General features: G+C 44.7%; 2 protein-coding genes across 2 annotated transcripts in view; both read left to right on the top strand.

Moving 5' to 3' along the window:
* Positions 1-10,152, top strand: part of LOC137541653 (keratin, type I cytoskeletal 17-like) — a 12,840-nt gene extending 2,688 nt beyond the window's left edge. Inside the window, exons 2-8 of the mRNA XM_068263057.1 lie at positions 1,865-1,947; positions 2,675-2,831; positions 3,284-3,445; positions 3,542-3,667; positions 5,527-5,747; positions 6,803-6,819; positions 9,783-10,152. Of these exons, the coding sequence (XP_068119158.1) occupies positions 1,865-1,947; positions 2,675-2,831; positions 3,284-3,445; positions 3,542-3,667; positions 5,527-5,747; positions 6,803-6,819; positions 9,783-9,880 (864 nt within the window). The 3' untranslated portion in view covers positions 9,881-10,152. The remainder of the gene's footprint in view (positions 1-1,864; positions 1,948-2,674; positions 2,832-3,283; positions 3,446-3,541; positions 3,668-5,526; positions 5,748-6,802; positions 6,820-9,782) is intronic.
* Positions 10,153-39,566: 29,414 nt separating this feature from the next.
* Positions 39,567-54,010, top strand: LOC137542019 (keratin, type I cytoskeletal 19-like). The gene is made up of 8 exons (XM_068263611.1): positions 39,567-40,254; positions 46,104-46,186; positions 46,732-46,888; positions 47,989-48,150; positions 48,234-48,359; positions 49,716-49,936; positions 51,303-51,373; positions 53,027-54,010. Exons 1-8 carry the CDS (start codon positions 39,631-39,633, stop codon positions 53,104-53,106), a joined length of 1,524 nt encoding a protein of 507 aa, XP_068119712.1. The 5' UTR covers positions 39,567-39,630; the 3' UTR covers positions 53,107-54,010.
* Positions 54,011-72,089: the final 18,079 nt, after the last annotated feature.

Here is a 72,089-nt window from a genome sequence, read left to right as displayed (position 1 = left end):
TCTGTGCAGAACTGTCTCAGGCATCTTAAGAAATCATTAGATAGTGCAGATTCCTTCTAAAACTGTTGTAAAGTAGGAGGAGCTAGGAAGATCTCTCAGGCAGCGCAGTGTGTGAGGGGAACTGCTGTTGCTGAGGTAACCAACACACCTGCTGTTTTGATAGCAGCAGGCTCTAAGGAGGAATTCAGCAGGGGGGAGGAGCACATCACAAATCATGTCTAGCCTGCACTCTGCAATCCTGTCTAGCCTGCAGTTCTACACCTGTAGAACTGCTATCAAGCACTTCTTAATCTGCGTCACAGTTTAGGGATGGATTTGCACTTTTCTTAACTGTAGTGCAGCTCTAGAAATTCATGCTAAATTGCCACTATTACCTAGGATTTAAGAAGGTTCTTATTTTCATGCAGAACTGTTCTCCCTGCTGGTTAGAACAGATTAAGAAGAAAAAACTGTCGATAATGCGTTGATAAATCTCCCAGTGACAGGATTACAGAGATCCCCCAATTACTTACACTTTTTAAACATAACCTATGCATAAGGTACAATAATAAACGTGGCATTATCTGCTTTAAGTAACAGTATAAGGCCCCCTGCACACTGCAAATCCGATTTGCGAATCCGATTTGCGATTACGATTTTCCCTGGATGCTATAAAAAAAAAAAAAAACGCCGAAAAAATGCAGCATGCAGTACCAATTAAAAATCGAAATCACAAGTGAAAATCGATTAAAAATCGCAAATCGGAATCGCAAGTATTGTGCAAGAGGCCTAATAGTGTTTTTCCATTGCTACTTTTCTTTCTTCAAATGATGTCCGCAACCTTTGTTTTGGCTACATGGGAGCTGCCATCTTGGTGGTGATGTCAAACTATGCACACGTAAGGAGAATTCATAGGATTCACTGCTGTGTTTCAACTCAACTGCAAGAACTATGTGGCAGACAGAAGCAGTTTCTAATCAGTTTCTTCTACAAGATGGTCACTCGTTTTTTCTTACTAAATGGATTCTTTGGTGCTGATTTAACAGATCATAAACAATGAAAGTTGGAGCAAAAGTCAAGTAGTTGTCCAGAGAAACCAATCCCAATCTTTACTTCACTGAACAGCTGAAACCGGATTGGTTGCTTTAAATTACTTCACGATCACATAACATTTTCAGTGCACCTGTCTTCATAAATCGACACTGACACGTTAATCTACTTCATTACCTTTCCCTCAGGGCATTCAATGAAAGCTTAAAGCGGATCTGAGATGAAAAACGAACTATAACAAGTAACTTGTCTATATATCTTGTCTAAAGTTTAGATAGTTTACACAGCAAATCTAGCTGCAAACAGCTTAAATAGAATATGATTATTTATTTCTGTGATACAATGACAGCAGCCATGTTGTTTATAAACATTACACACAGGCAGGCTTATCTGCATCTTGAGCACTCAGCCTGTGAAAAAAACCTAATCCCCCCTCCTCCTCCCCTCTGCCTCTGAAATCTCTGGCTAGTAATACCTCCCCCTCCTCCTGCCCAGACTGAGCTCCCATGAGCCCTTGCCACTGTCTGAAAATGCCTTGGCTCTCTGAAAAGCTGTGGGCGTGGCTTGTTTAGTTTATAGGGAATTAACAAAAACAAAAAAGTATTTGGCTTGAGGAATGCCCTATAAACTATATGAAAGGAACACAATTATGCAATGAGTAAAACTTCATCTTGGATCCACTTTAAATGCTAGCATAATTGAACATACATGCGCTTGTGAGGATGCAATGTGATAAAATACACATGGACAAACTGAAAATGATACTCATGAGAGATAATAATAACCTGATCTCTTCTGTAAACTGACCTCTCATTATTGTATCTTAATCTTTTAGATCCTGAATGCCACCATGGACAATGCCAGCACTATCCTGCAGATTGACAACGCCAAACTGGCTGCTGATGACTTCAGGACCAAGTAAGCATTTAGGCCTAAAAGCTATCTCCCCTTCTCAATTTGACAAACAGCATCCAGGGGGGTAACTAGGGGGGAGCAGCTCCTGTGACTGTAGAGGAGCCCAGAGGTTTTGGGGGCCCTAACTACTAACCTTATCCTTCTCTGATACTCCAGATAGGGTGTTTTTGTGGCTAAACATGTTATGGGTGTGAATATCCTGCTGGCCACATTTGATTTATGGACCTTGTGAGATGGCCCCCAGGGTTTGAGGGTCACCAAGAAGAGGCAAGCAAAGGGTTGTGAACATTAACGGCCCCATTGCTGGGGGGCCCCATCAGTGGCGTAGCTAAGGAGCTGTGGGCCCTGATGCAAGTTTTACATGGGGCCCCCCAAGCACTCTATACATAACAATTGATACGGCGCACCAAAACCTGCCAAGGACAATCACAGTGTCAGAGGTGCAAGAAGGGGATGGGGAGCAGTTTGTTAATGATTACTACTATTCAAAATATCTATAGAAGTGATTATTATGAGCACAGGATCAATAGAGAGATAATACTGTAGTTGATGGAGGGCCCCTCTGGCCCAAGGGCCCCGATGCGGTCGCAACCTCTGCACCCCCTATTGCTACGCCCCTGGGCCCCATGATTTTTAGTTACACCCCGTCAGCATATGTACAGACAGTGGAAGAATATATAAATGCACCATAAAATAAGGTTGATTTTTTAATTGCCACTTTTTTGTTTAGGTTTGAAAGTGAACAGGCCCTGCGCCTGAATGTTGAGGCTGACATCAATGGTCTCCGTAAAGTCCTGGACGAGCTCACCCTAACAAGATCCGACATGGAGATCCAGATTGAGAGCTTGAAGGAAGAGTTGGTCTACCTGAAGAAGAACCATGAAGAGGTAGGGATAAAAATAATTTGGGGGCAAATTATTTTGAAGAGCGATGGGATCACATAGATAACTATGTAATGATTTTTAAGTTTTCACTCAGTCCTTACAAAGGATCACGAGAGCAACAGAGGGAATAGCCAACCATCGCTACCCTTAGTGTGGTGGACCTAATCTCCTCTTGTAGGAGATTCGGTGCTTGTAGTGTTTTGGGTTTACACCAAGACCTTCCCAGTTGAATATATCTTTCATTAACCCAACTGAACCCTTAACATGTCTATCCATTTATAAAAAATAGCCAAGTAATATGATCCTTCTTAAATGCTAGTTGTGTAGTGGTAATAGTGAAATACAAAATATGAAACCATCTAGAAATAAGAGACTTTGGGTTATTATCTTCCAAGATGTATTGAAGGAAATTATGACCAATAGTCAGTTCCTATAATGCAACTTCTGTTGTGTAGGAAATGAACTCTCTCCGTGGACAAGTCGGTGGTACCGTTAATGTTGAGATGGATGCGGCCCCAGCTGTTGACCTGACCAAGATCTTGACTGATATGAGAAATCAATATGAAACCCTGGCTGAAAAGAACCGCAAAGATGTTGAAGAATGGTACTTTAAGAGGGTACGGTAACCTTACAATGCTGGTGGATCTGTAACATGTTTTGTTAGCCTGAGTACAAGTACAATAACATATTTATTGTGTGTGTTTTCCTGACAGACAGAAGAGCTGAACAGGGAAGTCGCAAGTCACAGTGAACAGATCCAGTCCAGTAAATCCGAAATCACAGACCTCAGACGTACCTTTCAAAGCTTGGAGATCGAACTCCAGACTCAGCTAAGCATGGTAAGACCTTAGTCTAAAATGCTCTTATAGCCGATCATTAGTTAACGCTTTTACCTAAGGCCTGCTTTAAAAAGGAACTCCAGTGAAAATAATGTAATAAAAAAGTGCTTCATTTTTACAATAATTATGTATAAATGATTTAGTCAGTGTTTGCCCATTGTAAAATATTTTAAATCCCTGATTTATATTCTGACATTTATCACATGGTGACATTTTTACTGCTGGCAGGTGATGTAGCTGCTGTTTGCTGTTTTGGCAGTTGGAAACAGCTGTAAACAGCTATTTCCCACAATGCAGCAAGGTTCACAGACAGGAAACTGCCAAGAGTACGTACTCAGAATTTCTTTGTGGGGGGGGGGGGGGGGGGGTTCACCACAATATCAGCCATACAGCGCCCCCTGATGGTCTGTTTGTGAAAAGGAATAGATTTCTAATGTAAAAGGGGGTATCAGCTACTGATTGGGATAAAGTTCAATTCTTGGCCGGAGTTTCTCTTTAAATAAATGTGACAATATCTGCATCTCAAAGTAACAGACATGCTTAGGACAGCGTGTTTCCACTATTTATTCTTTCCCATAGCTGATTTCAGCTGACTTTTTTTGTCTGCATTGCTGGTGATGTCAGGACCATGTACAGAACAGGAAGGCACGTGCCTATAGGCGCCTGATGTTGGAAAGGCGGCTCACTCCTCTACCCGAGCTCTTCATTCCCTCCTTGCCTATACAGAGTCCTGATGAGAGTGTAAATGAGACGTTACTCACGCAGCTCTTGGCATTCCACTGACGAGCTCTCCCTTCAGGCACCACTAGCTACTTAAAACGGGGAGTAGTTCTAGCTACTTAAAGGGACACTTTAGTCAAAAAAAAAAAAGAGTTTTACTCACCTGGGGCTTCCAATAGCCCCCTGCAGCTGTCCGGTGCCCTTGCAGCCACTCACTAATCCTCCTGGCCCTGCCGGCAGCCACTTCCTGTTTCGGTGACAGGAGCTGACAGGCTGGGAAAGCGAGCGATTCTTCACGTTCCCAGACACATTAGCACCCTCTATGCTGCTATATAGTATATGATATATGCTATAGCAGCATAGATGGTGCTATTATGGCCAGTAACGCGAAGAATCACTCGCGTCCCCAGCCTGTCAGCTCCTGTCACCGAAACAGGAAGTGGCTGCCGGCAGGGCCAGGAGGATTGGAGGGAGACGGCGAGGGCACCGGACAGCTGCAGGGGGCTATTGGAAGCCCCAGGTGAGTAAAACTCATTTTTTTTTGTTTGACTTAAGTGTCCCTTTAATACTAAGGGGCACCTGTAGCTACCCATGACGGGCAGGAGAAGGAAGGGAAAAGTGATGGGGGGCAGCCAGCACACTTGTGGTGCAGTTTGGTGGGATTTATAGGTTCCTGGCGGGCGAAGTCTAAGGTGCCAGGACATTTGTGCCTATAGGCTCTTCTGAGGTAAATCTGGGCCTGCCTGTCTGTCATAGAATAGCTATAGTCAAAATGTAATAAAAACAAACAAGAAAATATAACTTCACTGAAACTTACACAGATTTTATTATACCTCTATTTTACCTGAAAAATAAAATATCGCCACACCTCCCACACTTCCTGTATTGGAATGACAATAGGAGTGTATTATTGGAAATGTACTTTTTGTCATCTGTTGGCCAGAAGGACTGCAAAGTGACATCAGCCACTGGCATTCAGTGTGGTTAGTTGGGTATTACAGCCACCAGTAATCTCTAAGGATCATGGGTGGTGAAGTGGTTTGTCCTACAGGAAGCATCATCATAATCATCCTCCAATAGAAAACTATAACTCTAACATAGTCTCTAATAAAACATACCTGTCTGTTCTCTTACCACAGAAAGCAGCATTGGAAGGCACCCTGGCGGAGACAGAAGGTCGGTACTGTGTACAGCTCTCTCAGATACAGGAGCTGATCAGTGGTGTTGAAGTTCAGCTGGCAGAGTTGCGCTCAGATATGGAACGCCAGAGCTACGAATACAAAATTCTCATGGATGTCAAGACCCGCCTGGAACAGGAAATCGCCACCTACAGACGTCTTCTGGATGGAGAAGATTCTAAGTAAGTAGAAACAAAAAGATGCTGAACTAACTATACAGCGGGCAGGCATGAGCAGTGAACTAGATATAGAGGCAGACTATTATAAGTATGACCTTAAAACAAATCTTTCAGTTTTTTTACACTTAATTGGGAAACAACAATAGGTTTTGGTTTAGTTTGTCTGCGTTTCCCACCTGAATGCAATCACTAGCTGCTTACATACAGGGACTTGCTAATAAACTGGCAACACAAAGGGATAAAGCTCCACAGAGCTATAATCAGCTTTCCGTATCTTATCAGTTCCAATAACCAATAGCAGAAAAAGTGTTTGGTCAGTTGAATTTAGCTGTGGAAAGGTGTCTGTATTTCTGTAGCATTTAACAGACTTTGTATCACAAATGGTTATATTGCACTCTGTTTAGAGTTGCATTACCCATAAGGCAGTCTAGGTGGATGTCATGGGCCTGGTTTCCATCTCCCCTGAGGCCCTGTAGCAGGCAGGTAGCAGGCAGAGAAACCGCCACTAGGGTTTGTTATCGGCTTCAGAGTAATTCTCCTACTAAATAAGTGAAGCTAAGTAAGAAGACACGCAGTATATACATCTTTCAGGAGTACATTTGCACAGTTGTAATAATTTTTACACTGTAACATTCAAGTTATTGCTTAAAATGGAACCAAACTCAGAAGTTCCTCTCTGCTTTAAAATGTTAACCAAAGTATGATAAACTTTATGGAGAAAAAAATGTCATTACAATTTATGAGAATCCTAAAAAAAATCCTGAAGTTTCAATTGGTTTCACTTTTGAAAAAGGCACTGGAAGGGTTAAGCCTCAGTGTACTAATCAGAACGAATTAGACAAGTAGATTTGCCTAAACAAACACAGAACAAAGAGAAGTGAATTTCTTCAGCAACTATGTGAAATAAAGACTTTTTATTGTGTGCTGTGCAAGAGTGTGGGCTCGCTCTAAGACAATTCCCTAACAGCATGCTTAGAAATGTAACATTCTATGGTGATTCAACTTGTAAAGTTTGTAACAATGTATTTTTCTATTTTTGTCTCCTCCTCTCCCAACAGCATTCCCTACAAAGAAAGTGAGTATATTTAATTATATCCCTCTATAAACAATAGGGATGGTAAATCAAATGGAAATAATTCAAAGGAGATGCAGGATGATGCAAGTTTCAATATGCAAATTTTTTCCAACTCAGAATTGGATTGGTCCATTTTCAAGATGCATACATTTGCATTATAAATTTACATAATCCAGCATCAATTTGGAATTATTTGCATCACATTAACCAACCATCCCTAGTAACCATATCTATAAAGAAATCACTAGGGTTTGGATATGACGAGTGGAGAATTCCTCTTTATAACAGCATCATGCATTTATATCAATATTTCTAAAAGGCGGGTGTAGCAGAATCTTTAAAGATTTGGGGATTACTGGTCATTATTATCATTGAGTATTTCTATAGCGCTAATATCTTCCTCAGCGCTTTACAGAGTACATAGTCATGTCACTAATTGTCCTCAGATAAGCTCACAATCTAATCCCTACCACCATAGTTATGGTCTAATGTCCCCAACATAGCCATAAGAGCTATACTCCTTGCCCATCTTCTGCCAAGCTTTGTAAAGGACATTAAACAAGTGTAAACTAAAATGTAATATAAAGTAAAAGGACCAGTATCTCAATTTAGGGCAGTTGTACCTTGCATATTATTAGCTGCACTTTGTGATGTATTTTGCATCTAAAGTGTTACTGTGCTATAATTAAAGAGACACTGAAGCAAACTTATTTTCCCCATTTTACCTTATGTCGCTTCAGTGCTCTCAAGCCAAGTAATCTGATAGGTCCCCGCCGCTAAACGAGCGCTGCAGAGCCCCCACATCCATCCGCAAATATCCACGACCAACTTGGTAGTGGATTTTGCTGTGCTGAGGGGCAGAGCTTCCAGCTGTAGCTCTGCCCCTCCTGACGTCAATTGCCACACGGATCGCCGCCTCTCCCCGCCCCTCTCTATGAAGGAAGAGTGAGAGGGGCGGGGAGAGGCAGTGATGCGCCACGATTGACGTCAGGCGGGGCAGAGCTGCAGCTGAAAACTCTGCCCCTTCCAGGAAATGCCAGCCAGATTGCCCCCAGGGGATTTGGGGGCTCTACAGCGCTCGTTTTGCGGCGGGGATGTGGCAGATTACTTGGCTTGAGAGCACTGAAGCGACTTATAAGGTAAAATGGGGAAAATAAGTTCGCTTCAGTGTCTCTTTAAGTGTTGTTAAAGTGGACCCAAATTAAAAATACAAGATTTCAGAAATAAAATCTATTTTCTAACTTATAATAATAAATAACAGCCTTTTTTTTAGCTGCATGATGACAAATATAAAATATTTACATTTATTGGAGGAACCCCTCCCTTCCTTTCATATTGCCGGGACAGAATCCGGCAGACTGGTGGAGGAGATACAAAAACAAAACACAGGCTGCTACTGATAATGTCACAGGGGAGGTGATTTCAGCTTGTTTGAGATTTCACATAGACGACGCCCCTGTGAGGGAGGGTAGCTGATGACAAACACACCCATGATCTAAAACCTCCTACTAAGCTCAGAAGTAATGGCTGCCACCTGTATGGGTGACTTGGTCGGAGGGGTTTGGGGAAGGGGTACACATTTCACATTGGTTATCTGGAAATAAATGTTGCTACCACTGCGCAAGTGAGAACTTTCTAGCATGCCAAACTGATAATTTTGATCGATTTTGAGCAGAAACCAATTGGAATTAAGGTTGGGTGTGGCCACGTTCCGGTGTGCGGTGATTAGTGTTGGGCGAACAGTGTTCGCCACTGTGGGTTCTGCAGAACATCACCCTGTTCGGGTGATGATCGAGTTCAGCCGAACACCTGGTGGTGTTCGGCCAAACTGTTCGGGTTCGCCCGAACTGCTGAATGCCCGGCCGAACAGGGCCCTGTTCGGCCGAATACGGCCCCCTATGGGGTCGCAGGCATAAGGGGGGAGCATGCCCCGATCGCGGGGGGGGGGGGGGGGGAAACGGAAATTCCCCCCACCCCCTCCGCTAGCGCTCCCCCCTCTGCCCGCTTCCCCATACAAAAGTTTGACGAAAGTAAAATAGTACCGGTGGTGGTGGCTGGCTGCTGCAGTGGCTGGCTGGCACTATGAAGTGACTGAGGAGGAGGAGTCGGAGTAGGACGCGTTGAGGGAGGCCGGGCAGCGGGCGGTTCAGCGGTAGTACCCTTGTAGTACTTCCGCCCTTTCTCTGACCTCACGTCCTCTGCGTGATGACGCATACGAGGGTACGCGTGACGCGTACCCTCGTATGCAGAGGACGTGAGGTCAGAGAAAGGGCGGAAGTACCACAAGGGTACTACCGCTGAACCGCCCGCTGCCCGGCCTCCCTCAACGCGTCCTACTCCGACTCCTCCTCCTCAGTCACTTCATAGTGCCAGCCAGCCACTGCAGCAGCCAGCCACCACCACCGGTACTATTTTACTTTCGTCAAACTTTTGTATGGGGAAGCGGGCAGAGGGGGGAGCGCTAGCGGAGGGGGTGGGGGAATTTCCGACCCCCCCCCCCGCGATTGGGGCATGCTCCCCCCTTATGCCTGCGACCCCATAGGGCCCCCAAAAGCGGGATGTTCGGGGAGTTCGGGGTTCGGCCCAAACATGCCGAACATCGCGGCCATGTTCGGCGAACGTTCCCGAACCCGAACATCCAGGTGTTCGCCCAACACTAGCGGTGATGTCTATGCCACAAATCGAGTAATGTGTGGGCAAATTAAAATTCAGCACACACTATAGCAAGTTTACTTTCATAATAGTCACAGAGTATCAGAGTAACAACTGTATGAACAGGCGGTGACTTACCAGTTGTATAAAATATGGTTATAATCAGTATTATTTGCATTATTGATCAGGATCCTTTTAAATAAATTGTAAGCACACTAAACTGTAAGCAAGAGTATTACTTTAATGGTTTTTAATAGAAAATCTTTAATTAATCTTCCAACTGGCTCATACTTTTGTATGTTTTATTTTAGGTCCTCAAACCACTCGTCAAGTCCGCACCATCATTGAGGAAACACTCAATGGCAAAATCATTTCCTCTAAAGAGGATGTTCGTCAATCAAAGTACTGAGCGAGTGCATGACTCTTGTATTGGCACAGAGATCTGATCGACTGAGGCACACTGAGACTATCGCATTATGATTTACAATAACTATATAACCTGGCATAGGTTCCACAAGAGCTGCAGTGTCGTCACATGACTGTGCCTGCTCTGCCATAAATCAGTCTATGGTATCCTGTGCTGTATATTCTGAGTCATGTCATGTCTGCTGAATCTTGTGCTACCTTTGGAGGCCTCTTTTATTCTCTTTGTATTCTAATAAATATCAGCTTTTTCATGCATTTCTGTTTTGTCTGTTTTACTGCTTTTTAGCACTGTAGCGTTGTAAGCTAAGAGAAGCCAAGCCTAAAGTTTCGTACATAAGCTAGATTGCAGGTACCCTTTATGATCGTTAATCGATCATTAATGTGCAGGGCTGGATTTTCCATAAGGCACTGTAGGCTTGTGCCTACAGGTACCTAATGATGAAAAGGTGGCCCACTCCCATCCCAAGTGCTTCCCTCTCACCTTCCCTCTGCTGAGTCCTGAGAAGAGCATAAATGAGAGGTTACTCACCGGGCTCTCTGCATTGCCATTGACAAGATCTCCGTACAGCAGGGGACCAACAGACCTACACAACAGATCCATGATTTCCTACAGGTCTTTTCACAAAGTCAGTGTTCACTCGATCTGGGTTTCTCCTTTAAGTTTCCAAAACAAGCATTCCCGATAGGACAGCAGATAAATCGCCATTCTTCTGATGGAATCCTATGCATCTGCTCCAGAGTGCCGAAGACATTGAAGTGGACCTTCGAAGTGGTAAAGCATATCAATGAATTACACATACCCTACTACTCAAGCTGGGTCCATCATAGTTTGAACCAAGGCTGCATCTGAAATGACCACCAGCTCAGTGTCCAGCACCTAAATAGATTTTCTGCACACTTCGCATTCAATTCAGATGCAAATCATATGCAAACCTGCTACTACTTATCATGCAAACAGGAAACTCAGGAGGAGGGGCTGGGAGCAGCTAACCTGACAGTTACATAGTTACAAAGTTAAGGAAAGGTGGGGGGAAAGGCTAGGCATCCCTAAACACATGTTGCAATTGAATGGTTAATCGCACAAGCATACACCGCCTCTGCCAGACTGAAAAATGCATGACCTGCATCCAAGACAAGTGCTAACATTTATTAATCTAGGAGGAACTTTAGCTTCCAATATGGTTTGCATGCAAAGTATATTATACTAGACACTTGCGCCACTGTGAGGCAAACCTCCGGGCAAGTGACCTAACCTAAATTTAAAACCTTGGGAGCAGCTAAGCAAATAAATGTGTAACTTACATTTGGTTGAACAGCGAGGATAACGCTAGCGCATATCACTAAGGCTGCATCTGAAATGACCACCAGCTCAGTGTCTAGCACCTAAATAGATTTTCTGCACACTTCGCATTCAATTCAGATGCAAATCATATGCAAATCTGCTACTAATCATGCAAACAGGAAACTCAGGAGGAGGGGCTGGAAAGCAGCTAACCTGACAGTTACATAGTTACAAAGTTAAGGAAAGGTGGGGGGGAAAGGCTGTGCATCCCTAAACACATGTTGCAATTGAATGGTTAATCGCACAAGCATACACCGCCTCTGCCAGACTGAAAAATGCATGCCCTGCATCCAAGACAGATGATAACATTTATTAAACTAGGAGGAACTTTAGCTTCCAATATGGTTTGCATGCAAAGTATATTATACTAGACACTTGCGCCACTGTGAGGCAAACTTCCGGGCAAGTGACCTAACCTAAATTTAAAACCTTGGGAGCAGCTAAGGAAAAAAAAATGTGTAACTTACATTTGGTTGAACAGCGAGGAGAACGCTAGCGCATACCACTAAGGCTGCATCTGAAATGACCACCAGCTCAGTGTCCAGCACCTAAATAGATTTTCTGCACACTTCGCATGCAATTCAGATGCAAATCATATGCAAATCTGCTACTACTTATCATGCAAACAGGAAAATCAGGAGGAGGGACTGGGAGCAGCTAACCTGACAGTTACATAGTTACAAAGTTAAGGAAAGGTGGGGGGAAAGGCTGGGCATCCCTAAACACATGTTGCAATTGAATGGTTAATCGCAAAAGCATACACCGCCTCTGCCAGACTGAAAAATGCATGCCCTGCACCCAAGACAAGTGCTAACATTTATTAAACTAGGAGGAACTTTAGCTTCCAATATGGTTTGCATGCAAAGTATATTATACTAGACACTTTCGCCACGGTGAGGCAAACCTCCGGGCAAGTGACATAACCTAAATTCAAAACCTTGGGAGCAGCTAAGCAGAAAAAAATGTGTAACTTACATTTGGTAGAACAGCGAGGAGAACGCCAGCGCATACCACTAAGGCTGCATCTGAAATGACCACCAGCTCAGTGTCCAGCACCTAAATAGATTTTCTGCACACCTTGCATTCAATTCAGATGCAAATCATATGCAAATCATATGCAAATCTGCTACTACTTTCCCCCCACCTTTCCTTAACTTTGTAACTATGTAACTGTCAGGTTAGCTGCTCCCAGCCCCTCCTCCTGAGTTTCCTGTTTGCATGATAAGTAGTAGCAGATTTGCATATGATTTGCATCTGAATTGAATGCGAAGTGTGCAGAAAATCTATTTAGGTGCTGGACACTGAGCTAATGGTCATTTCAGATGCAGCCTTAATGGTATGCGCTAGCGTTCTCCTCGCTGTTCAACCAAATGTAAGTTACAAATTTTTTTTGCTTAGCTGCTCCCAAGGTTTTAAATTTAGGTTAGGTCACTTGCCCGGAGGTTTGCCTCACCGTGGCGCAAGTGTCTAGTATAATATACTTTGCATGCAAACCATATTGGAAGCTAAAGTTCCTCCTAGTTTAATAAATGTTAGCACTTGTCTTGGGTGCAGGGCATGCATTTTTCAGTCTGGCAGAGGCGGTGTATGCTTTTGCGATTAACCATTCAATTGCAACATGTGTTTAGGGATGCCCAGCCTTTCCCCCCACCTTTCCTTAACTTTGTAACTATGTAACTGTCAGGTTAGCTGCTCCCAGCCCCTCCTCCTGATTTTCCTGTTTGCATGATAAGTAGTAGCAGATTTGCATATGATTTGCATCTGAATTGCATGCGAAGTGTGCAGAAAATCTATTTAGGTGCTGGACACTGAGCTGGTGGTCATTTCAGATGCAGCCTTAGTGGTATGCGCTAGCGTTCTCCTCGCTGTTCAACCAAATGTAAGTTACACATTTTTTTTCCTTAGCTGCTCCCAAGGTTTTAAATTTAGGTTAGGTCACTTGCCCGGAAGTTTGCCTCACAGTGGCGCAAGTGTCTAGTATAATATACTTTGCATGCAAACCATATTGGAAGCTAAAGTTCCTCCTAGTTTAATAAATGTTATCATCTGTCTTGGATGCAGGGCATGCATTTTTCAGTCTGGCAGAGGCGGTGTATGCTTGTGCGATTAACCATTCAATTGCAACATGTGTTTAGGGATGCACAGCCTTTCCCCCCCACCTTTCCTTAACTTTGTAACTATGTAACTGTCAGGTTAGCTGCTCCCAGCCCCTCCTCCTGAGTTTCCTGTTTGCATGATAAGTAGTAGCAGATTTGCATATGGTTTGCATCTGAATTGAATGCGAAGTGTGCAGAAAATCTATTTAGGTGCTGGACACTGAGTTAATGGTCATTTCAGATGCAGCCTTAGTGGTATGCGCTAGCGTTCTCCTCGCTGTTCAACCAAATGTAAGTTACACATTTTTTTTGCTTAGCTGCTCCCAAGGTTTTAAATTTAGGTTAGGTCACTTGCCCGGAGGTTTGCCTCACCGTGGTGCAAGTGTCTAGTATAATATACTTTGCATGCAAACCATATTGGAAGCTAAAGTACCTCCTAGTTTAATAAATGTTAGCACTTGTCTTGGATGCAGGGCATGCATTTTTTAGTCTGGCAGAGGCGGTGTATGCTTGTGCGATTAACCATTCAATTGCAACATGTGTTTAGGGATGCGCAGCCTTTCCCCCCACCTTTCCTTAACTTTATAGTTTGAACCAAGCCTGAACCCCAAACATGCTCTTCAACACGTGTCCTACATACAATGTGTGCTCCAGAGTGTCCTCTGCATAAAGAATGCTCTCCAATCTGTCCTCTGCATACAACATGCTTTCCAACTTAAACTCAAGAATAAATATTGAACATTTTTTTAAAGCATTAATTACACATATTATTCTAATTTAATTCCAAATCTGGTGACAGACCATGGTGATTTTCTTTTAGAACTGTAATTAAATCTTGTTCTACTCCTTGAAAGCTACAAAAAACAATGTTTGTTGGAATTGCATACCTTTTTGTTGCATGGTGAATGTAGAGTATAATTGTGATGTTATGGTACATAATAGTATGGCACGTTGGACGTGGATACCAGGCTATCATAATCCAAAAAGGTACCTGTAACAGAAGATTTCAACAGCTCCTGGTGGTTCAATGTGATACTGCAGCCTACTCATTATATCACCAGTAATAATAACCTGTTCAGTTTCCTTGAAGTAACTTGATGTCCTATATTATACATCATAGAGCAGAGAGGTGGTTCCTGTTTGACATGGGAGACCAGGGTTCGAATCCTGGCTAGAGTCAGTGCCTATTCAGTAAGAAGTTCCTTGGGCCAGACTTCCTAACACCTCAGGGTGGCCCCTTTGAGCGCGCCCTCAGTGGCTGCAACTCTTGAGCACTTTGAGTCCAACAGGAGAAAAGCACTATGTAAGTGTTAGGTTTATTATTAGGACCAGATCACATAGTCCTTCCAAAAATAACTTCAACATTGGATAAAAAGATCAAATCACACCTAAGTCCATAAAAAACCTCAGGAGACATTTAGAAAAACATAAGGGTGTATTATTATTATTATTATTATTATTATTTTCAATTTCCATGTGCTGTATACAGAGTACAAAACAGACAATAGATGTTTTTATAATTATGTACATTGCTCATGCACAGAACACCCAGCAACACAAGCAAAAGCATTAAATAAATTGTACTAATGGTGGCCACTAAGTGTCGGACTGCAAGGTTGAAAAGCTGAGGAAATCCACTTGTTGGCCAAGCAGCAGTAATCAGGTGTTGCTGTTCATAATGTAGACTTGCTACATTGCTATTTCTATGTAATTTGCTATATTACATAGAAATAATAAGATTGGGCAAAGAATTGGATCATTAGTGGCTACCTTAAAATATACATATGGACAAGGAAGACTACTTCCCTCCATGACTGAAGCGATAATAATGCTTTTCCTAAAACCAGGCAAAAAAAGCCCCTCAAGGTCGATGCGGGTGGTTTCAGCCCATGATGCTCAGGGCTGAGCGCTTTAACTAGGTGTCCCTAGCAGCAATGTTATATTGCCTAGGGCGTGTAAGGGTTGTTCAGGGTTCCAGCGATTGCAGGACCCCAAATTACATCTCCCTCCGAGTTGAGACGACTTGGAGGAGGAATAGTATTGTACGCCACAGGGGATTTGAGCGACAGCAGGGTGAGCTGTCGCTCTGCGCCCAGCTCACCGGCAGTGTACATATATGTACGTCTTAAGGTTGAATCATATAGACTGACTGACTCTTTGAAATGATATCATGGATGCTATCCTGATCAAACATGGCTGATACCTCTGAAATTCAGTTAACATAAGGGGAGGTCCTGTGTAGTCCAGAGGAGTCCCAAGACGTCCTACAGATACAGGAAAAACACTGAGAGAAACCAGGAGCCCCATGTAACGGTTGGGTGTAGCAACTCAGATGTCTGATTATATGGTGATCTGCAGAATCACCAATAATGCAGACGCTATACCTGATTATGTGGTGATCTGCAGAATCACCAATAATACTAGTATAGCTAAAAGGGTGCTAGACTGTAGTGCTTGGTGCAACCGTAACTTTATTAGTTTTGCAAGACCTTACCAGAGGGGCTTGTAAGGTACTATAAATACACAGACTGTAACTAAATGATATAGCGAGACCTCACCAGAGGGGCTGGTAAGGTACTATCAGTACACTGATTTTATAATAGCGTGCAAGCCTCAGTAAGCTGGAGATACAGATACTGAAGGGATAGAATCTCCCAAAGAGCAGGTGAATCATACTGTACTGCAGCCTGGTGATCAGGAGCAGGTGATTAAGATGGTACTGCAGCCTAGTAAACACCTGAGGAGCAGGTGATATGATACTAGAAATCCCTCACCAGAGGCTAGGCCCACTGGTGAGGACAGAGTGGTCAGACAGGCTAAGTTCGGAAACAGAGAGGTAAGTGACGGTACAGAATCCTGAGGCAAGAGGATATCGGGTAAAACAGGCAGAGGTTCAGCAACATGTCAGATAGGCAGAAGTACAGAATCAGTGAGCAGAAGCGAGGTCAGAGTATAGCCAGAATCATACACAGATAATTAATCACAATACACAATATCCTAGTCTAGGTGTGAAGTCCTTGGTTTCAACACCTGGGATCTAGTCTAAGGTCTGAGCGCTAACACAAAAGTATTCATGACAGCAGACAGCGCCAGACTGAAGCCTGGAGGCTTAAAAAGCAGAGGAAACCTCACTGGCACGCCCCCTGCACTCAGCCAATCCTGGGCGCCGTGAGTCTCCTCTGAGGTCAGCTGACCAGCCTCCTTCCAGCATAAAGGTCCTGTCTGTGTGCGTGCCCGCGCGAGACAGGGACCCTATTAGCTAACGAACGTCCTGACCTCGGCGTCCCAGACGCCGTGGAGACGGGCAGGGGAATTGAGGCAGCTGCGGCGGCGGTGCTGTTCGCCACATCTGCCTCTTCAGTCATTACACCCCATATGGTGTAGTATATTAATGCCAGGTTCTGGTTAAATACAAAGTGATGAGGTACTCACAAAGGTGGGCTGCAAGACCAGCAACCACAGTATAAAAACCAGTGAAGAAATCCTGTCCCCACCCGGGTTCTTTGTCTTCAAATATGTGTGTCGCACTCCAGAAAGGTACAGACTAACCAGCAAGCTCATGGTGACCCAGAACTCATTGGAGTGTGTAAGGGACTACAATGGTCCTAAAAGCTTTTAGGACCATTGTAGTCCCTTACACACTCCAATGAGTTCTGGGTCACCATGAGCTTGCTGGTTAGTCTGTACCTCTCGGTTTACAAGCCCTACTCCATAGAGCCAAATTAATCCATGCCATGCACTGATGAGGATCAAACAATCCGAAACAGTCTGTATGCATGTTGGATTATTATGGCTCTGTACAATTTAACAAGCTGACACATCATTGCATTCCAGCGGTTCTGGAGGTGTGTTTAGCTTCTAAGGGTACAATGGTTAATTTGCATATATTCAGCAGTGGTGCTCTGGGAGACATCTCGAGCTCACTCCAACCTGAATTATCGCAAATTCTTTCTGTTTTAGGAAAGCAAATTTTTGTTTTTCTTAACATCTTAGTAAGGGGGCTTTTAGGACCATTGTAGTCCCTTACACACTCCAATGAGTTCTGGGTCACCATGAGCTAGCTGGTTAGTCTGTGCCTCTCGGATTCACAAGCCCTACTCCATAGAGCCAAATTAATCCATGCCATGCACTGATGAGGATCAAACAATCCGAAACGGTCTGTATGCATGTTGGATTATTATGGCTCTGTACAAATTAACAAGCTTACACATCATTGCATTCCAGCGGTTCTGGAGGTGTGTTTAGCTTCTAAGGGTACAATGGTTAATTTGCATATATTCAGCAGTGGTGCTCTGGGAGACATCTCGAGCTCACTACAACCTGAATTATCGCAAATTCTTTCTGTTTTAGGAAAGCAAATTTTTCTTGCACTCCAGAAAAAATGATTGTTTGGTTACACAAAAGAAACAATTGACAGCAACCTCTAATAGCTAGGCGGCTGTAAACAATATCACTGGGAGGCCAAAGTGGCCCCCCCCCCCCAAAAAAAAAACAAAAAAAAAAAACAAACATGGATGTAATAAACATAAAATGGCTTACCTCTACGAAGAAGGGGCAACGCCAATATAAGACAGACATTTTAATTATCAGACACAAAAATGATAACGCATTTCCCGGAGCACAGTCCGCTTCCTCAGATCAAATAAAGCAGCGTCTGGGTAGCCAAAAGCTTTAGGCACTCCAAGCTTCTGCACCTTGGCTAACCAGACTGAGGTTGCTTTATTTCATCTGAGGAAGCGGACTGTGCTCCGCGAAACACGTTATTGGTTTTGTGTCTGATTATTAAAATGTATTTCTTATATTGGCGATGCCCTTTCTTCTTAGAGGTAAGCCGTTTTATGTTTATTACATCAATGATTATTTTTGGGGAGCCTTCTCCCTCCCAGTTAACATAAGGGTCTTTCTTAACCTCCAGATACCTGCAAACAATATAGGTAAAAATATTGACATTGGATAGGGCCAAGGTCTTCAGCTTTGTAGAATGGATGCAGCTCTCTGACAGCTTCCAAAACTACATAGTTCATACACAAATAGTCTCTAACATCAAGCAATACAGCAGGTACATGCTGAGCTGATAGACTAAGTACTGCGCACACACACAACTATAGGCAGAGGTCCCAGCACTTGTGAGCTTACAATCTAAAGATTGAAACTGATAACTAAATAAATCACTGCTTGAATGTATCCATCTACAATACTTATTTGCAGCTAGAAGTGCAGCTACAGAACCGTAACCCCCAGTGCACAGTTTGCATTGCCCTAAGCAATGTTGCTATTTTTGCAGATGATACAAAATTGTGCAGAATCATCAACTCTCAGGAAGATAGGGACATATTGCAACAGGATCTGGATAGGATCGCTATATGGGCACATAAATGGCAGATGAAATTCAATGTTGAAAAATGTAAAGTCATGTATTTTGGTCGTACCAATGGTCTAGCACCATACAAAATAAATGGGATACAGTTGGGGACATGAAACTTGGAGAACGACTTAGGAGTACTCATTGACAACAAGTTAAATAATCGTACTCAATGCCAAGCCGCTGCAGCTAAAGCTAACAAAATTTTGGGATGCATTAAAAGGGAAATAAAAACTCGAGATGCTAGCATAATATTGCCCCTGTTTAACTCTCTAGTAAGGCCACATCTGGAATATGGAATTCAGTTCTGGGCACCACATTACAAAAAAGATATTGCAGTTTTAGAGCAGATGCAGAGACGAGCAACAAAATTGATACGTGGGATGGAAGGTCTCACTTACCAAGAAAGGTTAGATAAACTGGGTTTATTTAGTCTAGAGAAAAGACGCCTTAGAGGGGATCTAATTAACATGTATAAATACATCAGAGAGCAATATAATAGCTTGGCGGATAAGCTTTTTGTCCCTAGGCCTTCTGAAATGACTAGAGGACATGATCTGCGCATGGAGGAAAAACGTTTTAGCCATTTATTTAGGAAAGGGTTCTTTACAGTAAGAGTGATTAAGATGTGGAATGCATTGCCACAGGAAGTCGTTATGGCAAACTCTATACCTGCATTTAAAGGGGGCTTAGATGCTTTCCTTGCGTTGAAAGACACCCATGGCTACAATTACTAGGTAATGCCTAATGATGTTGTTTCAGGGATGTTATCTGATTGCCATATGGAGTCGGGAAGGAATTTTTCCCTTTAGGGGCTAATTGGACCATGCCTTGTAAGGGTTTTTCGCCTTCCTCTGGATCAACAGGGATATGTGAGGGAGCAGGCTGGTGTTGTACTTTATTCTCTGGTTGAACTTGATGGACGTATGTCTTTTTTCAACCCAAATAACTATATAACTGTGTAAACCCCTCAATTCAGGGGCTCCGGTGTCCTTGCAACTTCTGCTTCCCCTATTGCTGCACCACTATGTCCATCTGTCCTGTACCTCTTTCTTAAAGAGAATCTGTATTGTTAAAATCGCACAAAAGTAAACATACCAGTGCGTTAGGGGACATCTCCTATTACCCTCTGACACAATTTCGCCGCTCCTCGCCGCATTAAAAGTGGTTAAAAACAGTTTTAAAAAGTTTGTTTATAAACAAACAAAATGGCCACCAAAACAGGAAGTAGGTTGATGTACAGTATGTCCACACATAGAAAAATACATCCATACACAAGCAGGCTGTATACACCCTTCCTTTTGAATCTCAAGAGATCATTTGTGTGTTTCTTTCCCTCTGCAGCTATCTTCCACTGAAGTGTCAGGCTGTTTCTTCCTGCAGAGTGCAGACAGCTCTGCCTGTATGTAATTCCTCTGTATGTGAAAGCCCAGCCAGCTCAGAGGACGATTTATTCAGCTTGTAAAAGATGAGAGAAGAGAGAAGCTGCTCTAATCTAAATAACACACAGGCAGTGTGCATAGAGGGGCCTGGAAGAGGGAGTTCATAGCAGAACCACAACACTGAAGAACTTGGCAGCCTTCCAGACACAGGCCGACAAGTCTGACAGGGGAAAGATACATTGATTTATTACAGAGACTGTTATAGTAGAAAGTGCTACAGTGAGCCAGAACACATTAGAATAGCTTTTGGAACTTGTAGGATGATAAAAAACAGGATGCAATTTTTGTTACGGAGTCTCTTTAACAAATTAAAAGCACCCATAATTAAAGGTGCAGCGATTTGTGAATTTCTTTCCCTTGGAGGCGGGTGGCGGATGGCTCATTCCAGGTAGTGTGAGTCCTGGAGTGGGCTGTCAGTGCCTGTCCTCCACCCCCCTTGGAGTGCAGTGTGGTGAGCCAGCCCTGAGCTCCAAAGCTCGGTGCGACCCATGCCTCATTCCTTTCCTTTTCAAATGTGTTGCACCCAAGCTATGCTCAGCAGCAGAACGCAATGGACGTCAAGGTAAGTGCCTGTTTTTAAATATTGGGAGGTGAAAGGTGCGGATGGCTCTCCCCGGCGCTGGCCACGCTTGGGGGGGCCGCCTGCGCCACCCAGCCTCCCCCCTCCGGGGTGCTGCTGTGGTTCCCAGGCAGTGAGAGCGCCTGGGACCCCGCGGTCCCTCGGCTGTATGGGGGCATTGGGAAGCCTCCCCGAGGCGCTCCTGGATAGTGCTGTATAGCATGAACTAATTCCCGCAGGGCAAACCGCTTTGCGGCATTGGTTCAATGGACCCTGCATTAGTTGGCATGCGAAAGCAAATGCATATTTGCATGAGCATTGCCTCATGAATAGCCAATCAGGCCAAATTTGCTCAGCCAGTTGTGTCAGGTGTTCACTTGGTGTTTAATGCACACATTTAAATTCTCTGTGCAGCGATAATTAAAGGGACTCTGATCACCTCTCATGGTCACGCCTTTAAGCTAGACGACTTCCAACAAAGTCGTGCTATGACTCCTCTGGAGGAGCCTCTTGCAATGGCCATGCGTGTCACTTCCTTTTCCTGCTTAATTCAGTGATGCACTTCTCTAACAGAGAAGACAGGGGTGACCCGGAAGTTATAACACAGCCAAGATGGCAGCCGTGATTTTTAAATTGAAATCGAGCGAAAACTATTTGGTGTAGAACGGCAATTCAGGCATCAAATGAAAGAGGAGAGCACAAGCTACAGAAAGGTATACATCTTTAAGTACTTTGCAGTACTGGTCGGAGTCTTAAAGAGACTCTGGAACAATTTTTTTTGCAGTATTTCTCCTATCCTACAAGTTTCTAAGGCTGTTCCATTGTGCTCTGGCTTACTGCAGCACTTTCTACTTGCACCATCTCTGTAATAAATCAACTTATCTCTCCCCTGTCGGATTTGTCGCCTGTGTCTGGAAGGCTGCCAACTCTGTCTTCAGTAATGTGAACAAGTTAACTCCTTCCAAGCCCCTCCAGTGCTCCTGTGATGATTATTTCTCACTATGTCCCTGCTCTCACTGTCAGCTTGTCTGCTATCTGTGAGGTTGATCAACACAGACTGATAAACTGAACAAAGAATAGCTGGCTGAGGAGGAAGCTGCCTGTCAGGCTGACACCAGTGCAGAGCCAAGACACAGCTTGTCATGCTTCATTGACACAGAACTCTTTCAAAACTTGCACATAACCTCTGGAGACTGAATTCAATGTGTAACTCACTGAATTCTCTGGGTACTCACTGTGTATTAACTGAGTTCACTGCTCTGCTGATGTACTTCCTGTTTTGGTGGCCATCTTTTCTGTTTACAAAACAGTTTATAAAACAGTTTTTTTTACCCTATTTATTGCAGCGGAGAGCAGCAAAAATAATACAGAGGGGGCTAGGAGATGACCCCAAACAGGCAGGGATGTTTGTTTATACTTCATTTTGTGAATACAGATTCTCTTTAAAGGCATGCCCATGAGAGCTGCTCGGAGTCCCTTTAAGTCAAAGAAGCCCTGCTTCTACAGATAAATTCAGAATTTTCCCCATCCTTACACAAGAGCCTGCTAAACTGCTTGTACATGCTCTAATAATTTCCCATCTTGACTACTGTAACACCCGACTTTGTGGCCTACCGAAAAACAGACTGGCAGCCGGGACCTCTACAGTTCCTACTAAACTCTGCTGCTCATCTCATCCACCTCTCCTCCCTCTCTTCCAATCCCTCCACTGGCTGCCAATCACCCAGTTCAAATTTCTAACACTATAATACAAAGCTCTACATTGGCTATCCCCATCATTCATTTACTTATTAAAGTAAATCTGTAATAAAAGAAGAAATTTATATATACCTGGGGCTTCCTCCAGCCCTCTTCAGGCTGGTCATCCTTTGCTGTCCTCCTCTGCAGCCCGGATCCTCCACTATGGGTCCCGCTAATTTGGCCTTTCGAACGATCCGAGCGTGACTTGGGAGCGTGTGTGGCCAGACTGCACCTGCGCCGACTGCCATGGACTGGTAAAATTACTGGGACCCATAGCAAAGGATTTAGGTGGCAGCAGGGGCGTAACAATTGGGGCTGCAGCACCTGCACCCGCGGGGGGCCCGCTCAGGGACGTTTTAGGGGGCTAGAGGGGTCGCAGCATGAGGGGAAAGCCATGGCCACACATCGGCAGCCCCCCCCCCCCCTCAGGCTCTCCCCTCCAGTTTCAATAAGTGTGTGTGCAGGCAGTGGGCAGCGGCAGATATACATACCTCCTGTGTGTTCCACCACGGATGTTCCTCTTTCTAGCATCTGACGCTACTTCCTGTATAAACAGGAAGTAGCATCAGTCACTAGAGCGAGGAGCATCCGCGGTGTAACGCACGGAAAGTATGTATATCTGCTGCTGCCCACTGCCTGCACAGAGACTGATATTGATGCTGGAGGGGAGGGCCCGAGATGAGGGAGGTAGAGATGGGAAGTTCGGATCTTTTCAATGATCCGGATGATTCGAATCGGATCATTGAAAAGAACCGGATCTTTGATCCGAATCTCGGATCATTTTACAGGGGAAGCATTCGGGGGTGAAATGACTAGCAGGACAGGAGAAGGGGAGGGGGTGGACACACAGAGAAGGGGAGAAGATGTACAGAGGGCAGGGAGTGGACAGAGAAGGGAGGAGGGACGAGCAGAGTAGAAATGTTTGCTTGCACACAATACCCACATGCTGCAATCATATGCTTTACATGTATTTCACCTATATGCTCATCTGTGTACTTTCCATGCAAACGTCGCACAGTGCAAAGCATTCCCAGAAGTAAAGTGCAGCTGTATAGAGCAGAGTCTGGGAGGATCATATTGCACAGCAATCACAGTGCCTGCAAAGTTACTGAGCTGTGCTGAGCTGAGCCAAAAGCTTCCAATGTGTTCAATGTGCACAACTACGGAACAGACAGCCTATAATGAGCAGCAAATTGCAGCCAGTATGTGTGCTCTACACATATCTGGCAGTGGCACCGATGTCCCCTCTCTCTCATCTACCTGTCTCCCTGCAAGGCTGGCTCCCATCCAACAGAGCGATCCATCTCAGCTCTGCTTCCAGGACCCCGCTGCCCGCTGCTCCTGGCCCCGCCCCTTTTGCGATCCGAATCACTCATTTTGATGATTCGGATGATTCGACTCACAAAATAGATTCGGATCAAAGATCCGAATCGTTCATGATCCGGACAACACTAGAGGGAGGGGAGGACCGTCCCCCCTACCTGCTGATGTGTGGCCATGGCTTTCCCCCCATGCTGCGACCCCTCCAGCCCCCTAAACTGGCCCAGAGTGGGCACTCAGGTGGGGGCTGTCAGAATCTCTGCAGTTGGGCCCGCTGGCTCCTAGTTACGCCCCTGGGTGGCAGAGGAGGATGGCGAGGGATCGATCAACCTGGTATGTATAAACTTCTTTTATTACATTCCAAGTACCCTTTAAAGGGAACCAGAGAGGAAGCACCCTTGTGTATTTTACCATGTATATCAGTAAGAACATTAGAGAAAACACTTACCATGCTCTCTGTTTCCTCCTCACTGCTAAAAGTGTCTGTTAACAGCAGTCACAAGAATCCCAGACTGAGCAATTAAATCTGGCTTTGCTGGGAATGATTATTGCTGAGTCATTATAGCAAAGCCACAAGGGGGCAGGCTTGGGCTTGAAATAACACCACAGAAGACAGACTTAGCTATAATCTTTCTGTAGCAAAGCTAGATGGAGCAGCCTGACTTCTCAGTCGGGGATTCTTATCATACGTGATAACAGTCAGATTACACAGAGAACAATGAAACAAAGGGCAGATTAGGTGTTTACTGTCATGTTCCCACTGATTTATAAGGTAAAATACAAGAGGGTGCTTCATCTCTGGTTCTCTTTAATCTCCAGATCATCCTCCCAGGACCTTCCAAGAGACCCTCTTGCCATCCAGCTTGGTCACCTCCTCTCACTCTTGCATCCAGGACTTCTCACGAGTGTCACCTCTCCTTTGGAACTCTCTCCCACAGCCTGTCTGTCATGCTCCAAGCCTGGAAATTTTCAAAACGTACCCTAAAGACACATCTATTCAGAGAAGCTTATAATTGGCTATAGCAAAAAATGTAACGCTCACTGCCTCATCTAATATCCCCTTTTTCCACTCCCCAGTGTCTCCACCCCACTACCCTCTACATTGTAAGCTCACAAGAGCAGGTTCCTCACCCCGTGTTTTCTGTTTCTGCGCATTAAGTATGGGTGATGTTTTTCAAATTACATATCAATTGTGTGCATCTGTACTTGTGTCATTGGTTGACTTAATTGAACAGTGTGTTAAACTGGTCATGTATCTGTGCTTCCCATTGTTGTATGTTTTTGTATTATGTACAGTGCTACGGAATGTTGGCACTGTTTAATTAAAAAAAACATAATAATGTTACATGTCATGAGGATCTATGCCATGTTTTAGGGAGGGATCACCTGGATGGTTGCAGAGCTTTTTTTCCCAAGTATTTAACACAGCGATCAGGTGGACTTTTTCCTGCTTCTCCACTTGAATGAATGAGAGTGTTTGTTGGGACATCTGGGGGAGTCATTCTGCAGTAAATCTGGCTTTCACTGGTGTACTTGCAGCTCCTGGGAATCGGTTGCATTCAAAAATGACTCTAATGATCTTTGTCAAAGCAACTGCTTTGAAGGGCATTTGACGCGTACGTTAAAAAGGGGCGATGGGAAAAAAGGGCGCCGGGTTTTTAACGATAAACATGGATTACGTTTAAAAATGTATTTCGTTTAAAAGTAATGTTTTTAAACGTTATAAATCATTAAATAATGTGTATTAAATCGGCAATTGTAAAAACGTTAATCTTTCGTTTAAATAATGAAACGCATAATAACGTTTAAAAAAAAAATTACTAAGTAACCCTCCCTGTACCTACCCCTAACCCCTAGACCCCCCTGTTGATGCCTAAACCTAAGACCCCCCCTGTTGGTGCCTAAGTAACCCTCCCTGTACCTACCCCTAACCCCTAGACCCCCCTGTTAGTGCCTAAACCTAAGACCCCCCTGTTGGTGCCTAAACCTAAGACCCCCCTGTTAGTGCCTAAACCTAAGACCCCCCTGTTGGTGCCTAAACCTAAGACCCCCCTGTTGGTGCCTAAACCTAAGACCCCCTGTTGGTGCCTAAACCTAAGACCCCCCTGTTAGTGCCTAAACCTAAGACCCCCCTGTTGGTGCCTAAACCTAAGACCCCCCTGTTGGTGCCTAAACCTAAGACCCCCCTGTTGGTGCCTAAACCTAAGACCCCCCTGTTGGTGCCTAAACCTAAGACCCCCCCTGTAATTTTTTTCGTTTAAAAATAATGTAAAAAAAAAAAAAAGTAATGTTTTGCGTTTAAAAATAATGTTTGGGAAAAATATTGTACTGGTTTTCGTTTAAAAATAATATTTAAACATGTGTAAATCATTAAATAATGTGTAATCATGAGAAACAGTAATAAAACATTAAGTCTCCGGGCGCCGCTTTTAAAACGTTAGTTTTCTCCGGCGCCCTTTTTTCCTACCGGGCGCCCATTAAACGATATTTATTATAGAAGTGAATGGCGGCGCCCGATTTGTCCACTAGCCTCAGGCGCCCGAATTTACTGTTTCCCATTTGACAGCCTCTTGGAATTGCCTTTAACTGCTTTTAGCAGAAACCTTGGCAGTTGTAGGAGGTTGTCTGAAGGTGCTTGAGAAGCTATTAACTGTGTGAACCAAGTCTTATTCTTCTTACATTACCTTCAAAGACATCCTGGTTAAATTTCAGCTATGTACAGAGGTTAGCAGGTAGGGTCTGACCTCTGCCTGCACTTAACTGAGATGATCTGCCAAGGTTGATCTCCCACTGATTCATGAAGGGGGATTGCTGAACACATGCTAGATTCTTGGGGCAGCCCAGTAGTGCAGAGCTGGGTCCAAAGTTCACTTCCCCGCACAAAATGTAAAACTCTGCACAAAGCTTCACTAGGTGGCGCCCCCTGTGCTGTTTGACTATTCTACTGTAGTGGTGAGCGTAATGGTCCAATTACGATTACACTAAATTTCACGTAATTCGCAAAATTATGATTATGGCCGTAATTGAAATTTCACAAAATTACGCAAAATTTTGTGTTTATGAACAATATCGTGCTTACAATCTTTTTTCGTAATTACAATCATTTACATAACACAAACAAATCAGAATTTCGTGTTTAACACGCAAATTCTACTTTTCTCAAAATTGTGTCCCAGTCCAGAGGCTCCTGATACATTTAAAGTGACAGCAAGTGTTTTATAGTTGGAATTTCTTATCAGTGAAGGTCACACTGTAGTCACTTCCTGTCTGAGTCAGGACTGAGTTAGTCACTTACATACCTTATATTTAACTCTTTCAGGCAGAGAAAGAAAAAAAAGGAACACAGCATAGTTATTTGTGTGCTAGGCACTGTGCATACCCATGTCTATCTCATCATGTCACATGTCACTTTGGGTATCCTTTAAGGGCTCTACCTATGACCCAGGCATCCTGGGTTCAACTCTTGGCTCTTCCTGTTTAATAAGCCAGCATCTATTCAGTAGGAGACCTTGGGCAAGACTCTCTAACACTGCTACTGCCTATTGAGCACATCCTAGTGGCTGCAGCTCTGGTGCTTTAAGTCCGTCAGGAGAAAAGCCCAATATAAATGTTATTTGTCTTTGTCTATCTGTACATAGACCTGCCACCTACTATTGTACATCCATCATCCAAATCTGGTCATTAAAATTTTGATTCTGAAACCAATATTTTTTTTTTTACTGTATGGGCAGATTTCCTAGTAATCAGAAGGTACACTAATATTTATTCAAATTAATTGTAGCAATTAACAGTAGATATATTAGTCTGGCCCAACCCGTCGCAACCGCACCTTGGGAGTCATGATGTGCAGACTAAGCGGGATCGGTGCCAAGTTATGTATTACTTGTATGTAAATGACACTTATTCATTCCCTGGATGATTACCAGCGAGGAACTAATCGCTGCATTAATGACTGCTGTGGGGCACGTCCTAGCAACAAACTACCTTAAAGCGCAACTTAACCTTATTTTGAATAAGTCAAATTTTCAAAGCAATCATAAAGTATTCAAATTCTGTGAAGTACAGCAAATTTCAGAAAACTTTATACAAGTTTTGACTGACTTCAGTGTTATTTATCTTTGCCCCGAAATTGGCTTTTTAACTGAACAGAGTGAGACTTCAGGCTGAGTTAGACATTGAGCCCGCCCCTTTTCCCCTTCACTGGTAAAACGTCTACATTGCAAGGGATGCAGCTTCGGGGGGGGGGGGGGCAAGCCTCTGGGGCCCTCCAGGGCTATTTTTAAGAGCAGGAGGGGATGCAGTGCAAGAAGGGGGAGAAGCAGGCACACACAAGGATAGGGAGGGCGGCTATTCATCCCTTCCTCACATCGGGCCCGCCTTCAGCGCTTCCCCCCTCCAGAAATGACAGTCTGCAGCGCGCAGGGAACACGGACTCACCTCTTCCGCTTCCCATGCCACGTCCACACGCCTCTGTAGCGCTGCTCACTCTACTTCCTGATTGGCTCAGGAAGTAGAGTGAGGCTCTGCAGTGAAGAGTAGACCTCCGTCGCATGGAATCAGTGTTCCCTGCCCACTGCCACTGCTGCCATTGTTGGAGGGGAGAGCGCTGAAGGGGGAACCTGATGTGAGGGAGGAGGAAGTGGCTTTGTCAGGTGTACTATCTAAAGTTCAAAGTGCTCAATGCTGTACCCCTGAAGAACCCCCTAATTATTACGGGGTGAAACATGTAGTGTTTATAGGTGGAGTGTTGTGTGTCTGATTAGCAACCTTATCTGGGTAATTGGGAGAACCTATGTAGTGAGCTAAACTCAGTGGCTTCATCCTCAGGGCTTTGTGTACTCCTTTCTCACTTCCCCAGTCTATATATGGAAACAGTATTTTTACAGGCTAATGGTTTTTAGTGGTCAGAATAAAATGTATATGTTTGAATCTCTTTTGCAAAGGTATAGATTTGTGTGCATTATATTGAATCAGTTGTGTTGTTGCATTAAGCTGTAAAAATGAAGCAGAAATAATGATCCTTTGAACTTTCCTGCAGTAAACTCTTTATCTCAAGCTGTCTTTCACTGTTTCTTGGCTGTTTAAGTGCTTCTGAAAACAGGACTGTATTCAACCCAAGTTGGGTCAAATAGCTCAGAGAAGTGCCCCCTCCTGCACTGCGCCCTGAGGCTGGAGCCTCTCTAGACTCTGCCTTGGCCCGGCCCTGAAGAGGATATCGAGGTTACTGTCAGGTTTGGACATTTTTACCTGGCTGCAGACCGGAATGGGAATATTTAACCCATTACCAGCTTCAAACTACATTTTTCATTTAAAACCGGTTGTGCACTCTAAACTTCTGCTAGGAAATCTCGTTTGGTTGCCTAGTGCAGCCAAACAAGTGGGTGGCAGGAAGCAGGTATAGTTACTTGTTCAGGACAGCTTCTTCAGTTCTCTTCCACCACTGGCTGTTCTGAACATCCGGCAGGTCTTCTGGGTCCCGATCATATCCGATCACATGATATGACATGTGATCGGGATCCAGGAAACTGTGTCAGCCTTTCACGCAATGGAAGAGATGAAGAGACTCTTCTATCACCCCTCTTCCACCTACGGGTGATGCTGTAACTCTGACATGGTCTCCTGTATCCCGATCACATGTCATATCACGTGATAGGAACCAAGAAGACATGTCGGGATTACCTTGGGGAGAGAAGACGCCGATCCAGCCGTCCAGACTGGTAAATATAAAAGCTATCAAAACACTATAGATAATTATAATTTACTATAAGTAATCAGCCATGCAGGCGCTCACACTGGTAAGAATACATAAAGCTAGAGATCAGCGTAATGACTTAATTACGATTTCGCGAAATTTCACGTAATTAGTGTAATTACGATTATGGTCGTAAGTACATAATCGTAATGAAGAAGGATTTCGCGAAATTCCGCGTAAGCGTAATTTTTGCGTAATTTTCGCATTACAGTAGGTATCGCGAAATTCCGTTTGCCTTGCATGCAACCGTTTGTAAGCGTAGTTCCATAACGTAATTTCGCGATAGTTCATATTACTGTAAGCGTTAATTTTCGCGCCGTTTTCGCGTTACGCATATAAAATTCGCCATGTAGTGATATTTCGCATCAAAATTCGCCATGCAGACGAAACCGCGAAAAAAAATACGCTAAATTTCGCGCAAATTAAGCGAACCCGAAATTATGTTATGGTTTAACGCGAAATTACGTTATGAACGAAACGCGAAATTACGCATTGAAAATTACGCTTACGGTATTTTCAATTACGATTTTAATGGCAATTACGCTACCATAATTTCGCATTGTAATAGCAAATTTCGCATGCGTAATTATAGTAACGCGAAATTTCGAAAATGTATTTTTATTTGAAAAGAATTTATATTTATTTTCTGATTATACAAAATACTATCACCAACACATTACCTTATAAATTTAGGAAAACATTTAAAAGTAACTTTCTTGTACAGTTACCAAACAAATTACCTCATGAGGTAATGACATTTAGCAATTCTGGTAGGTTTTAGTCATGTTTTACCTCATGAGGTAAATTATGAGGTAATAATAATAGCTATTCTCATGGAAATTAGGGAGCATGTTAGCACATCATTTACCCATCAGTTTAAGACCTGCCTGTACCTGGAGGTAAAGTAAATTTCTATGCATTTTGCAATTTTTAGTGGAGTTCCTATTGCTGTTTTGGTGTCCTTTTTATTCAGGCTGTGTAATAGAAAAGAATCGTAGAAATAAAACTCCAAATATTTACTGGATTTTTTTTTTTTTAAGGGATTCTGATAAATATACTTTTCATAGGTTGCTACATAATCGAATACACCTTCTCCCTCAAAAAAAAATCTTCCAAAGACTATCCTAACAGAAGACAATTAAAGACTAATATCATTTATTTACTGCATGCTTACCGCTGAAATACCTCATGTTTTACCTCACTTTATGCATTTACCTCATGTTTTACCTCATGGAGAAAAAAATCTTTCAGAATTGCTAAAAAAAAAAGAGGAAAACACCTCATGAGGTATTTTACCTGCAAAAAAATATTTACCTCACATAGCTACCAGAATTGAGGCCAATGTAGGGACAAAAGGCTTGCTGCAGTGGTTCAAAACCACCCCGTTTTATATCAAAACACCATAAAAAATTATCGCATTGGTCAATGTTAGCCCCTTGAAATTTTCAAAGTGAGGTAGTTGGGCTCTTAAAGCATGAAGCACAGGCAACAAGGAAAATTCCATCTCAAGTACCTGCAACGACTAAAACTCTGACAGGGCTGGTGCACACCAAAAACCGCAAGCAGATCCGCAAAATGCTAGCAGATTTTTAAACGCTTTTTTTTATTTTTATGAGGCGTTTTGCTAGCGTTTTGCGGATTGCTGCTGCGGTTTTCAGTATAGTAGATTTCATATATTGTTACAGTAAAGCTGTTACTGAACAGCTTCTGTAACAAAAACGCCTGCAAAACCGCTCTGAACAGGCGTTTTTCAGAGCGGTTTGCGTTTTTCCTATACTTAACATTGAGGCAGAAACGCATCCGAAATCCAAAAAATGCCTCACCCAGGCATTTTTCGTTTCTGCAAAACGCCTCCCGCTCTGGTGTGCACCACCCCATTGAGATACATTGACCAAGCAGATCCGCAGCCGCAAGCGGATCTGAAAACGCCCAAAAAGCCGCTCGGTGTGCACCAGCCCACAGAGGTTATAAAACTAACAAACCAACAAAAAATGACCATTATGATCATAAGCTGCCAATAGCACACCTAACTACTGTTCCTACGTAAGCTCGACTAATAATATTGTCCCTCAGTCCACTGCTAGCCAGCATGAACCACACTCTGCCTGGTTGAGATGTAGATGATTAAAGCGGAATAAAACCCAGCATTCCTTCTTTGCTTTAAAAAAATATTTACAGCATATTATATACAACCAGCATTTTGTTTTTACTAGAACAGCATTCAAAGGGTTACACACAGGACTTTACAGTTCAATGCAGAGAAATCTGGACGCATCGGAAGTGGAGATAATGTTATCTTGTGTTTACTTAATTGTATCAAGTGAGGAATGTGACACATTCTCTGACTGTGCAGAAGCTCCTGGACACAGACAGGCGCGTAAAGCATTTCTGCCTTCAATACATAATGAATAAAACCAGTTATGAATAAAATGCAAAGTCAGCTCTCAAAGCAAAAAACTGTACTTTTGGGAACTTTTAATTTCTAAATGAATAATAATACTTATGCACAAATGCAAATATGATAACCGTATGGCATATAAAAAGTAGGAAAACATGTTTTTATTGAATATTATGTCAGGGTTTTATACTGCTTTAACAATTCCCAAACTGCTTGAATTAGGTATATTCGATATTAGCACCACCTCCTAGATATAGCAAAAGAAGCGCAATGTTCTAATGAGGGTAATGAAACTATAAAAGGTCCCTGCCATGCACTCTGTATACCCTGCCGAGCCCGCCAGGCTGGGGAAGGCACACGACCCCAGCGGCAGGAAAAATTCGGCCCTTGGCTGCTAAAGCGTCAATAACATTAAACAGCAAAAAGCCTTGTGTCACCCCATCTATGTTTATGGTGAATTGATGGATTTTCCTGCCGGCATTTTCTCATCGGGAAAGTTGTTGAAGGAGTTAAGAGGACCTGAAAACCAGGTGTAAATTTCCAACTAATTTCCCCATAGTTGCCCCAGCATGTTATTTAGGTTTACGGTCTAATTTTACGAGATTTTCGGGGAAGTTTGTTGTGACTCACAGACAGCCACTTGGCAGCATAGGACCTGTGAGCCATCAGAGCAATTTACAGCTAATTTGCCACAATAAGCAACATTTCTTCTTATTTGGCCAGTCCTATCTGGGATAAAAAGACGCCTATAAAACAAATTGCTGTACATCCCTCCTATAAATCGCTCCCTGGAACTTAGCAGGTACAATTTTACTGGCAGGTCTAATAGATGCTGCAAGGGACGTTACATTTAATTGTGGGAAAGGTCTTGTCTTGGTTTCATGTAGTAAAGTGACATAATTAGAAGCAATTAGGAGCAGAATCTTTTTTGGCTGGCTCATCAATAAAAACAGAAGCGTGGTTGCATGGGGTGAAAAAAAAACAACCAATGAGGCGAAGTATGGTGAAAATATTTTTTTCCCACAGCATCAGCCATCGGCTACCCACCAATGTGTCCCATTCAGAGGCCCCCAATGTTTACACAACTTCCCTTGCCTTGCCTTGGTGCCCTTCACGGCCTTGTGGCCCATCTCACACGGGTCAAAAAACAAGTGTGGCCATCAGGATATTCACACCCATAACAAATGCAGCCGCAGAAACACCTGATCTGGAGCACAGTCCCCTGTATCAGAGGAAGGGGTGGTTAGAGGTTGGGGCCCCCCACAGCTCTAGGCCCTCCTGCAATTACAAGGCCTGCTCTGCTCTAGTCAACCCCCTGCACCCATTATGTTGTAGTAAACCCCCCTCTAAATTAACCAGGCTCCAACCTAGATACTTCATGTATAAAATAATACCTCACCATGGGGAACATTTATCAAGGCCAGTGCAAAGAGAATTGAGTCAAATCTGATGCAAATCCCATGTAGAAAGGGAGCAGTTACTCTTATCGACCAATCAGAATCCTTGATCTGCATTTTGGTCCATTTTAGCAATAATTCAGCTCTAGTTTTTCCTGTAATGATTTTTTTTTAAATATAAACCTGCCAATATGTTCGAGCAGCTCCTCCTCTAAGATAAGGGCACATACACACATCCAATGTTGACTGGCCAATGACTGACCAATTTTACCACTTCCATGTACTATGAAAGCTTACCTACACAATTTATTCATAGGGCCTGATTCACAAAGCGGTGCTAACAGTTAGCACGCTGGTGAAAAGCCCTTTATCACGCCTAAACTCTGTTTAGGCATGATAAGTTTAGGCATGATAAGTTTAGGAGTGATACGTTTTTAGGCGTGATAAGTTTAAGCACCAACTGAGTTAGCACCGCAGTGCACAGCTGATCAAAAGTTTTGCGCTAGCAAAGTCTGGTGCACTTTGCATAAAGTTTAATGGCGCTGCTTTGCGTGCGGGGACTTTGCACGCGATCTAAACTTATCTAAACTTATCATGCCTAAACTTATCATGCCTAAACTTATCACACCTAAACTTATCATGCCTAAACTGAGTTTAGGCATGATAAAATAGTTATCACGCCTAAAGTCTTTAACTGGGTTATCACCACTTTGTGAATCGAGCCCACAGAATTCAAAATCTGTTGGTCTTCATACCTCATGGAGGTGGTAAAATTGGTGAGGGATTGGCCAAACAAAATTGGTTGTGTGTATGCAGTGCATACTACGCACCCTAACTCTACTCAACATAACAATATACCCTCTCCATGTACTTGCAACCCCTCCCTCCCCCATGCTTGAAGCTGGATACACTTTTTGATTTGGAAGTTCAACTATATGTTTCTGTCTGCATCATGTGAGTTTAATGTACTCATTACCTGCTTGATAATCCTAACCCTAACTACACAATCAACCTAAGATGTTTTTGCTCTTTGGGCTCACCAAGACAATATTAACCTCCCTGGCTGTAAGCTGTTTATGAGGCTGCATCCGCAGAAGGGATTTTTTTTAAAAAGAACATGTTTTAAGCTTCGTAGCTAGCACTAGGCTAGCTACCTGTGGCCCCCAAGTCCCCTGGCACCTATCTGCTCCCCCTGATCGCCACTGGAAACATTCACCCGTCCACGATCCCGCGAGAGCCGCAGCTTCCCAATTAGCATCAGTTGTCGCTATGGCGGCGATCGGACATGACGTCATGCTACTGTCTCCAAAATTGCTACATATGTTAAATAGGAAATAGTGGGAACAAGTAAAAAAACATTTTTCTCAAAAAGACCTTGTACTTTTTGAGAAAATCGCTTTTAACAATGGAAAGGAAAAATGTTTTTTAAAGTGTTATTTTTCTGAATTTAAAAACCATTTTTACTTTTTCATTTTTAAAAGCGATTTTCTCAAAGTACACAAGTACAAAATGTCTTTGCAAAATTATTTTTGTGACTTGTACCCATTATTCTCCTTAACATATGTAGCAATTTAGTGACAATGGGCCTGATGCTATTCCAGGTGATAAGTAGCTTGCAGATGTGAGCTACTTATCACCTTGCCATCGCACGAGGATTACCGGCAAATCCTATTGCCAGTTTCACTCGTGCGATGGCCGATTGTTAGGGAGCATTACTCAGGCGAAAGCCTGAGCGATGCTCCCTATTACCGGGCGATGGGGAGCGAGGTTTTCCCCCTGTGGTGCTGTCCATCAGCACCACGGCCTCGCTCCCCACACATGCGCACAACCTGACGAACATCCCCCGCCATCTTCCGCCGCTGCATCTGGGGGTCTCCTTTAATAAGGAGACCCCCAGAGCTCCCCGCCGGCTGCCGCTCGTCTCCGCAACCCCCCACAAAGCTACAAAGTTAATTGCTTAAATTTCTTACCGCCGCTTTACACCCGTCGGCCGCTGCATCTCGCCGCAAGTCCCCGCTGTGTAATTACAGTGTACAAGTTACTGTAATTACACTCGCTAATAACAGCGAGTCCCGGCAAAGCATCTTTGAATCAGCCGTCGGGGTCCCCATTAGTTCACAGGCTGGACCAATGAAAATGGCTCAGCCTGTGAACCAATGGGGAGCCCCGGCAGCTGATTCAAAGATGCTTTGCCGGGACTCTGTTATTAGCGAGTGTAATTACAGTAACTCGTACACTGTAATTACACAGGGGGGACTTGCGGCGAGATGCGGCGGCCGACGGGTGTAAAGCGGCGGTAAGAAATTTAAGCAATTAACTTTGTAGCTCTGTGGGGGCTTGCGGAGACGAGCGGCGGCCGGCGGGGAGCTCTGGGGGTCTCCTTAATTAAGGAGACCCCCAGATGCAGCGGCAATGTCGTGCGTTAGCATGATTAGACCTGCTTTTTGCAGGTCTAAGCTAACGCTCATGTCTGCCAGGAAGCATCGCTTCCCGGAGGCATGCAAAGTGTAATAGGATAGGGTGTAAGGAACTTGCTGGGCGATAATATCGCCCAAGCGAGTTCTTTTAGCACCCTGCCTAGGGCTAAATGCAATTGGATCAGGCGACTTTATAGTCGCCTGATTATCGGACTCACCAGCGTTTAACACTGGCGACTCTGACAATTGCATCAGGCCCAATAGCTTGTATGGGGGTTTTGCTGTTAACCTCTTAATTCACAAATTTACAAGAAAATTATGTGAAATAAAGTTTCTGATTATGAAAGACAAAATTAATTATGATATTTTCTGAGATTTTGCATTACGATTTTGCATTCTAATGCAATGCTTATGCGTAATCTCTGCTCATCACTATTGACCACTTTCTAACCTTTCCCCAGGTGAGCACTTTCCAACTTTCCCAGGTTGCCCACTCTCCTGCCTTCCCAGGTTGCCCACTCTCCTGCATTCCCAGGTTGCCCACTCTCCTGCCTTCCCTGGTTGACCACTCTTCTGCCTTCCCAGGTTGCCCACTCTCCTGCCTTCCCAGGTTGCCCACTCTCCTGCATTCCCAGGTTGCCCACTCTCCTGCCTTCCCTGGTTGACCACTCTTCTGCCTTCCCAGGTTGCCCACTCTCCTGCCTTCCCTGGTTGACCACTTTTCATCCTTCATTACGAATGATTACTCAAAACCAGGTGAATTTACCAATCTTAATTACATATGGGCGTAATTGCGAAAATATACAAAGAATTTTGCATAATCATAATTAGCTAATTACGATCATCACTAGGGATCAACTGTGGGAGAGATGGAAAGTTGTCAACTAGGGAAGGCAGGAAAGTAGTCAACCGTGAAAGGCTAGAATGTAGTCACCCTGGCAAGGCTAGATATATGTCACCTGGGGAAGGCTGGAAAGTGGTCAACTGGGGAACACTGGAAAGTGGTCACCTGGCATAAGGCAGGAAAGTGGTCACCTGGAGAAGGCCTGAAATAGAATTTAAATTAACCTTCTTTCAAGAATCAACAGGAGAACACAAGAGTTTAGATTGGTGAAAATTACAGTGTTGGCATTAGAGTAAAGGTTCATAGTATGGTGGCTGGATAGTGTACTGGTTAAGGGCACCACCTTTGACACGGGAGACCAGGGTTCAAATCCTGGCTAGGGTCAGTACCTATTCATTAAGGAGTTCAAGGCAAGATTCCCTAACACTGCAGGGAGGCCTCTTGAGCGCTCCCTTAGTGGCTGCGGCTCTTGAGGAGACAAGCACTATACAAATCTTTGGATTATTATAGTATAGTTCTACTTAATCACTCATTTAAACTTCACAAATCCACTACATGATCATCTTAAAGGAATCATAAGGCAATATTAATATAAATCCAATTTACTTACCTGGGGCTTTCTCCAGCCCCTTGCAATCGCCACTGCGCCTGCGTGATGGGTTGCTGACAATCAAGCCCACGTTGTCCGGGGCATACTACGCTTGCGCAGTATGCCGCGGACAACATGGGCTTGATTAACATTGGCGCTTCACGCAGGCGCAGTAAGGAAGACCTCGAGGTCGTCCTCTGCACCGTGCGGGTACTCCGGACAGGCGGAGCTCTCAGCGTGGGACAGACAGCTGAAAGGGGCTGCAGAAAGCTCCAGGTAAGTAAATCAGATTTATATTAATATTGCCTGATGATTCCTTTAAAGAAAACTTTTAAATTAGGCCAAGGATGTAACCACAAATAGTGCCCCAGGCCAAAGCAAAACTTTAATGAACGTCTTCCACCCATGCTTGATGTTTTCCAAAAAACCCACCCCTTCCTCCCTACAACTCGACAGGGGTTGGGCTTTGACCTGACTATCAATTTACTTATAACGGTCCAAGCCTTTGATAATGCTTATGCTATTAATTACCTTTACACTAAGATAACCCGGATACTAACACTAATCCATAACTTGCTGGCAACAAGATACAGAACAAGTGAAATGCGTCACTCCCATGTGTACAGAAGGTGCCAGCTTAAAGGATGCAAAAGTCTCAACGCATTGGTAGTAGTCATCTGCGAATGCTGTTCCTCAAATGCATGCTCCGTGGAGGGTATGAAAGAAGAATCCACGTATTCCAAGCAGAGAAATGAATGGGCACCTTCCGTTTGTCACTTGTCTTGTTTAATAGAAAAGTGTGCAGCTTACATAAAATCAAGACGACTGTGTATCAATCAGAACCATGCTACATCCTGCATGAATGCGGAAATGGAGGTGGGGGGTGGACACAAATGAGACCAGCAGCTGTCTAGCTAGTCTCATTTGTGCCCACCACCCACCTCCACTCCCGCATCCATGCAGTTTGTAACGTGGTTCTGACTTATACACAGTCATCTTGATTTCTTGTAGTGCTATTTAGTTTGAGATAAGTGCACTGTTTTGAACTTCAGGCGACAGCACCTGTTGTGCTGTAAATTCTTGGAATGCTTTGAAATCTCTCTACCAACAGAAAATACAGAAACTGGAAGCAGGGGTCCTCTGTTATTGTGAGAAGTGGCCATAAATACACATTACATCAGTACTAATTAGAAGCAGGGAAGTGGAACAAATAAGAAATAAAAAAAAAAGTTCTAAAATAAATTGGCCAGTAGCACCTAAAGGGTTAAACAAGACAAGTGACAAACGGAATTTGGCCATCTGCTTGGACTACCCACAACTCCCAACATTTTAAAATAAATCAAGGGAGTAAGAGTAATTGGTAATTTGATTGTGCTGTCGAGATGAAAGAAGTGTCTCTAAAACTCAACAGATGTTAACTATAAATAATAACTGATAAACTAAGATTTCAAGCTGTGTCCTTCCTGTACATTATGTGTCCATCCCTGAGATTCCTCAAAGTATGAGACACTGTAGATTTCTGTCTGATACATGAGGGGAGGCATTAGGAGAAGAGCAGCTGCCAACATGAAGGAGTAGGTAGGTGGGGTGTGATTTGATTGTGGAGGAGAAGAGGACTGGTCACAGCACTGACAGCTCAGGAAATGGTCTCAGCATGGTGGAAGCACCAGGAACAGCAGCCAGTGTTCTGTGGCCCCCTGGAATAGGGACAACAGGGCAGGGGTCCCATGAGCACCATAGGGGGTAAAAAGGTTTCAAAGTAGTGTCCCCGACTGAAAACCCTTCCCCCAGGTGTCTGGCAGAAGTAATTGCAACAGTGGTTGGTCAAGTATCATCCAATGTGTCAAATAGTTGAAGTGTACCAAAGATGTCGGGGAAGACCTTTAAATATGATAGATTACCATTTCAGATGATCACAGAGGGGTTGGCATATGGAATAAGCACCATCATTTTGCTATAGAGACCCACCTTACTATTTTTGCCTGTAGCAGTGAATTTTGTATATTTTATTTGCCCTATAACACGATAACTGTAGATATTGCTTTATTGTTCATTACTGGGATATTTGTCCATTCCGAGACATGATCCATCAGAAATACAACAAATACTTCTGAATCATCAAGTAGATTATAGCTTTTTCAGCGAAAAGACCTATGATTATTAATTTAATTGCATCAGGCTCACTTCCAGGACAAACAGCAGAACACGAATTCCTGCTTTTGTCTATACATCTTCAGGATAAATAAGATAACACCCTGTTGCTATGCAAATGACGATTGTCCATCATCTTGAGAGTTAAAAAAAGCATTAAGATAAAGTTGGCAGCCATCACAACTCATTAAAATGGTGACACCCAATATGTATAGGTATAAAAGGAATCAATAGGCGAGTACAAGCATCTGTGGCCTTGTCTCAGATCCTGCAGTTGAATTTCCTCTTTAGCCTCTTTTTGTTAAAAAGCTTTTCTTTGCCACCATGAGCTTAGGAACATCGTATAATGGAAAAGGGAGCGCAGGCTCCAGCTCAGCTTATGCATCAAGTGTTAAGGTCTCATCAGGAAGACACAGCTCTGGTGGTCTGAGCCATGGTGGTGGGCACTATGCAGGAAGCCACAGGGGTGGAAACATGAGCATTGGTGGTGGACATAGTGGTGGATTTACCAGTAGCTCAGCTATTGTTGGTGGTACCTGTGGTTTTGGTGGTGGGGCTGGTTTTGTTGGTGGAACTGTTGGTGGTGGAGCTGGTTTTGGCAGTGGAGCTGGCTTTGGAGGTGGTGCTGGCCAAGGATTTGGCTCTGGTTTTGGTGGTGGATTTGGAGATGGATCTGGTTTTGGATCTGGATCTGGTTTTGGATTTGGAGGTGGCCACGGAAGTGGTTTTGGATATGGCCAAGATCAGGGATTGCTCAATATCAATGAGAAGATCACTATGCAGAATCTCAATGACCGTTTAGCTTCCTACCTTGACAAGGTACGGTCATTGGAGGATGCCAATGCTGATCTGGAGAAAAAGATCCGCCACTGGTACGAGACCCATGGCCCTAAACCCCGTGAGGACTACAGTCACTACTTCCGAACTATTGAGGATCTGCAGAGAAAGGTGAGATAACAAAGATGCAATTATGCCATGGGTCTTAATGTGGAAATATTGACACATGTTGATTTGAATAAAGTCCTAGTCAACTTAAGTGTGGATCAAATATTCTAAAATTTGGAAGGGAACTACAATTTAAAGCTGTTGAAGAACAGGTTAGAAGGTCAAATTTCAAGAAAGCATCTGTACATAGTGCAGTTTATTCAATTATTAGATTTGAACATTCGATTATTAGATTATAATCAGTAAAGCAAAGATTCTGCATCAGGACTGCTGTTTTTCTAACTAAAGTGTAAATATCCAAACAATGTAAGTATCGGGACTGTCTGATTTTTCATTGCTATCTATTCTCCATATTGGAGATTTCACAAGAAAGTACTATATTTTATTTTCTTATGTATATATTTGTATTACAAATGACCTTTATAAAAAATATCTTACCGATGTGTGTTAATGTTTTAAAAAGGTTGTTTCTGTTTAATTTGTAATTAAAAATGGACATGGGGCAGCTACATAGATGCTATTTACGGATCTATAGTCTATATCAGTGATGGCTAACCTTGGCACTCCAGCTGTGACAAAACTACAAATCCCATCATGCCTCTGCCTCCGCGAGTTATGCTTAGAGCTGTCAAAGTATTGCAATGCCTCATGGGACTTGCAGTTCCACCACAGCTGGAGTGCCAAGGTTAGCCATCACTGGTCTATATCTTGTTTTGTAGTGAAATATAACATCTTGCCTAAAGCTATATATACACCTTAGCCGTTTCTAGCTTGAAATGATCTCTCATGATCATTCTGGCCGACAGTTTGGCAATGATCACTGTACAAGACAAGTTATCGGCTCTCTGCCGAGCAGCATGTACTAATCTATGGATTTCAGACGTGGAGAGAATCCCACTAGCAGAAGTTGTAGGAAAATAAACCAGTCAGCTGATTTTTTTTCAACAAGTTAGGTTGTTGAAGAGGTATTGCCCTATATTTGGGCAAGCCTATATTGTCACTTGTAATGATCATGAACAATCCTTTTTATAAGACAAAAGGAAGGCCAAGCTCTAACGTAGGGGTACACTTGGCAAATACTTGGGGGCCCCTTAGATCCTAAGGGGCCACAACAACTGTGCAGGCAGTACAGTAATAACATTTAAGTAACTTAATTTTTGCCCATAATCCTTATTTTACCTAAAACCATCCCTGGGCTGGACTAAACTCTACTGTATGCATCAATTCACTATACCTTGGTGGGTCGGATAGGACCCACTAAAAACAATGCACTTCCTCTGTGGAGGATATCTTATCTCAACAGCTGCTCATCATCAAAATCAGGAGGTAAGTTACTACACTGAAATTCAAAATTCCCCAATTGACTTATTTACAAATCATTTTATTTAATGCAAAAACTGAAATCTGAAATACCAGTGTAAAAATAGGTCAGTAGCATAAAAAATTAGTTACTGAAAATGCTATTAATATAGGAAATGGATTGTTCTAAATATGCTCATAGTTTTCATTTAGCTACCGGTATATATTTTTATTCTGATAGAGCCATTATGTTCCCTGCTTATACCGTTTCTCTCCTGAGCTGCCACTTTGTTTCTCTCCTGAGCTTACACTTTGTTTCTCTCCATGAGCTGCGCTTTGCATCATTTGACATAACAGTATAATTAGTGTCCCCTCCAGCAGCCATGTAGTAATGGGTTTGTATGCAGTGTTGCCATTAGTCTCCAGGAAGCCTGCCTTTTAGATTTAGAGACCTAGGTTTGAATGCATATCATGGATGGATTTCACGTGGTTTTCCCAAGTGCCTTCTTTATGTTGGGCAGTGGCGTAACAATAGAGGGGGCAGAGGTTGCGACCGCGTCGGGGCCCTTGGGCCAAAGGGGCCACAAGTAGCCATCCCTTAAAGGGAACCAGAGATGAACCTTAGACAGGAAAATGAAAAAGATGTTATACATACCTGGGGCTTCCTCCAGCCCCATACACTCTGATTGCTCCAACGCCACCGTCCTCTGCTGCCCGCAACTCTGAGAAACGGGCCCGCCACTGACGTCATCGGAGCCAGCTACGCAGGAGAAGTGCGCCCTCTATGTATCTCTCCAGCGGCTGCTGCAGAGATACGCAAACAACGCACTTCCCTTACGCTTAGACTGGCTCCGACTGACGGAACAGCGGGGAGACGGTTCTCGTAGTTGGAGAGGAGGACGGTGGCGTGGGAGCGATCAGAGCATATGGGGCTGGAGGAAGCCCCAGGTATGTATAAAATCTTTATTTTTTTATCTATGGTTCCCTTTAACACCAGTATTAGCTTTCTATTGGTCCTGTGCTGGTGATAATCACTTCCTGCCTTGAATAGTAGTAATCATTAAAGAGGAACTCGAGTGAACATTTTACTGTTGGCAGGTGATGTAGCTGCTGCATGGTTTTTAGCAGTTGGAAACAGCTGTAAACTGCTATTTCCCACAAAAGTTTGAACTTTTCTTGTGGGAGGGGTTACTTGTGGGAGGGGTTTCACCACAATATCAGTCATACAGCACCCCCTGATGGTCTGTTTGTGAAAAGGAATAGATTTCTCAAGAAAAAGGGGGTATATCAGCTACTGATTGGGATAAAGTTAAATTTTTGGTCTGAGTTTCTCTTTAACAAACTGTTTCCCATCCCCTTCTTGCACCTTTGACACTGTGGTTGTCTTTGGCAGGTCTTGGTGTGCTGTGCTGTATCAATTGCTATGTATAGAGTGCTGGGGAGGGGGGGGGGGCAATGTAAAACTTGCAATAGGGCCCATAGCTCCTTAGCTACACCACTTATGTTGGGTTCCTCTCATTTCAAGCAACAGAGTGCTCTGTAAAACACACAAAAGTGCCAGCCCTATATAAATGTATAACATAAATAATAAACTGGGGATAAAGAGACAGATAAAGAGATAAATGGTCATAAAACATGTAATGAAATGTAACTACATATAAATAAGGGGAATTAAAACCACAGCAATCTAAGGCTTTGAATGTATGAACTCCGGTTGCCTGTCTCATATAATTATTTTTATAATGTGGTTTTTAATGGCATTTTTTGTGTGTGACTTGGATGGAGCTGACAAGAGAGGGCAGCATCCTCCTTGTTATGCGCTCTCAGCTATACTGACATGTTTCCTCCTATTCCCTCAGCTGACAACAATGCCTGCATTACATCAGGGATTATCACACAGATTCATCCTCTGCTCCTCACACTAATATCACCGAGGAACCTCTGTAATACAATGCAGATATTTGGCATCACCATTATCCAATAGGCTGCAGTGGCATTTGTAGTGATGATCCTAATCAGCAAAATGACGATTTTGCTAAATTTCACTTACATTTTTTTTGCAATTACGCCTGTACGTAATTACGATTTGCAAACTAAATTGATTTCTTAGTCATTCGTAAAATTTAAAAAACTAAATTTCCACCAAAACAGCAGAATGAGAACAACATCAGAAATCCCATCATGCTTTGCACAGCATCAGGAGAAAAATGCCCGGGCAGTTTTCTTCTGTGCAGCTAAAAAATAGGCTTGAGCAAGAAAAACAAAGTTCTGATGCTGTGAAACTGTTAAAGAAACACCAGGCCTTTTCAGTTCTGCTGAGTAGATTTTTAGTCCGGAGGTGCACTTTAATAGCAAGGCCCATATACATGCTCTTGACACCAATATTGCTACCTGTGTTAATGGGAATAGTGGGTACAAGGGAAAAAATAATTTTCCAAAAAGAGCATATAGTTTTTGAGAAAATCGATTTTAGAAATGCAAAAGAAAAAATGGTTTTCAAACTTCGAAAAATGACAGTTTAAAAACCACTTTCTTTGCATTTTTAAAATCGATTTTCTCAAAAACTACAAGATCTTTTTGAAAAATTATTTTTCTGCCTTGTACCTGATATTCTCCTTAACATGTGTACCCATTTTGGTAGTAATAGCATGTATGGGGGCTCTGCTATTAACCGCTAAAGTAGGCACAAAATGTCGGAAATTACGCGAAATTATGAAATACTACTATGACATACGAAATCAATTAAGATTTTCCCTGAAATTTCGCATTACGATTACGATGCGTAAATGCGAATTTCGATGCGAAATTATACATGTGCGAAATTTCGGCCCACCACTGGGCATTTGTTGGCATTTAGTCTGCATAGTGTCATGTGCTGGTACCCGGGCCAGGCGGATGCTGCTGTAAGAAAAACAAACAGATGAAATTTGAAGTGAGAGGGATATGGAGGCTGGCATATATATTCCCTTTTTAACAACGCACATTGCCTGGTATGAGATAATGTTTAATAACATCCAGGGCCGGGTTTCTTGAAAGGCCGCAAAGACCCGGGCCTTGGGTGGCTGCAGCTCGAGGGCGGGCCTGAGCATGAAAGGGGAGTTGCTACAAATGAAAGAGGAGGCTGAAAATGGGGATCAACACATGGAAAAGGGAAACTGATGCCCAAGGGAACTGTTAATAAAAAGAGAGGGGCAGCAGTACATGGATGGATGATACACATGAAAGAGCGAGCTGCACATGGAACGAGAGGGGCACTGCTGTACATGGATGATACACATGGAAGAGGGGGCTACACATGGAACGGGAGGGGCGCTGCTGTACATGAAAGACGAGCCACAACATACTTGGCATAGAGGCACACAAAGTATAAATCCAGCCTTGATAACATCTAGTATTATTGTGAGTGATTTTCAATGTACACAGTACTAACATGTCCTCCCAGACAGTCTGTCCCTGATTTCAGGTAAGGAGTGTGATTTCCCACAGTATTAGTCTCACTGGTGCATTTAACGAACCAGCTATTGTAAATCAGCCTCCGGAGTCTATCTAATAGTTAGAGGACAGAATTATTCTCAATTTCACACAATCCTTTACAGTAGAATTCCAGCCCAAACCTGTGGCCCTTTAGAAAAATGTTCACTTCCTGTCTCCAGTGAGGTTACAGGAAGTGAGGGACACCACTATAGTGTTGTCAAAGGTGGAAATAAACCACAGACATATTTTACAATTTTTTACTACCAGAAAGAGTTTTGGCTTCAGTTCTACTTTATCATCATCATCATTATCCTGGTACTTCGCTTCTACTAATAATAATAGATATATTAAGTGTAACTATTGGGGGGCAGATCATTTGACTGCAAGGGGGCCCAGAGCTTTGGGGGGGGGGGATTCTACTAACCTTCCCTTCGTTCGATACAGGGACCATCCTCCAGGTCCGATGTTTTTATGGCTACTCATGTTATAGGTGTGGATATATTGGTGACCACACTTGTTTTATGAACCTTTTAAGATGGGCTTCCAGGTCGTTAATGTCATCAAGGGGAGGCAAAGGAAGGGTATGAAACAAAATTTTGCTGGAGGCCCCATGAATTGTAATTATGCCACTGCTAACTGCTGTTTAAGGAAGAAGATTTTTTGTTAAATTGGTGCACTTTGCAATTGCTCACCTTTAGTTTCCACTTTATTTTTTTTATTTTTTTTTGCTTTATTTAATTAAAGCGGACCTGAACAGCATAATAACCTTTACAGAAAAAACATTTCATTGTTACAGCTGATAGATATCCTGCAATAAATCTGCATGGTTTCTACTTCCTGCTTTCATGAGCGCAGACATATTGTTAACATCCTGTGTTTACCAATTGCCATGAGTCAGCTGACACAGCTGTGTGACACAACATGTGCTTATTTAATCACAGATGAGGGGAAATTAGACAGGCTAAACTTGCTAAATACATACAGGGTGCATTTCTCTGTGTTTTCCTTCTGTCCTGTGCAAGAGGTCAGGTCCACTTTAAGAGTTGGCTAAACCTATTTTTCTTACATACTGTTTTCAGATCCAAGAGGCTACAACCAACAATGGTCGTGTTGTGCTGCAGATTGACAACGCCCGTCTGGCTGCTGATGATTTCAAAATGAAGTTAGTAGAAATCACTTTTTGTTTCAGTTGTTCACGTGCTACAGAACTTACAGTGAATCATGTGATCAGTGTGATTGGCTCTGATTTGCTGTGATCACCTTCTGCTTTAGCCCACCCAGGAAGGAGGAGCCAACCACGGTTGCTATCAGAATATCAGAGCCTTACAAATCTGTCACATCAACTTTATGGCATCCTTCTTCTTGTTCTGTTATGCTGGGAATACATGGTTCGTTTCTGCCGTGCGTTTCTCATCTCGATCATTTTTGCTGCTCGATTCTGCAGTCAATTCACTTATCTTCGTTTTTCTTATCTTTTTCCATTCATTTCTATCAGAAATCGAGCGGCGAAAGAAACAAAAGGGAGATCCGACATGTCGAAAATTATCTATCTAACCATCGAATCACCTAAAAAACGAACCGTGTATTCTCAGCATTAGATCATTCATGTATTTAGTAGCAACAATGTCTGTTCACTGCCTTGTATGTTTGCTGGTTAATTAGCGGAGGATAGCAATCATCAATTCCGACTGCTCTACTCCATCCTAGGTTTGATAATGAACGATTCTTGCGTCAGTCAGTGGAAGCTGATCTCAATGGCTTGAAGAAGGTTCTGGATGAACTGACTATCACCAAGAATGATCTTCAGTCCCAAATTGAGAATCTGAAGGATGAAATAGCTGCTCTGAAGAGGAACCATGAAGAGGTAAAACAATCCACTTAAAAGCTCTGGAACCCAACCCATTCTAATGAACACGAGTGAGATAAGTTGGTGTGAAAATGCCTCCTTTTGTTAAAGAGGTTCATTATCTGTGCTAAAGTTTGTCTGTCAGGAATAGGCACCATCTGTGAGGTAGGATGCACATAAGCTCAGAGGGCTTTGAGAGTAGAAGAGGTTGGCTTCCATCCAACCTACCCCTGGAGTCAAGAATAAGGCTTAGGTTATGTGGAAGCAGATGTGATGGAGATGACAAAGTCCTAGTGGAAAACATCCCTTGGGATCCACATGAGCTGACATGATAGGTGTCAAGGAACCGCAGAAATGGAAAAGGCCGGGTGAGGTATTGACATAGATTTGATGAGATGCAGGTGCCCCAGACGTGAAGAAGATGATATGGGTAGATGCTCTAGATGTGGGGATGAAAGCTTAGAGGGTGTGGAAGCAAATGTGGTGGCATGACGTAAGCCCATCGGTGAGTGAAAAGTGGGACTGTGAGAGATGTTGAGGGGAGCATATGTTATGATGTGTAGGAACTTCGGGAGAGGAGGAGAAAGAGAGTGGATGCAGTACATGGATGTTATACATGGATGGTGGGGGTTGCACATGGAATGGTAGGGGGGATACTGTACAAGAAATGGGAGCCACAACATACTTGGCCTAGCGGCCAAAAAAGTTTAAATCGAGGCTTGAGAGCAAATGTGAGGAGGATGGATTGGAAGAGAAAGTTTAAGGGCTGCGTAAGGACTTGAGTAGCTAAGGGGTACCAGGAGTGGAGGAAAAAGCGTAAGAGCTCTCTACCTCTGCTGCACCTCATCATCTTAAATGTTTTCTGCTGCTGTCAGTATTATTGACAGTATGACTATACTAGGGACAATACCATAAACAGTATGTATTATCTGCACGTTTTACATGTCTAAAAAAGTAGAAAAAGGTAAAGTACAATTATTGTGATTTAATGATGATAATAAAATCTACCACTGTAGTTAATCACTAGAGGGCACTGCATAGATATAGATGTTCAAGCTACTCAGTACTAACATCACCTTCCAGTATAACAGACATTGTTATGCGTATCTTTTCTGCAGGAAATGAGGGCATTGAGTAAACAAGTCCAGGGAACCATCAATGTAGACGTCAATGCAGCACCAGCAACCGATCTGCAACGTGTACTTGGCAACATTAGACACGAATATGAAGATCTCATTGCCAAGAACCAGAAGGAAGTTGAAAACTGGTATCATATTAAGGTTAGTGGCTCTCCTACGGCACTGGAAGCTATACAGTAATTTGTATTATTGTGTAAAAATTAAATGACTGTTTTTATCTTTAGAATGAAGAGCTGAGCCATCAGTTGACCAAAGACTCTACTGATTTCAAGTCATCACAGACGGAAGTTATAGAACTGAAACGCACTTTCCAAAGCCTGGAGATTGAGCTGCAGTCACAACTTAGCATGGTATGTGACTTTTCTCTCTGTCCTCTAGCTCCCTAGCTGATACTGAGCTCCATCAATTAGTATACAAAGTTCAGGGACATTTCTGACCTCCCTGACACACAGATGTACTGTATGGAGAGAAAAGACGATGTGTAGGATGCACCTGCAACTGCATCAGCCAATGATTACTCTACAGGAGACACCAGAATGCTAAAATTTACTGTGCTTTGCACTACAGACTGCATGAAACAAAGTTCATACAGAGGGGGCAGTAGTTCACACTCTATGGTAGAGGACACTCTAGTTCCTTTCCTGGATAGCCCTTGCTCAGAAACAGCCCTGAATAAAGTGTATGGAATTGAGAAGGTTAACAAGGTGCTAATATTTATAGCTTTAACCACTTCAGCCTAACTGGACGAGTATACACGTCCAGTGTATTTATGGAGAGGGCACCACCAGTTTGTTACTAAATGAGGCACATGTGGTATCATTTTATCCGGGACCAGCTTTAGAATACATTTTGGTGTGTTTTAAAGCTTGGACCCATATCACATAAAAAATGTGTAGGGACTAACTTAATCCAACGTGAAATAAATTTTTGAAATAATAATCAAACTTGGGAAAGTATTAGTATAGCTACACAAGACATATGGGGTAACATTTTAACTGTAATAAGTAGTAGACTAGATTTTAGGGTGATTTAGGGTTGAACCATATGTCTTGTCTATTCTTTTTTTTAGTAACAAACGGAATCAAAAGCTATAACACTTTTTGTATATTCTGTACCAAAACCAAGACTTGTAATATGAAAACAAAGTGAAAGAATATAAAAGAAAATAACTATATTGTTACCTTAGGAACTTGGCTTTTTAAATATGTATGCCATGAGGGTATATTACTGTTATTTTTGCAAATAAGGTTTTGTAATCATCAGTAGTGTACAATGAGAAAGCAAAAATCAATACCATATTGTCACCATACATTGTACTAGGAACATAATCTAAATGTTGCAATAACCAGGATGGATAAGCAAATACAATTTGTGGGTTTAACTTATAGTTAGCACTATTTATTGTAAAGCTATAGTGGATGTAAATGGTAAAATAGTGTTTTTTCAATTTTTCCCTTATTTTCCCTTTAAAATGCATAGAAAATAAGGTAATTACTAAACAAAAATATTACTCACTAAAAGCCTAATTTGTCCTTAAAAAAACAATACATAGATCATTTCGGTGTGATAAATAGTAATAAAGTTATTGGAAAATGAATGGGAGCAGCGCTGATATCCAATTAACAAGTGTACTTTTTTTCTGTATGACTTTGCCATATGACAAATTGTGTAATTTCTTTTAATCTCTCTCTCTCTCTTTATTGCAGAAAGCTGCTTTGGAGGCGTCATTATCAGAAACTGAGGGACGCTACTGCATGGACCTTGCTCATATCCAGAGTATGATCCAGAACGTGGAACAAGAATTGGCCAATATCCGCTGCGAGATGGAGAATCAGAGTCAGGAATACAAGCTCCTTCTAGATACCAAGGCGCGCCTAGAACAAGAGATCAGCACCTACCGCAGTCTGCTGGACGGCCAGGGCACTCAGTATGTGAAGACCACATAGAGATAATTCTGCAATGGGGTGGCCTAAAAACTGCATAGCAGTCAGACAGGGAATGCAAGGGAAAGGTGTATTTTTAGGGTCAAGTCTATAACTGAGCACAGTCAGTACCAGCATACATGGTTGTAAAAGACTGGGTCTTTGAGATGGTCTATCAGAAGCCAATAATTCCAACTTGCATGGACATGTAATGTAAATTACGCATCTTAGAATTTGACCAATGATACAATTGAATAGAAGTGTATTTGATTGGCCTACTTCCAAGCTATATTTGCATTTGAATGCCGGCCAGAATCCTTACTGTCCTACAGACCATCTCTGCTGAGATCATGTGAATAAGGGAATTCCAAAAGTGCTCATCTTAATCTGATCATTGTATATATTTTGTGGACTCTTTTGATCTTCTCAAGCATTGATGATTACTTAAAGTGACCCTGCAGTAGACTGCTAAAATATAACCTAGTGCCAAGATTGATGTACAACAACCATAATACCATAATAGCTATGTGTCATTGCCATAGTTGCCATAGTGACTGCTATGGTGTCTCTTTTTATTTTTAAGTTCCTTCCTTGCTATTGTAGGCTTTGTGAGTCCACATGTGTCCCTGTTGAATGAAAATCACATCTGACAGTAGGCCAATCACTGCACAAGGATGAACAGACCTAGCTGTAGGCCAATCCCTGCACAAGGATGAACAGACCTAACTGTAGGCCATTTTGTGCACAAGGATGAACAGACCTTACTATAGTCCATTTTCTACACCATTATGAAAATCATACCTGACTGTAGGCCAGCCCCTCCACCTAGATGAAAATCAGACCTGATTGTAAGTCATAGTCAGTCCCCACAACAGAATGAAGATCAGACTTAACTGTAGGTCAGTCCCTCCATCAGAATGAAGTTCAGACTTGACTGTAGGCCAATCCCTCCACCAGGATGAAGTTTAGACTTGACTGTAGGTCAGCCCCTCCACTAGAATGAAGATCATACTTGACTGTAGGCCAGTCCCTCCACCAGAATGAAGCTCATACTTGACTGTAGGCCAATTGCTCCACTAGAATGAAGATCAGACTTGACTGTAGGCCAGTCCCTCCACAGGATATAATTTAGACCAGACTGTAGGCCAACCCCTCCACCTGGTTTGTAAATTAGACTGGAGTGCAGGCCAATATCTCCACTGGAATGAAAATCAGACCTGACTCTGGGCTAGTTCTGCCTGAACAGTACACCTATGTTTTTCTGTTCATCGTGTCCTTCTAGTAGCTTTGACACGAGCAAGTGTTTTTACTGTATAAGATTAATAATGCTCATTGATTTTCTCAATCAAAATGTCTTATGTTTTGCTGCAGATCCTCCAGAGGTTCCTATGAACATTCATCCTCTTCAGGTTTCTCCTCAAGCTCCCAGTCTGACAGAGCAGGTAAAGACTATTGGTGCAGGAGATCATGAGATGGACATGATAAGGTGGAAGATTCAAAATTTAATATACACAGTGCCACGCCACTAAATAATTTATGGACATTAGTGATGGTCACATCTAGGAGGTGATCAGCCTAGTAAGTTGATAGATATTTAAGTCTCTGATTTGCTAGTCATGATCATGTGCTAAAGTAATACTGGGTACACACGTTGCGATTTCCCGCTCGATCCGCAGGATCGATTGGGATCGATTATTTCCAGCACGGGTTTCTATCGATACAGCCGTTGATTTTGCATACTTAACATGCAAAATCGACAGGTGTATCGATTGAAACCCGATCGAACATGTCGGAAATAATCAATGCAGCGAATCGAGCGGGAAATCGCAACGTGTGCACCCAGCATAAGATGTGATCACAGCAAATGAGAGTTTTGCAAATCTATCGCCTGATCAAACAAATCACATGCTTTTCTGTGAGTTCTCCTAGACATGACCATCACTAATAGGCATCAGCGAAACTTTATGTATACATGTATGTGTGTATGGGGACAGAAAAATGCCTATGGATGTCTGCTGCCGGTGGAAGTAGTTTTGCAGTAACAAAGCTTTTAGACCTCCATGGCATATGGATCCAGAACACCTATAGAGAAGAGGATCAGTTTTACTTATTCTGCTCCATCAATAGACATTAAAGCTAATGGGAACCGGGTTTAGGGAAAAAAAAGTCAGATACTCACCTAAGGAGAGGGAAGCTCTGGGTCCCATAGAGCACTTCCTCTCCCGGTCCCCGCTGTTCCGCTGGCTCCCCCGTAGCGGTATTCGACCGTTCCGGTCAAATACCGCTGGCTCCCAGCCGAAGGAGGGCTTCGGAGATGCTTCGGGAGCCCGAGTGCTCCCGAAGACGGGCCGCTCTACACTGCGCATGCGTGCACGTCCTCTATGACGCGTTCGCGTGTGCGCCGCCTGTCTTCGGGAGGACTCAGCTCCCGAAGACTTCAGAAGTCCCCTCGGCGTGGGACGAGAACGGAGGAGCCAGCGCAGCACCGGGGCCACCGGGAGAGGAGAGGGGTGGCTCATTAGGACAGAGCCGTCTCTCTCCTTAGGTGAGTATCTGACTTTTTTTTTTTTTAGATCCCAGGTTACATTAGCTTTAAGTGTATCTGACTTTTAAGAACCCAAAAACTTAGAACAATGGGTTAATCTGGTAATGGCACCAGCAATAGCTTATTGATCCAGTATCACCAAAGACCAGCTAGGACTTTAGTGCCTTCTGCTTTTCAGGACACACATCCCTTGGTGTTTTATTTGTGTTGTACACTAAGTAGATTAGTAATTACTTGTGAGTAAATGGCAGTATTTGTATTTGTAAAGCCTTACTATATGTGTTTTCCTGGGAGGCCATAGTATGTTTTGCAGCTTATTGTTATACATATTATGTATGGCCCATGAGTCTTCAAAATCAGTTCTAAGCATTTCAATGTTTTTGTTCCCATAGTCACTGCAAACATGATTATCTGTTGTCTTTTCTTCTTTCTACTTAGTTAGTTTAAGGGATTGACACAAATTATTCATGGCGGCACTAAATCCCTAAACCAAAGACATTATGTGTGATGACATCTCTTTTTTAACATGGCTTTTGTTGGCTTATTTCAGGATCAGGTGGGAGCCATCACAGCGATGGGCGTGCTACCTCTACCCGCGACCAACACCTCCAGTCTGGATACAGGAAGTAAACCACCCAGGAGGACACCAGGAGAAATGCCCAGAACTCTCCAGTCTAGCAATGCTCACATCTTGTGATTTTATCTTTCTTACTATGTTATGCCTATCACACACCTAAAGTATATCTCCAGGCAAAAACTAGCATCCTTCAGCAGGCCATATTTATATATATCATATAAATTGTACAATTGCTGGTCTCTTGAATCCAGCAACAATAGAGTTAAAGTTATCTTACACTACATCAGTATCTCAGGGGCCTTGAAAATGTGATGCACGGAGTTCTGCTTTAATAGGTTATTGTACTTGAACAAACAAACCTCTTCTATTCCAAGAACAAACAAAGCTCTTCTATTCCAAAAAAATAATAATTTTAGGAATAATTTAAAGGGCTAAGCTATCCAAAATTATTATTTTTTTGCTGTAGAAAGATGATGGTTAGTTACATCAGTAAGTGGTTCCATATATGTCTCAGAGACACCAGACTTAAAATTTTATCATATCAATCTTACTGAGAAAGCGAGATCTCTGTTTGGTGGCTATGGTAGGTGGGTGGAGCTGAGAATTAAGAATACCCGCCTACTGGAGTACCTAAGATCTGGAAGAAACCATAGGTTGTATTGTATCAACTCACCTTCATCTCTGGAAATCTGAAGTTGTATTGCCACTGACCCTTCTACTGGATTGAGGTGGAAGAGTTGCTAAAGCTGGTTTTCACCTACCGGTATGTACTTGTGAGGCTGTGATTTTAGCCTTTTGTATCTTCTCTAGGGTACAATTTCCCAGGATAGCAACTAATTTGTTTTGTTTCTTAATTCATTGGCAACTAGTAATAAATCAGAATTGCCGCCTCAATATTTCCATAACAATATGTACATTTGTTACCATGCCTTGTTCTTTGATGTCTTTAATAAAGCTTTGCTATATGAATTTCATCCAACGCACTGGTTACAGCATTTATTATGGTTTTGCCATGTTTCTGGGCGGGTTGCCAAACTCCTCTTCTCATCTTTGATCTTCTTGCAATAAAAATCAGTGTGGGAATAGAAGAATGGTAAAATGAAGAACCTTATCTAGATGCATCATATCATGTTAACACGCAACATTCTACAATTACTTCCCAACACTAAGTGGGGCTCTATGTCACAGCATTGCTAATATTTTTATTTAGTTCACTGAAAAAACTGTTACATAGTTTGGTTGAAGAAAGACATCCGTCCATCAAGTTCAACCAGGGAAAAAAAACAAAAAAAACACACCGTCCTGAACCTGCACATATCCCTGTTGATCCAGGGGAAGACAAAAAACCTTACAAGGACTGGGCCAATTACGGTAGCTTTAAAAGGAAAAAAATTCCCCCTGACTCCAGATGGCAGTCAGATAAATCCCTGGATCAACTCTCCCGGGAATTACCTAATAAGTATAGCCGTGGATGTTGTATCTTTTCTGTTACCACTTGAAAATTCCTGCAGGAGATGCTTAAAAAAATAAATCAACATGGCCACACTTTCTGTGTTGGAATGAAAATGAGAATGGGAGTGAGTTATTGCCACTCTACTCCTCCGTGGGTCATCTAATCAGGGGTGCCTCTAGTCATTTTGTCACTCCAGGCGAGAAAACCTGTGGCGCCCCCCCCAAGCCCCTCCCCCCAGGAAAATAATCATAATGCAGCATCGTTTCACCAGAAAATAATCATAATGCGGCAGTGTTTCATCAGAAAATAATAGTAATTATCGTAATTCAGAATCGTAATTCACCAGAAAATAATCGTTATGTGTCAGTGTTTCACCAGAAAATACACTTATTGAAGCAGCAGTTCACCGGAAAATATTCGTAAGGTGGCATCGTTTCACCAGAAAATACACTTATTGCAGCAGCATTTCACCAGAAATTAATCATAGGGCAGCAGCGTTTCACCAGAAAATATTCGTAATGGGGCAGCGTTGTCAGAAAATAATCGTAATGTGGAAGCGTTTCACCAGAAAATACACGTAATCCGAGCAGAGGGAAAGAGTAGAGAGGGAGAGGCAGCATAAGATGTAAGAGGGGGGTAGAGGAACAGAGAGGGGGAGGGATAGACAGCATAAGATGGAAGAGGGTGCAGAGGAACAGAGAGGGGTAGAGACAGCATAAGATGGAAGAGAGTGCAGAGGAACAGAGAGGGGAGAGGGAGAGACAGCACAGCACTAAAGCACAGGTTTACAGCTTTACCAGCCTACAGCCTAACCAGCTTTCAAAGAAAACTCTAGTATCAAAAGAGCAGGGCACATTCTAGCAGTTATAACAGTACTGGGAGTCTGCACACAGGACAGGAAGTGTTCTTAGCAGCCTGCCTGCATACCTTCTCTTCTGCCTGTGCATGCAGCTTATCATCTCTGGAGTAGTGATGGGTCGTTCGCCAACGAGCCGGCTCTAAGAGCCGGCTCTTTGCTGCGAACGACAAGAGCCGGTTCTCAGTTTTGAAAGAGCCGATGCCTCAGCCGCCCCACAGAGCTCTGCTTTGCTCTGCAATAAAGGCCGCTGAGGCATGTTGGGAGATGTAGTCCTCCTCTTGCAGCTTGTAGGAGTGTATGGGGCAGAGCAGAGCAGTAGCAGGAGGGATTGCCCCAGTCAGAGAAGCAGTCTGGAATTGTCATGGAGACAGGGGCGGGGATTTTACTCCGATTCTGAGTGGTGTTTAGTGATATTTAATGAAGAGCCGCTTCAGAGCCGTAAGAGCCGGCTCTTTAATGGGAGCCGATTCAGAAGAGCCGATTCTCTGAAAAGAGCCGGAATTCCCATCACTACTCTGGAGCAGAAACTTCCCTTCTCCCGGGCTGTGTTGCTGTCTTGTGCAGGGGCGGGGCTCCAACACGGACACATCACATTCTTCTCTCTGTGACTGCATCTGTCCCCTGGCTGTCTCGCTCCAGTGTCTGTGTGCAGCCAGTGACACAGGTGGGGGGTCAGACTGTCGGGGGCATAAGCTGGCTGGCCGCTGGCTCCTGGTTTGACTGGCGTGGGGCGGAGTTAAAGGCTGGGCCACACGAGGTAAACACTTTACCTGTGTGGCTACTGAGAAGAAGGGGCACGGCTTTAAAGAAGGAGCCTGGCAGAGAAGAGCAGTATTGATTGCTCTATTGGCTGGGGAGAAGTGGAGGTGGAGGCACTACTGAGCACATGGTAGCGTGCTGAGCACCAGGGACTGAGTCGGGAGGTAATATAATATAAAAAAAAAACATGGTCACGGTAGCAGCGGCGGAGGAATGTGCCTCACCACCTCATGGCGCCTCACCACCTCATGGCGCCCCAGGCAACCGCCTATACTTGCCTGGTGGGTGAGACACCCCTGCATCTAATGGTCACTATTATTAATAATGGACAACAGCAATCAAGATTAAGCAAGATTAAAAGCTAACAGCCACCCGTAGGGACAGTCCAGATCATCTGTCAGGCTTATCTGGTCAATGACTAGGCTGTATGCCCATATGACTGACCTATAGCCCAGCCCATAAATCCTGCTAGAACTCCTACCTAGCACAATACTACAATAACCCTGCAGGTAGATGTAGCATACAGACTGACAGATAGTATTCACCACACAGAACCTAAGGTACAATGCAATGCACAGTATACACAGGTATTATAGTCACCTGAGGCCTAAAAGGTGAAGCAAACAGATAAAAGGCAGGTGGTTGTTAGCAGGTAGAATGAGATGCAGTTCAGACACTAAGAGGTAGCGTGGTCAGTTTAGCTGGTGTCGGTCCAGGCAGCAGACAGGCAAGGTCCAGGTACACAGCAGAGTCGGCAACAGGGAATCCAATAAGTGTGGTCAGGAAACAAAGCAGATACGGCAACAGGGAATCAAGCTAGAGCTAAACGTGGTCAAGATACAAAGCAGAGTCGGCAACCGTAATCAAATATCTGTGAGGGCATACCCAGCAACAAGCCAAAGCTAAATGCTATGATGGGCGATGTCTGGGGGTGCTCACCTGAGTTAAATACAAGGCCTAACCAATCAGAAAGCAAAAGCATCCAAAGTAACCAATAGCATTGCAGCATGTCAGCAGGTCAGCTGACATGCCATACACACACGTGGCTATTGTTTACAGCGGCAAAGCGCTTATTGAGAGCACCGCCTATCCAATGGGAGCTGATCGCCATGCGCTGTAGTGACGTCAGCGGCCTGCCAAGACCCAGAGGCTTGCGCCTCAGCGTGGGTCTTGCCGTTCCGTCGCCATGAGCGTCCCGAGGATCTTACATCATCGGAATTGTAGTCCTTGCGTTCAACAGGCTGTTGTTCCAGGATCTGGCATCAGCTACATTCAATAAGGACTCCAACTGGACTTTAATCAGGAAATTGCTTTTGAATTTACTGCATGAACATCAGCGACATATAGTACAAGCTCAATGTTCAAGTCTGTAGGCCTTTATTGAATGCACTTGATATTTGTCCACAGACTATTTGTGGTTGTATTATATCTATGGTGTTCATATGCATCCAGGGAAGCCCCAAGTCTTTTTGTGTTTGGTGGACACATACCCTGTATCCGTAGTGAATTTGGGTGTGGCCAATGTTGATATGGGTTATGTGGTTGGTTGGTTTTATACACAAATTCTCTAGGAGAGCAAGCAACCCTTAACTCCCACTCTCATCTCTACATTAATATTGAAATGAAAAAGTCCCTATTCCTATGCCTATGGGCAGCACGGTGGCGTAGTGGTTAGCTCTCTCGCCTTGCAGCACTGGGTCCCTGGTTCGAATCCCAGCCAGGGCACTATCTGCAAAGAGTTTGTATGTTCTCTCCGTGTCTGCGTGGGTTTCCTCCGGGCACTCCGGTTTCCTCCCACATTCCAAAAACATACGGATAAGTTAATTGGCTCCCCCTAAAAAAAAAAAAAAAAAAAAATTGGCCCTAGACTACAGTACTTACACTACATAATATAGACATATGGCAATGGTAGGGATTAGATTGTGAGCTCCTTTGAGGGACAGTTAGTGACAAGATATATATATATATATACTGTACAGCGCTGCGTAATATGTCGGCGCTATATAAATACTAAATAATAACAATAATAATAATAATATTCAAGTGGCATTATAGTGGAGACAAGACCACTCAGTGTCCTTAGTCCTAGATCTGCAAGGAAAAGCATGCCAAAAGTGTTTTTGGTGGACAGAGCAAGTCCGTCAAACTGCATACATCAAAGTGCCTGCTGTAGAGGTTGTAGACGATGGGTGCTGAAAAGGTAATATAGAATCAAGATGAGAACAGATATGAAAAGTTTTTTGTTTTTTTTTTACATTGGGGCCCAAGTGACGTCTGCCATTCAAATCCATGTTTGTAGTACCCCTAGATGTCCCATCCCATCTCACAGGACTCCTTCCAAAAGCTTCAAGAAAATGTGTCTCCAGTGAAAATAAGAAAACTGCTTATTTTTTTACAATATTAATTTATAGATTATTTAGTCTGTGTTTGTCCATTTTAAAATCATTCCTCTCAATGATTTACATTCTAAAATTTAGCACTTGTGATGACATCTTTAGTTCTGCCAGGTGATCTGTACAGAATGCTTGTTACTGAGAGTTCTATGCACAGAGGGAGATATTGCTTGCTTGGCAGTTGGAAACAGCAGTTATTTCCCACAATGCAACGAGGTTCACAGACAGTAAACTGTTAGGACCATGGTCATGACATCACACTGTGGGAGGGGGTTTCACCATGATATAAGTCATACAGACGCCCCTGATAATCTATTTGAGGTCAGTTTAAGATTTTTTAATGGGAAAGGGGGTATCAGCTACTGACTGGGATGAAGTTCAATCCTTTAAATATGTCAACTTGCCCACACATGGCCATTTTGTTACAAATTCTTCAACTACCAGACTTCACATTTTCCCCTTCTACAACTGTACCCTTTAAAATATGTTATCCAAAAGCATAGTTTAACACGAGTCCCCAAAAATCTAAGCAAAGAACAGAGTGGGGCCGAACCTCCGATTTTAGGTTCGCGAACCGGGTTCGCGAACTTACGCGTAAGGTTCGGTTCGCGTAAAAGTTCGCGAACCGCAATAGACTTCAATGGGGATGCGAACTTTGAAAAAAAAAAATTATGCTGGCCACAAAAGTGATGGAAAAGATGTTTCAAGGGGTCTAACACCTGGACCCCCAGGTGGAGGAGTGGGATACATGCCAAAAGTCCCCGGGAAAAATCTGGATTTGACGCAAAGCAGCGTTTTAAGGGCAGAAATCACATTGAATGCTAAATGACAGGCCTAAAGTGCTTTAAAACATCTTGCATGTGTATACATCAATCAGGTAGTGTAATTAAGGTACTGCTTCACACTGACACACCAAACTCACCGTGTAACGCACCGCAAACAGCTGTTTGTGTAGTGACCGCCGTGCCGGACTGGTGCGCACCATGGCGAGAGTGCAGGTTTTGGTGGCTTTACAGCCCATATGGTCGCCTGGCTGATGTAGCTGAATGACAGAACAGTGACTGTCCAGCTGATCAAATTTGGTCTGACCACAATGAGGCAACAACCTTATTATCGTGGGTGTGCCCCCCAAGACACTCATCTAGGCGCAGGTATACAGTGGCGGGTTCACTGAACAGAACAGGTATACAGTGGCGGGTTCACAGAACAGGCATGCAGTGGCAAGTTCACTGAACAGGTATACAGTGGCGGGTTCACTGAACAGAACAGGTATACAGTAGCGGGTTTACTGAACAGAACATGTATACAGTGGCGGGTTCACTGAACAGAACAGGTATGCAGTGGTGGGTTCACTGAACAGGTATGCAGTGGTGGGTTCACTGAACAGGTATGCAGTGGTGGGTTCACAGAACAGGTATGCAGTGGTGGGTTCACAGAACAGGTATGCAGTGGCAGGTTCACTGAACAGGTAGGCAGGTATCCAGTGGGCTCACTGAACAGAACAGGTATGGTGGGCTCACTGAACAGAACAGGTATGCAGCCAGGAACAAGCTAAGCCTAACTAATCTTTCCCTATGAGAGACAGTCTGCAGCAGCTCGCCCTACTCTCACTAACGCAGGCACACAAGTGAGCGTAATGGCCGCCGCTGCCTGCCTTTTATTAGGGGGGGAGTGGCTCCAGGGGCTAGTGTAGCCTAATTGGCTACACTGGGCCTGCTGACTGTGATGTAGAGGGTCAACTTGACCCTCATGGTGCATTATGGGGCGAACCGAACTTCCGCAAAAGTTCGCCTGCGGGACGCGAACGCGAACCACTGAAGTTCGCATGGAACCGTTCGCAGGCGAACCGTTCGGCCCAACTCTAGCAAAGAAGCCCTGTACTCACTCGATATGTACTGTATTGGTGCTAAGTCAACCAGGCTAGTCTGCTGTGTGTGAAATTGTGACTTGGATAACTGATGCAGTGCAAGATTAACCTGAAGCTCGATAACAAAGCCTACTGTGATGCTTTCGGATCTTGATGTTACGTTCCACTATCATGACACAACCCCTATAACCTAAGCTTTTGAAATAAGGGTAGGGTAGGTTTATTTATCTTAAAGGACACCCGAGACTAAAATAAACGAATGAAATAAACGATTGTATCTATCTTCCTTCTCCCAAAAAATGACTTTTTAAAATATTCCATAGTTTTATTTTATGTTTAAATCTACTTTTTAAAGAGGAACTGTAACGGCAAAACGTCCCCTGGGGGGTACTCACCTCGGGTGGGGGAAGCCTCAGTCCTCTGTCCCACGGGGGTCTCGCTGCAGCCCTCCGTACAGCCATGACGTAATATTTACCTTCCTGGCTCCTGCGCAGGCGCTCTGATGGCTGTCGGCTCCGAAGTAGGCGGAAATATCCGATCGCCGTCGGGTCCGCTGTACTGTGCAGGCGCAAGTCTCTGGCACCTGCGCAGTAGAGCGGACCCGACGGAGATCGGGTATTTCCGTCTACTTCGGAGCCGAGAGCAGCCACAGCGCCCCCGCTGGAGCCAGCAAAGGTAAATATTGAAATTACAGTCGGGCCTGTCGCCGGCTGTTCAGAGGGCTGCAGCGAGACCCCCGTGGGACGCAGGACGGCGTGGGAAGCCTCATTAGGATCCGGAGGCTTCCCCCACCCGAGGTGAGTACGCCCCAGGGGATCTTTTCAAAGTTACAGAGTCTCTTTAAGTTTTAACTGTTTTATTGTTTTTGCTTAATGACACATTCATTGAAGTATGCCAGAGCTAAAATCTATGAACAACTGACCTTTTTTTTAAATCTTTTTTTATAGTTGGAATTTCTTATCAGTGGTGGTCACACTGTAGTCACTTCCTGTTTGAGTCAGGACTGAGTCATCCACTTACATACCTGATATTTAACTCTTTCAGGCAGAAACAGAAAAAAAGGAACACAGCATAGTTATCTGTGTGCTAGGCACTGTATATACCCATGTCTATCTTATCATGTCACATGTCACCTCGGGTGTCCTTTAAAGCAAATATGTGAGTTAATATGGAGAGAAATTTCGATATTTACCTCGGTAGAGGAAAGCCTCTTGATCCTCCCTCCCCCCCCCCCCCCGCCGTTCCAGCCCTGGAGAGTGTAAAAGAGAAATCCTAAATGTGAAATTTAGGGAGGATAACGCATTTTAAACCAGTCAAATGATGGATTGCCGCAGCTTCAGTCTCATTCATTTCGCCATGCTTTTACCTGGAGGGCAACTTTTTTGCCTATCCACACTTATCAGCACTGCAGCCTATCAAGAGGAACTGTCGCAAAAATTTTAAAATTTAAAACACATACAAATTAGAAGTACATTTCTTCCGGAGTAAAATGAGCCATACATTACTTCTCTCCTATGTTGCTGTCACTTACAGTAGGTAGTAGAAATCTGACATTACTGACAGGTTTTGGGTTAGTCTATCTCTTCATGGGGGATTCTCAGCATGGCCTTTATTCTTTATAATGATATTCCCTGAAAAAGATTTATACAGTGATGCTGGCCAGCCTCCCTGCTCGCTGTACACTTTTTGGCAGTTGGATGGAGCATCTGCCATTCACTAAGTGTTTTTAAAAAGAAACAAAACACTGAGAACCCCCCTTGAGAAGATGGGCTAGTCCAAAATCTCTTGGTAATGTCAGATTTCTACTATTTACTGTAAGTGACAGTAACATAGGAGAAAAGTAATTCATGGCTCATTTTACTCTGGAGGAAACGTACTTCTTATTTGTATAGATTTACATGTATTTAAAATTTTAATATTTTCGCGACAGAGGTCCTTTAAAGTGAGTGGTTACCGATTAAAAAAAAGAAAAGTCAGATACTCACCTAAGGAGAGGGAAGGCTCGGTCCTAATGAGCCTTCCATCTCCTCTCCCGGTGCCCGGTGAATCCTCCGTTCAAATCCCCCACTGCGGGGGACTTCGGAAGTCTCCGGGAGCACACGGGCTCCCGAAGACGGGCCGCTCCTTACTGCGCACGCGCGAGTGCGTCATAGGCCTGCGCGAGTGCGTCAGAGTGGGCACTTGCGCATGCGCAGTATGGAGCGGCCCGTCTTCGGGAGCCAGAGTGCTCCCGAAGACTTCCGAAGCGGCAGTATTTGACCAAACTGGTCGAATACTGCAATGGGGGATGGTGAGCGGGACCGGGCACCGGGATTTTCAAGGGGGGGATTCCTGAAAGGTCTCCCTCAGCCACGCACAATACAGTATAATACTATGGACTGACAGAATCTAACGATTATTTCCAACATGTCCGTTCTGCTCCCGACAACTGGACTGATCAGGAGCAGTTTGAATACAGATAATAATGAGGACAGCTGACATTGGTAATGGAGGGAAAAGTGAAGTATTTACACAGCAGGGCTCAGGGCTGTGCTCATACCTGACTCTGTTAAGTTCCGCAGAGCTGCCCCATGCTCTGCACACATGCTGCTGCTCCATGCTCTGTACACACCCTGCTGCTCCATGCTCTGTGAACATGCTGCTGCTCCATGCTCTGTACACATGCTGCTGCGACATGCTGCGACATGTTCTGTACACACGCTGCTGCTCTATGCTCTGCACACACGCTGCTGCTTCATGCTCTGCACATACACTGCTGCTCAATGCTCTGTACACACACTGCTGCTCCATGCTCTGTACATACACTGCTGCTCCATGCTCTGTACACACACATTGCTGCTCCATGACCTGTACATATGCTGCTGCTCCATGCTCTGTACACACGCTGCTGCTCTATGCTCTGTACACATGCTGCTGCTCCATGCTCTGTACACACACTGCCTATCCATGCTATGTACATATGCTGCTGCTCCATGCTCTGTACACACGCTGCTGCTCCATGCTATTTACACACGCTGCTGCTCTATGCTCTGTACAAATGCTGCTGCTCCATGCTCTGTACACACACTGCTGCGACATGCTCTGTACACACGCTGCTGCTCTATGCTCTGCACACACGCTGCTGCTCCATGCTCTGTACACACGCTGCTGCGCCATGACCTGTACATATGCTGCTGCTCCATGCTCTGTACACACGCTGCTGCTCTATGCTCTGTACACACACTGCTGCTCCATGTTCTGTACACATGCTGCTGCTCCCTGCTCTGTACACACGCTGCTGCTCCAGGCTCTGTACACACGCTGCTGCTCCATGCTCTGTACACATGCTGCTGCTCCACGCTCTGTACACACGCTTCCTGCACCATCCAAAGTCAGCTGTAGCAGGGAAAGAAAGGGGGCGGGGCTGTGAGCTGCAGGATACCTGCAGATATTCTGGTGTCTCAACTTATGCTTGTCCCCAGATACTGCACCGGCCCTGGTCTGAGGGGGGATTCTGGGAAGCCATAATCCCCCCTGCGTTTGCCTATGCCCTGGGCTGTTGTTACACCCCTGCCAGCACTGGCCCTATCATGAAGCCACCGGAATCATTTGATTCCGCGGCTGCAAAATCTAACAGGCACTTGTGACACTAATATGCAGCCCAGCAGAGCAGTTTTAATTTGACCTGGTCCATTGCTGGATTCTGTCCTCTTCAGCACAGCAGCCTAGCACCTTGTGCCAGCATCTCTGCATGTCATGTGAGATCGGGAGCCTACAGAGAGGTGCTGCTACTGCTTAAAGCCAACGTGTACCGATTTAAAAAAAGAAAAGTCAGATACTCACCTAAGGAGAGGAAAGGCTCGGTCCTAATGAGACTTCCCTCTCCTCTCCCGGTGCCGGTCCCGCTCACGATCCCCCGTTGCAGTATTCGACCAGTTTGGTCAAATACTGCCGCTTCGGAAGTCTTCGGGAGCACTCGGGCTCCCGAAGACGGGCCGCTCCATACTGCGCATGCGCGAGTGCCCACTCTGACGCACTCGCGCAGGCCTATGACTAGTGTTGGGCGAACAGTGTTCGCCACTGTTCGGGTTCTGCAGAACATCACCCTGTTCGGGTGATGTTCGAGTTCGGCCGAACACCTCATGGTGTTCGGCCTTTTAAGTTCGGGTTCGCCCCGAACTTCTGTATGCCCCCGAACAGGGCCGAACAGGGCCCCTGTTCGGGCGAACAGGGCCCTGTTCGGCCGAACAGGCCGCAATACGGCCCCCCTATGGGGTCGCAGGCATAAGGGGGGAGCATGCCCCGATCGCGGGGGGGGTCGGAAATTCCCCCCACCCCCTCCGCTAGCGCTCCCCCCTCTGCCCGCTTCCCCATTCAAAAGTTTCAAGAAGTACCTGTATAGCGGATGGCCTGGCAGTGGGCGGCACTGTGGAGTGAGGAGGAGGAGGAGTCCGGAGAGTGACGAGTTGAGGGAGGCCGGGCAGCGGGCGTGAGGTCAGAGAAAGGGCGGAAGTTCCGCCCTTTCGCTGACCTCACGCCCGCTGCCCGGCCTCCCTCAACTCGTCACTCTCCGGACTCCTCCTCCTCCTCACTCCACAGTGCCGCCCACTGCCAGGCCATCCGCTATACAGGTACTTCTTGAAACTTTTGAATGGGGAAGCGGGCAGAGGGGGGAGCGCTAGCGGAGGGGGTGGGGGGAATTTCCGACCCCCCCCGCGATCGGGGCATGCTCCCCCCTTATGCCTGCGACCCCATAGGGCCCCCAAAATAGGGATGTTCGGGAAGTTCGGGGTTCGGCCCGAACATGCCGAACATCTCGGCCATGTTCGGCGAACTTTCCCGAACCCGAACATCCAGGTGTTCGCCCATCACTACCTATGACGCACTCGCGCGTGCGCAGTAAGGAGCGGCCCGTCTTCGGGAGCCCGTGTGCTCCCGGAGACTTCCGAAGTCCCCCGCAGTGGGGGATTTGAACGGAGGATTCACCGGGCACCGGGAGAGGAGATGGAAGTCTCATTAGGACCGAGCCTTTCCTCTCCTTAGGTGAGTATCTGACTTTTCTTTTTTTAAATCGGTACACGTTGGCTTTAAGCAGTAGCAGCACCTCTCTGTAGGCTCCTGATCTCACATGACATGCAGAGATGCTGGCACAAGATGCTAGGCTGCTGTGCTGAACAGGACAGAATCCAGCAATGGACCAGGTCAAATTAAAACTGCTCTGCTGGGCTGCATATTAGTGTCACAAGTGCCTCTTAGATTTTGCAGCTTCATGATAGGGCCAGTGCTGGCAGGGGCAGGGGCGTAAGGCCTGTGGTCGCAACGGTCGCCTCGGCGACCGGGCCCGGCTCCTGAAGAGGCGGGGGAGGGGCCCGGGGGGCCCATGTCCGTTTGGACTCGGAGATCCCTGCGTGCGTTATTGGGAGGGGGGAGCTGCAGCCGTGGGGAGGGCAGCCCGACCTCTCCCCGGGCCCCCCCCCCCTCAGATGCAGAGTGCGCGGCGCACGGAAGCGCTGTAGGCAGAACTCACCTGCCTGCGTTCCAAGCGCCGCTGGTCTCCTCCCGCTCTGCATAGATCTGCTGTTACACACTGCTTCCGGCTAAACAGGAAGCAGTGTGTAACAACATCTATACAGAGCGGGAGGAGACCAGCGGCGCAGGGACGGAGGTGAGTTCCGCCTACAGCGCTTCCGTGCGCTGCGCACTCTGCATCTGAGGGGGAGAGGAAGGGAGGGAGAGGGCAGCTAGCGACCTACCTACCTACCTACCTAACCTACCCTGGGGGGCCAGCTACCTACCTAACCTATCCTGGGGGGCCAGCTACCTACCTAACCTATCCTGGGGGGCCAGCTACCTACCTAACCTATCCTGGGGGGCCAGCTACCTACCTAACCTATCCTGGGGGCCAGCTACCTACCTAACCTATCCTGGGGGGGCCAGCTACCTACCTAACCTATCCTGGGGGGCCAGCTACCTACCTAACCTATCCTGGGGGGCAGCTACCTACTCTAACCTATCCGGGGGGGCAGCTACCTACTCTAACCTATCCTGGGGGAAAGCTACCTAATCTATCCTGGGGGGGCAGCTACCTAACCTATCCTGGGGGGCACCTACCTCATCTAACCTATACTGGGGGGCAGCTACCTAATCTAACCTATACTGGGGGGCACCTACCTATCTAACCTGGGGCACTTAATTGTCTAACCTGTATTCGGGGCACCTAGCTAGCCTATACAGGTGGCAACTATACTGGCTACCTATATTGGAGGCACCTACCTAACTAACCTATACTGGGGGCACCTACCTATCTAACCTATGCTGGGGGCAACTATTCTGGCTACCTATATTAGAGGCACCCACCTAGCTAACCTGTACTGGCGGCGCCTTGCCTATCTAACCTATACTGGGGGCAACTATACTGGCTACCTATGCTGGAGGCACCTACCTGGCTAACCTATACCGGGGGCAACTATACTGGCGTACCTATGCCTGGCTACCTATACTGGGGGGACCTATAGCTGGCTATAGGGATTCGGATATGTGTGTGCGTCGGGTGTTGCCGGGGGAGGGGGGGGCTGTTGTTGCCGTGGGGGGGCCCACATCCAGATTCCGCATCGGGGCCCAGAGGTTTGTAGCTACGCCACTGGGCAGGGGTGTAACAACAGCCCAGGGCATAGGCAAACGCAGGGGGGATTATGGCTTCCCAGAATCCCCCCTCAGACCAGGGCGGTGCAGTATCTGGGACAAGCATAAGTTGAGACACCAGAATATCTGCAGGCATCCTGCAGCTCACAGCCCCGCCCCCTTTCTTTCCCTGCTACAGCTGACTTTGGATGGTGCAGGAAGCGTGTGTACAGAGCGTGGAGCAGCAGCGTGTGTACAGAGCATGGAGCAGCAGCGTGTGTACAAAGCCTGGAGCAGCAGCGTGTGTACAGAGCATGGAGCAGCAGTGTGTGTACAGAGCAGGGAGCAGCAGCATGTGTACAGAACATGGAGCAGCAGTGTGTGTACAGAGCATGGAGAAGCAGCGTGTGTACAGAGCATGGCGCAGCAGCGTGTGTACAGAGCATGGAGCAGCAGCGTGTGTGCAGAGCATAGAGCAGCAACGTGTGTACAGAGCATGTCGCAGCAGTGTGTGTACAGAGCATGGAGCAGCAGCATTTGTACAGAACATAGAGCAGCAGCGTGTGTAAATAGCATGGAGCAGCAGCGTGTGTACAGAGCATGGAGCAGCAGCATATGTACATAGCATGGATAGGCAGTGTGTGTACAGAGCATGGAGCAGCAGCGTGTGTACAGAGCATAGAGCAGCAGCGTGTGTACAGAGCATGGAGCAGCAGCATATGTACAGGTCATGGAGCAGCAATGTGTGTGTACAGAGCATGGAGCAGCAGTGTATGTACAGAGCATGGAGCAGCAGTGTGTGTACAGAGCATGGAGCAGCAGTGTATGTGCAGAGCATGAAGCAGCAGCATGTGTACAGAGCATGGAGCAGCAGCATGTTCACAGAGCATGGAGCAGCAGGGTGTGTACAGAGCACGGAGCAGCAGCATGTGTGCAGAGCATGGGGCAGCTCTGCGGAACTTAACAGAGTCAGTTATGAGCACAGCCCTGAGCCCTGCTGTGTAAATACTTCACTTTTCCCTCCATTACCAATGTCAGCTGTCCTCATTATTATCTGTATTCAAACTGCTCCTGATCAGTCCAGTTGTCGGGAGCAGAACGGACATGTTGGAAATAATCGTTAGATTCTGTCAGTCCATAGTATTATACTGTATTGTGCGTGGCTGAGGGAGACCTTTCAGGAATCCCCCCCTTGAAAATCTTGGGTTTGCCCCTGCACAGGGCCGTATATATTAAGAGGCACCCGTGGGCCGGTGCCATGGGCGGGTCCTCGGGGGGGGGCGGGTGGCCACTGGTTCAAATAATAATACTTTTTTTTATTTTTTTTTCCCCTTATGACATTTTTTTTTCTATCATTAACATTTTTTTTGGGGGGGGGGGGGGGGGGGGGGGGGGAGCGCCGCCGCTGCAGCCAGAAGTTACAGTTCTTACTGTTTGCAAGCGCTCCCCCCCTGCCGCCACCATCCACAATGGTTTCCTCTGGTCACGTTCTCTGTGCGCTCTGACTGACTCTCATCGCACAGTAATGAGCCAGCCAGAGCAGGTGGAGCCACTTGCATGTACAGGGAGGGGGCGTGGCTTGACATTGAGGCTGAGACAGCAGGGCAGGCTATGAAATACATTGGCTTCCGATGCTCCGCCCCCCCCCAGCCGACTAGCCGAGCCCGGGTAAAGTGACTCCTCCTCAGCTCCATTTTACATCACGCAGGAGGAGGACAGCAACACATGAGATGGTCGGGTCGGGAGTCACTCGATCGGGAGCCATGTGAAGCAGCTGCTGCAGCCCAGCCCCCAGCTACCCAGCCCAGCCAGCCAGCTAGGCAGACAGGTCACCCTCGCCCAGCCCAGGGTCACAGGCAGCAGGCCCCAGCCGCCCAGGCAGCACAGCAGGCCACCACCAGCTACCCCAGCCCAGGGTCACTCGCAGGCCCCAGCTGCCCAGGCAGCACAGCAGGCCACCACCAGACCAGGCGGTGGCATGCAGAGTTTCCCTCGCGCACCGGACTAGGTAAGATATTTGTTGTAGTCAAGTTCCTGGACAAATCTGCTGACATTATTGCACGTATTTCTGAATTTGCTGACATTATTGCTCGTATTTCTCATCAAATCTGCTGTCATTATTGCTCGTATTTCTCATCAAATCTGCTGTCATTATTGCTCGTATTTCTCATCAAATCTGCTGTCGTTATTGCTCGTATTTCTCATCAAATCTGCTGTCGTTATTGCACGTATTTCTCATCAAATCTGCTGTCGTTATTGCTCGTATTTCTCATCAAATCTGCTGTCATTATTGCTCGTATTTCTCATCAAATCTGCTGTCGTTATTGCTCGTATTTCTCATCAAATCTGCTGTCGTTATTGCTCGTATTTCTCATCAAATCTGCTGTCGTTATTGCACGTATTTCTCATCAAATCTGCTGTCATTATTGCTCGTATTTCTCATCAAATCTGCTGACGTTACTGCACGTATTTCTGATCAAATCTGCTGTCATTATTGCTCGTATTTCTCATCAAATCTGCTGTCATTATTGCTCGTATTTCTCATCAAATCTGCTGTCGTTATTGCTCGTATTTCTCATCAAATCTGCTGTCGTTATTGCACGTATTTCTCATCAAATCTGCTGTCGTTATTGCTCGTATTTCTCATCAAATCTGCTGTCGTTATTGCTCGTATTTCTCATCAAATCTGCTGACGTTATTGCTCGTATTTCTGATCAAATCTGCTGACGTTATTGCTCGTATTTCTGATCAAATCTGCTGACGTTACTGCACGTATTTCTGATCAAATCTGCTGACGTTATTGCACGTATTTCTGATCAAATCTGCTGACGTTATTGCTCGTATTTCTGATCAAATCTGCTGACGTTATTGCTCGTATTTCTGATCAAATCTGCTGACGTTATTGCTCGTATTTCTGATCAAATCTGCTGACGTTATTGCACGTATTTCTGATCAAATCTGCTGACATAATTGGGCAGATATGCCGACATGATTGAATATATTTTCTGGGCAAATCTGCTCACATTACGTGTATTTTCTTGAGAAAACCTGCACAATTATGTGAATTTTCTGGGGAAAGGGTCACCAACACTTGGGCCCACTGTCTTTGCGTTGCACTTTTAAAGGGAACCCGAGGTGAGAGTAATATTTTAAGCAATATTAGTTGCCTGGCTGCCGTGCTGATCCTCTGCCTCTAATTCTTTCAACCACAGACCCTGAACAAGCATGCAGCAGGTCAGGGGTTTCTGACAATATTGTCCGAACTGACCAGATTAGCTCCATGCTTGTTTCTGGCGTAATTCAGTTCACTACTGCAGCCAAATAGATCAGCAGGGCTGCCAGGCAACTAGTATTGTTTAAAGGGTCACTTAAGCCAAATAAAAAAAATGAGTTTTACTCACCTGGAGCTTCTACCAGCCCCATGAAGCTGTCCGGTGCCCATGTAGACTCGCTCTGATGCTCCTGGCCCTGCCAGCAGCCACTTAAGGTTTCGGCGACAGGAGCAGACAGGCCGGGAACGCAAATGATTCTTCGCATTCCTGGACGTAATAGCGCCTTCTATGCTGTTATATGATATATGCTATATCAGCATAGAGGGCGCTATTACGGCCAGGAACGCGAAGAATCACTCGCGTTCCCGGCCTGTCGGCTCCTGTCGCCAGAACCGGAAGCAGGGCCAGGAGCATCGGAGCGAGTCTACGTGGGCACCGGACAGCTTCAGGGGGCTGGTAGAGGCCCCAGGTGAGTAAAACTATTTTTTATTTGGCTTAAGTGTCCCTTTAAAAGGAAATAAATATGGCAGCCTCCATATCACTCTCACCTTGGGTTCACTTTAAATTAGTTAGCTTTACCCTCATCCGGGCATGGCCACGCCCATTTTTGCCGCAGTGCGGTTATAGCCACAAAAATTGGTCCAGCACCTGCATAGCACCCCCCCCCCCAAAAAAAAACCCTGGAGCCACCACTGACTGTACTTATACTAATTATTTATATAGCGCCAACATATTACGCAGTGCTGTACAGAGTATGTATTGTCTTGTCACAGTGGGGCTCACAATCTAATCCCTACCATAGTCATGTGCATGTAAGTATCGTAGTCTAGGGCCAATTTTTAGGGGAAGCCAATTAACTTATCTGTATTGTATGTTGTTGGGATGTGGGAGGAAACCAGAGTGTCCTAAGGAAACCCACACAGACACAGGGAGAACATACAAACTCCTTGCAGATGTTGACCTGGATGGGATTTGAACCTGGAACCCAGCGCTGCAAGGCGAGAGCGCTAACCACTACGCCACCATGCTGCCATACTACTATACTGTATTGTACTGCCATCTTCAGCAGTACTTCACAGAGTATGTAGTCATGTCACTGACTATCCTCTGAGGAGCTTACAATCTAATTCTGCCATAGTCTAATGTCCTACCATATTTGTATTTATATAGCACTGGCATCTTCTGCAGCACTTTGCAGAGAACAGCCATGTTCCTGACTTTTCTCAGGGGAGCTCACAATCTAATACCTACCACTATTTTGTGGGAGAGAACACTGGCTAATGTGTGGGGTTTTTTTTTTTTGGGGGGGGGGGGGAGGGGACTTTTCCTACTTGCTTTTTTAGGGTCACTTTACTCATACCTGGGGAGAAAACGGCTTTGGGCTGCACTCTTACTAGGAAATTTTAATTGACCACACCCACTGTGTTATGGACACACCCACTGCATTCTGTGGCCACGCCCATTCTTTGCCGCGGCGCGCTGAGCGCGCCGCCAACATCCTCCTGGGCGCGGGGGGGGGGGGGGGGCGTCGTAGGTTTGGGGTGCCTAGGGGAGCCCAAACCCTAAATACAGCCCTGCCCCTGCAGGGGACCCTGCGAACTTGTCATTGGACCCCCTGGGATCCAAACTCCTCTCAACCATACATGATCCCTCTGATGCACACACTTTGCTCTGAGACCATTGCAGAGATACTGCAGGGAGGAAGTAATATTTACCTGCCCAGCACTGCAGGTCTCCTCCATGTATCACAGCCGTACACACTCTGCTGCCATTCGCCGGCTCAAGATCACGTGACTCCCACATCACATCAGTCATGTGATCTGGAACCAGCGA

This window comes from Hyperolius riggenbachi, chromosome 12 (assembly GCF_040937935.1).
Source record: "Hyperolius riggenbachi isolate aHypRig1 chromosome 12, aHypRig1.pri, whole genome shotgun sequence".
Taxonomy (NCBI): domain Eukaryota; kingdom Metazoa; phylum Chordata; class Amphibia; order Anura; family Hyperoliidae; genus Hyperolius; species Hyperolius riggenbachi.
The sequence above is the reverse complement of the archived record's forward strand: the minus strand, read 5'-3'. Positions and strand labels throughout refer to the sequence as shown.

Excerpts from the sequence above, each read along its gene's own strand:
- LOC137542019 (XM_068263611.1), top strand. The coding sequence starts at position 39,631 with ATGAGCTTAGGAACATCGTATAATGGAAAAGGGAGCGCAGGCTCCAGC. Across the intron at positions 46,889-47,988 it reads TGAAGAGGAACCATGAAGAG|GAAATGAGGGCATTGAGTAA; the intron begins GTAAAACAATCC and ends TCTTTTCTGCAG. Across the intron at positions 48,151-48,233 it reads AAAACTGGTATCATATTAAG|AATGAAGAGCTGAGCCATCA; the intron begins GTTAGTGGCTCT and ends TTTTATCTTTAG.